The sequence below is a fragment of the Argopecten irradians genome, chromosome 2, assembly GCF_041381155.1.
Source record: "Argopecten irradians isolate NY chromosome 2, Ai_NY, whole genome shotgun sequence".
Taxonomy (NCBI): Eukaryota; Metazoa; Mollusca; class Bivalvia; order Pectinida; family Pectinidae; genus Argopecten; species Argopecten irradians.
Genome location: NC_091135.1, coordinates 7,461,562 through 7,533,650, shown reverse-complemented (window position 1 = coordinate 7,533,650; position 72,089 = coordinate 7,461,562). Strand labels below are relative to the sequence as shown.

The 72,089-nt window shown below is 35.7% G+C and overlaps 3 protein-coding genes, 1 non-coding gene and 1 pseudogene across 14 annotated transcripts in view; 3 read left to right on the top strand and 2 right to left on the bottom strand.

Moving 5' to 3' along the window:
* The window catches only part of LOC138314306 (uncharacterized), a 35,673-nt gene extending 10,417 nt beyond the window's left edge, over positions 1-25,256 (bottom strand). The window contains exons 1-8 of one of the 8 annotated variants that reach the window (XM_069254582.1): positions 25,097-25,256; positions 23,943-24,162; positions 4,731-4,825; positions 3,801-3,876; positions 2,954-3,144; positions 1,906-2,126; positions 1,107-1,312; positions 1-620 (exon numbers count right to left, since the gene is read on the bottom strand). The exon at positions 1-620 is cut by the window's left edge and continues 609 nt beyond it. In XM_069254582.1, coding sequence (XP_069110683.1) covers positions 1-620; positions 1,107-1,312; positions 1,906-2,126; positions 2,954-3,007 — 1,101 coding nt within the window. In that variant the 5' untranslated portion in view covers positions 3,008-3,144; positions 3,801-3,876; positions 4,731-4,825; positions 23,943-24,162; positions 25,097-25,256. Of the gene's footprint in view, positions 621-1,106; positions 1,313-1,905; positions 2,127-2,953; positions 3,145-3,800; positions 3,877-4,730; positions 4,826-6,092; positions 6,117-12,094; positions 12,336-23,942; positions 24,163-24,455; positions 24,594-25,096 lie in introns of those variants that run through there. The other 7 variants (XM_069254581.1, XM_069254580.1, XM_069254578.1 and 4 more) reach the window with 7 other exon arrangements.
* Positions 25,257-34,517: 9,261 nt separating this feature from the next.
* LOC138316409 (uncharacterized) lies at positions 34,518-38,287 on the top strand (annotated as a pseudogene).
* Positions 38,288-44,072: 5,785 nt separating this feature from the next.
* Positions 44,073-63,071, bottom strand: LOC138314304 (coiled-coil domain-containing protein 34-like). Of its 4 annotated transcripts, XM_069254574.1 has the most exons (6): positions 62,957-63,071; positions 60,262-60,577; positions 56,616-57,160; positions 55,129-55,146; positions 48,399-48,416; positions 44,073-44,547 (listed from the first exon to the last, which is right to left on the bottom strand). In XM_069254574.1, the coding sequence occupies exons 2-6, from the start codon at positions 60,531-60,533 to the stop codon at positions 44,390-44,392; spliced, it is 1,011 nt and encodes a 336-aa protein (XP_069110675.1). In that variant the 5' UTR covers positions 60,534-60,577; positions 62,957-63,071; the 3' UTR covers positions 44,073-44,389. The 4 variants fall into 4 exon arrangements, with proteins under 4 accessions (XP_069110675.1, XP_069110676.1, XP_069110677.1 ...); XM_069254575.1 differs by lacking the exon at positions 48,399-48,416; XM_069254576.1 differs by lacking the exon at positions 55,129-55,146.
* On the top strand, positions 45,574-53,888 carry LOC138314303 (involucrin-like). The gene is made up of 9 exons (XM_069254573.1): positions 45,574-45,875; positions 47,920-48,169; positions 48,567-48,739; positions 48,903-49,039; positions 49,466-49,585; positions 50,936-51,096; positions 51,484-51,684; positions 52,144-52,239; positions 52,637-53,888. The coding sequence occupies exons 2-9, from the start codon at positions 47,921-47,923 to the stop codon at positions 52,865-52,867; spliced, it is 1,368 nt and encodes a 455-aa protein (XP_069110674.1). The 5' UTR covers positions 45,574-45,875; position 47,920; the 3' UTR covers positions 52,868-53,888.
* Positions 58,347-58,420, top strand: Trnat-agu (transfer RNA threonine (anticodon AGU)). The gene has a single exon. It is a non-coding gene; the product is annotated as a tRNA-Thr (tRNA).
* Positions 63,072-72,089: the final 9,018 nt, after the last annotated feature.

The following is a 72,089-nucleotide window of genomic DNA, read 5'->3' as shown; positions in this document are numbered from 1 at the left end:
CACATCTTCGCAGGATCCTAGCAAAGGTAAACCACCATCTGTTGAATTATCATCAAAAATTATTGGTGGATTGCAAGGTTGAAACTCTGACAAAATATTCGATGTGATATCATTGCTATGACTCCTATCACTTCCCTCACGTGCTATCTTCGGTCCCTTTTGACGCATTGTGACTTCAGAACCATTGTCTTTGTGGCGACCATTTATAGATTCCCGTCTACTCAGCTTAGTTCTATCATTCTCTTTGTTAGCGACATTTTGAATGTCGCCGTCATCCATGCTCTCTTCAGGCTCAGTTCTCCGCCGAAAACCAGTCAGGTCATCCCGATAGCGGAGAAAGTTACTGTCCGAAGCCTTCCCCTTCTCTTTGGAAGCTCCGGGAAAAGAAGCACAAGATACGTCATCGCTATCCTGATAAACTAGCGAGTATCGTGTTTGACCGATCTGTTGATATTGGTTATGAGTAGAAATGCTACCGAGGCTGGCAAACCATTGTCCCTGGCCATTAGTTACGTCTTGTCGCCCCAGCTGACTTTGATCTAGCCTCTGCGGTAAAGTGTGCAGGTTATCGGATGGGTGTAACGCTTGGCTTTGGTCACAGAATGGGTTCCGGTTAAATGCTGAAGAAGGAGAAATAATAAATCTACATGTACACTGCAATATATCAAATGAATAAATGGACGATATATAACAAGCATTTGACTTATAAATGTAATTTCAATATTTAAAAAAGTAATTTCCCCTTCTGAACAAAAAACTTTAAAACCACAGCAAGCATGTCATTTTGCCTTAACCCTCGATGTCCTCTACACACCATCAAGAAGGATGTTTCTCCCCATTTTCCTACCATTGTCTCTACAACTACTAGAACAACATATCGTACCAAATATACTTTGCGACGGACAGGATAATATGTAAAACGTCTGTAGGTAAGGTTGAATCATATAAGGACATTTCTTGCATCGTTGACCTGTATGGTAATAGTTTCCCTATCCTCACATATTTTAGAACTTTGTCTGCTGCTTCTATTGCATGATCGTAAAAGGCGACTGCTCATAATAATGTGCGACCCCTTTCATTTGTGAATTTCGTTAACGATAACTTACGGATCATATGCTGGTACAGGAATGCTGACGTCTTTTTATGACTGTTGCCTTCAGCTTCGTCTGCCGCTGTTCGCCCTTTATCGTTTTTGATTAGGAGGTCTGGGTTAGCACGAACTAGAAGCCTGACGATATCGATATGTCCTCGATATGCTGCCACATGGAGTGCGGTGTCGCCTCGTTTGTTCTGGATGTTGACATTTGCACCACTGTCAAAAATATCGGGCTTTTATTAAAGATGCTCCACCGCCGACAGAGCATAAACGATGATCATGAATTTAACAATAATTTGTGTTTAATCGTGAAAATATGTGTCTAATTAACACAAAAAAATAATATGAAATAATTTGTTTTACCTTTGGTGCATGCGCAATCAATACTTAATTTCATATAAGACAGAGTGCCACGGATTTTTTTCGGGATGGAATTAATTATTTTCAATATTTTTGTCTTGAAGTAAAATTAGAAGCTCATACTTTTCAATGGTAGTAATGATGGAAAGTAATTATTGTAACAGAAGAAAAATACTAAATCGTCTGCTCCTGTTTTTGATAGAGAATAAATACCATTTGTCAGCGGTGGAGCATCTTTAATGATGAAAATATGATATTACCTATTGCGAACTGAAAAAATCTCACTATTGCTACATCCATTGCACAAACATGTTTTCTATGTATCAACGAAAATGTGGAATTTATCTTTATTTATTCCTTCTTTCAGATTGGTTTGGATTCACTATGATGAATATCTACAAATGTTCGATTTTGCACAAACGGGTATTACCGCACAAAACCACGCTTACCGTTTGATAAGAAGATCTACACAGTGTAGATGGCCCCTGTCTGATGCTGCATGCAATGCTGTGGATCCCCACGATACACGTGCATTGACGTCACTTCCGCTGTCAAGGAGCGCCTTACAGATCTGCACGTGACCACGACATGAGCTCCAATAGAGGGCGGTCTCGTCGTCTTTGCCTCGAATATGTACTGAATAATTTTGTCTCAACAAGTTCTCTACCTCCTAATGAAGACAAAAATATTGATCACTTGGAGATTGCAGTAAATTCCAAGAAGAGTGAAAAAAGATTCGTATTATAAACGGCACCTTAAAGGCCCAATATCCGTATCTTTCTTATTTTTTCATGATTTATAAGAATGCTGAAAAAAATCTTGTTGTAAATCATGCAGAGACAGGACTAAATCTAAGTCAAATTGAGCGATTATGATTCGGAATATTTTGATAAAAATCAAATAAATATTAAACATCGCTAGGTGGGTCCCACTTAGTCAAACAAGCCGAAGTTAGCCGACATTGTAACGTCGATGCCGAGAAGGTCATGTGACTACCGTATCTACGTAACGTCTGTCCGATCTCTTCCAAAAACAGGTCATGAACTTTCCGACTTCCGTTCGGCAATAATCGTAACTATGGCGACCAGTTAAAAATGAAGGCATGTTTTCAAGTATCGACTTTCAACAACTGCTATATTAAAGTTATTAAAAACGTTATAAATATCCTTTGATACAGTTAATTTCAACTACATCTACAAATACTAACACTATCGGAGTCGAATTTAACTTGAAATTTTGTTGATAGTTACGTAGAGTGTGGCTTTAAATCAAGTCCTAAGACTCTTCAGAAAAGTTGGTTTGTTGGTGGTTGTCTCTAACGTCTTATTGGGTAAGTATTTAGTGGAAACTTATTTCAACACTAAATGACGATTATAGTATGTTCCTAAGCCTCACTGACAAACAGGGTAAAGCTGTATTTGCAATAAGCCGTTAGTATATACTAACAAATTCCCGAAAACAAAATTAAATAAAAAGTTCCATTTTACAAAATTTTACCTTTAAATTTCCATTTTTGGCGACGGTGATTAAATCCGGTATTTCAGTCATCATTCATAGTTGTAATGGCGACAGGTCCGTCAGTAAGCATGCCAATTGTCCTCACCATGGCAACGCGTGCTGATGGACAGCATGGGGTGTCGCACCACACCAGACGATGAAGCATGCTCTGTAAGTCAATATTGTGTGTTCTGTAATGTCAATTAACTGTTAAGGTCAATCAGTTACAGACCTATATCACCCACGCATTCATAGTAAAAACGAGACGGAAGGCTGAATGGAAAGTTCAGACATCTTAACCATTAGTCCCCTACAGGTGGATATTATCAAAGAAAATGCTCATGGCGAACAAATATCTTGCAAATCTTTCGCAGTAAAGAGAATTTCGTTAGTGACGCTGTGAGCAGATTATACCGAATGCCATAATAAAAAGCTTGACTTGGTCATCAACTCATTCTTAATATCCCCTTAACGAAATACAGTAAATGCTCAATAAATTCAAAAAGAGAAAGAAAAAAGTTCAACTTATCAAGCTATCGCGGCACTGTTCTTGTTTGAAGCGCAAAAAAAAAAAAAAATGAGATTTGAATCCTTAACATAACTTGCTACATCCCTGTATGGTATTTGGTAAGGTGTTGACCTCTCTGATGTTTCTATTATTTCATCAATTAGAGAAAGACATGATCTTGCATGTCCTTACAAGTCATACATACGCTTTTACACCAAATGATTCGTGGACCTATTCATAAACAATTATCAACTGACTGGATATTAGCAAAATACATTGTCGTCCAAAGGACAAATGAATTCAGGCACAAGTCGAAGAAAAAAACCAAAAATATCTTACCTTATTTCAACAGTAACGATCCACTATGTACTCCTTTGTCTAACTGTTTCTCTTTCGTGTAAGTAAGCTCGGCACACTGAAATAAAACAAAGTTATTTTTGAGTTATTTATGTACAAAACTTAATCCATTTGAAAATTAACACAAATATTTAACAAACTACCCATTTAAATTTTCAACAGGAAAATCACAAACTAGTGAAACCACACACTTCAGTGTTTATACCGAAACTAGACCGAAACGTGTTTTGTTATTATGTGGGTCGTGTATTTTTAGCAGCAGGTTTAACCAACCAAACTCTATGTTATCAGGGATACAACCCACACAAAATAAATCATCTCCCAAATACACGGGTAGATTTGTGTAAAGTCATAACGGTAAGCATTTGGTGACATGGATAAATTACTGGTAATGACCATAGGTAATTGACATAAATAGAATAAAATCCATGAAATACGAACTATAATTACTATATTCCTGGTGTATACCTATAGCAATATTAGCTAATGATCAGTCCTGTAAACCCAACACATAAACGTAGACGTTACTGAATTACAGTGATTTCTTGTTAATAGTTCAAAGTTGAATAAATATACACAACACGTACGCAACGGATGTTACGAATCGAGTTGTTGGTTTTTGTTGTATTTGCTTATATTTCATAATATTGAGTCCATTGATCTCAAGATGATATATTTTATGACATGGATTAGCGATAAACTCGTGAACGATAGAAGAGCTAAACAAATCGTGCAGTGAGCCACATTGTTTCCAATTACAAAGCTACCTTATTTGTAACTACATGACGTAATCCTATACAAAGTTATAAATATAAATCAGGTGATTTCGCAACCGTATGGTACGCACCCGATACAGTCTGTCCTTATATTTAAATAGTATTTACCAGATATATATTAAAAAAAAACCATTACACTTTTCAATCGACTCCACTTTACGTCTTCCCTTTTACCAATCCTCTTTATTGAATCTCTTTGTTAGCGCCCGTTCTACAAAGACGTCACGGTTCCTGGAAATAGATTCGGTTGACATGAAGCGACAGTCTTAAATGATGACTGAGCGACATACACGTTTTAACGGAATATCGTCATTCCGGGAACTAGATGTGTTAACTTGTTTTACGTTTAACACAGGAAGACCCCGAGCGAACACCTCCTTATCCAGTCACTCCCAACTCCTGCATATTGTTGCTTTCATATGTTACACGCCACTTCATTCATTATGGTATGTATTGCCTGAATTAAAGGGGTATACTTATAATGTACTTTAAATTTTATATTTAAAAGTTAGTGTACCCGATAGATTGAATAGTTTCAAGTTTAAGATGCAATGATTTTGTTTTACGATTTCATTTTACAGTATGGGCATATAAATGCAACCAGAAAACTAAAAACAAAATCAACCATTGATCAGTAGCCCGTAAACTGTCAGGTTTCGAACTCAAGACCTAATGGCGGAGTAAATATTTGGTCAATTTGATAAATTATATAGACACTCCGCACATCGTAAACACCAGGAAGTCGCAATCTCTGGATTAGTTTATCATTTTCTGGTGTATGTGTACTGGACATATCGTTGTAAACACGTTGTAGGGTTAGTACACAAATAACCTTCACATTGAACTATTCTGACCGCAATAGATAAAAGACATTTTGTAAGTACTGACGGTATACATCTGTCGATAAAGGCCATCTCTTTAAGGTTATCGGTTGACGTATTTATCAAGGTGTTTTTCATATACATAGGTAAAACTCACTTAACAGTAAGGAATAGAAATAACCATTATCCAAAATACCAGCACAAATGATATCCGATCGTATTCAAAACAATGCATAGATATCCCGAGTTTTTTTTTTTGTAGTTTAGGAAACCAATGAGTAACAATACTTGAGTAACGCATTAGGCCTATGTCCTTGTACACTATACAACTGTATCGTGAAAATAATGGTAACAGAAGTAAGGTTGCACATTTACATTGTTTTGCACTTCAAATGTATATGTGGAGAGTTATGGCCGTTAAACACACACACTGTGACGTCACATCATTTGGTCAGACCGAGTAAATTATGTTTACATTATCACTGTTGATATCTACACCACCATTCAAATACTCCAATGCGTAAATGGTTCATATCCAGTCGAGCACGACAACACTGTAAAAAGGCTAGGTTCATTCTAGGGTTATTACACAAGAGTGATAAATCGTCTCAATTATATGTTAGGAATGATATCAGATTGATCGATGAGGACTCGTAAGTAAAAATGTATATGCTTACCTATCTAAATGATACCTGTTACTAAGACATGTGTCTTACCTCGACGCACATCGCTGTCAGACGGCATTGAACAGTAATCGGGTGAATCTTTCTCAGAATCGAGCTATACTATATTTCTGAGAACATCGACTATTCGTAGAACGTCATAGTTATTGTTTGTGAACTAGTATCAAAGGAATGACGCATGAAAGACCTCCATTTTATCGAAATAATGTACCCGGGCACAAATATATTCCGATTGCTTTGCAAATCATGTTTGAAACGTTTAATTTGGCATCGTTTAACTTTCTATGATAATGTATCGTCATTTTAAGAACGGCATTCCCTATACAATGTTGATACGTGTGACGGGGTACACTGTTGTTTAGGGAGTAATGTTTATCTGTTGTTTAGGGAGTAATGTTTATCATTCTATTGCCGCGGTGGCCGAGTGGTTAAGATGTCCCGACATATTACAACAAGCCCTCCACCTCTGGGATGCGGGTTCGAATCCCATGTGGGGCAGTTGCAAGGTACTAACCGCTGACCGGTGGTTTTTCTCCGGGTACTCCGGCATTCCTCCACCAACAAACCTGGCACGTCCTTATATGACCCTGGCTGTTAATAGGACGTAAAACTAAAACAAACCAAATTATCATTCTATTGCTATGTAACTGTAAGAGCTGTTCCCGCTTTATAGTGATATCCCTGTGAAACATACTGTCGACGAAATATTAATTTCAAAGACATTATACTGACCAGAACGTTAAGCATGTAGGTGATATTCGACTGTTTTGCAAAGTTTTTATCTTAGTCTTAAGAATTCTATAATTTATAAGAACGTATAGCATTACTGCCAATGAAGGGTACACCTTAATTAAAGCAAAGCTAAAGACATATATTTCGCAAAATTAATTATATATGTAATTCCTCTCATGGCGCTGTGATTATATGTCATTTTTTATACAGTATACATATGTACGTACTTTGCGGATTTTTTTAGGATTTCCGGAATGACGACATATTTGTCAGTTTTTCACAGTAGATTTATAATATAGCTGGATCCATTACGTATCTAAATATGAAGAGAATTCCTTTTACTTTAAAAAGTATCCCTGATCAACTGACTAAACACTGGGCATCACTACCAATGGATGTTTACCTTTATTACAGTTTTATTTACATGTAGACGATCCCTTTATTTTCAACAACAAAACATCCCAGGACATTGACATATTACTCATACACCTGGACGCTCAACCGGAAATCATTTAACAAACACAAAATACAAAAGGAAACATGATACCTTGCAACACTACCCAATGTAGTCCCGCCCTTAACTGTCTTGAAAATTAAGTACCCGTGATGAATTGCTTTCTTTGAAAGCATTTTCTGGGATGTAGTGTTGAAGGATAATAAAAGCGAACAACAAGGACACGGCTGTCGTGTCCTTGACTTTGAAAAAACATTTCAGGTTTAAATATTCGTTGTTTCTCGTGGTTTCTGTGTAACTATGGATATGAAACAACGACATTTGTTTGAATTAATTTAGTCATTATGGCTTAATCGGCTAACCACAAATATTTCACTCCATGAACTTATATCAAAGCTCAAAACAACAACAACAAAAAACCAACAACAACAAAACCAAACAACTAGAACTGTTGCTTAAGCGGACAACTACCACCCCCGTTGTACAAATTATGTAATCACATTAATAGGGGACATTGCAGAACCTTTTATAGTTTACTCAGCTCCCCTCTATGTCAGGGTTCTGAGCCCAAATTTTATCAAACACTGTCAAGTAGTTAGGAGAGGTTTTACCGGACAGAGGTGTGTCTACAGACAGACAGACAAGCCGATTCCAATACACCCCCTTAAATTCGTTGCGGGCGATATAAACAATACACGAATCTTCTATGTTATTCAATCCCTAAATGACGCTTTTAAATCTGTTGCTGTTATAAGGCTTGGACACATCATGTGGAAGATATGGAAATTCGTTAAGGTAATCGTTAAAATATGGTGCTATACGAGTAAGACCTTCAATTGCAATTAAATGTTTGATAGTTCATGAGTTATTGAACCTGAACGCTTACATGCAATTTAAGGTCTTACTCGTCCACCATAAATTAAATAAATTAAATTCAGCACGAACTTTTTACTGAACAGACGTTCACAAATCATTGAAACATAATCATTATAACAAGTGATGATTGTATTGTGTGACCACTACTTAAAAGAGTCCCACAAACGCCACCGCAACCATACCAATACATTCAGTATCTCATACAACCATTATGTAGGCAATTTTTATCGCAATTAAACGATATCATAATTCCGAGATGTCTGTATTTTGTTACCATGGCAATCGAATACATGGTGTCATTGAGTTTGGCATCCGTTATAACCCCTATATCTTAAGTTTGACAAATCAGAAGAAAAGCGGCTTTAGTTTTAGACTCGATCGCAAAAAAAAAGAAAAACTAAAAAAAAAAAAAAACCAAAAACACACAAACTCGATCGCAAATTTTTTTTTATAAAAACAAACAACAAAAAACGTTTTCGCGCCAAATAAAAAACACATGCGAATTTCATTGATGTCCGATAAACAGGTTTAAAAAGATCGTACAGAAATTGCTAAAATTAAATATTAAAAAACTTTGAACGATTATGTATTCAGCAGGGATGTTTCCTGGCATACACGTGACCAGATGTTAACAACCAATCAGAAAAGGTCATTTATATTCTTCCTGGTAGAAACGGCAATTTTGATAGAAGATTGCGAAATTATTCCCTTTTCACGTTTGATTGTATCTAATGGTCCACAGTGTCAAATTTTCAGTTATATTAAAAATCCAATCAGTATATAGTTAATACAAGGCAAAGATTTTTATGTACAAAGGAAGGGCAGTTATGTCATGTGATGTGATTAATATCTGGTTTCCAGCGGTTTCTCTCTCCGATTAGAATCATGACTTATTCAAATTTTATTTAACTAGATTTTAGACTAAAGTTTAAACAAATATACACGCACAAGTACATACATATCGTTGTGTAATAAATAAATTGAATTTGCTTAAAAACATTTTGTTTGGTTTGGAACACTGTATATATGTAAGAAAATTAAAAAAAAACCCACATGTACTGCAATGATGAATGAGAATGTTTCTGGATTTCTTTACTGTTAACTGTCTATCAGAAAATGGAAAACTTTTGGCCTTTACCCGCTGCCCCGTTGCATGATAGTAAAAGGCGTCTACATGTTTTCTTATTAAATTTAATACTGAATAAACGACGAATAATTTGTCTGCTTTCAGTAAACTGTGACTAAGCATTCTGTGTTGCTGGTATCTTTGGCGGTATGCAGATTGGTGAGATATAACTTAAAAAGCGCAGGTGTCTCACTATTAAAAAGGGACACCCCAGCCTCCCAAAACATACAGACATCTATATGCAATCAATATGTTACATACAAGGGAGGCCATCCTTAAATGACCCTGGATATTAATTGAACTTTACGCGTAACCAATCAACCACCCAACCAACTAAGTTATTTAAAGAAATAGTTTAGAGCAACGATAAAATCAGTGGCGGCTATTTAACTTTTGTTTCTATTTGTTTTTTTATTTTTATCATTTTTTTTCAAGTTCACGTCCCAAAAATATATAAAAAATATTCGAGAATAGTTTCCCCAGTGTTGTAATTGAATATGTGTTGTCTTATGCTTTGGGATCCTGTCCCTCTAATATATCCGTATGGCAGCATTTGAATCGTAGCGAAAAAAGTCTTAATATTTTGTAAAAGATTCAACCAAACTACTGTTATTGGCTAAACAATTCAATAGGGTCCATCCATCTTGTAGCATGATGTATCGGTGTGAGATATCAATTATGTATTGTAGAATTCATTTGCAGTTGGCGTTAAGACAAATATTATACTGGCATGTATATCACTCATATTCGTAGAACGTATGATATATACAGAAATGTTAACACAGTGTATAGTATATATTACAATTAACACCAGGTCCTGAAATTAATACCTACATTTCCCCTTGTGTCGACTATCCGCGTTAATTAGCTAACTCCGCGTTCTAAATTAAGATAACGAGACATCGTGCACCACAACACGAGACCTCAGGCAAAATTACTCGCTAACGAATCCAGGTGTAACTTTTGGTATGTCATTTATTTCCAGTATTTCCTCGAACATCTAAAAAGTTTGTTTATAAGGCTTAAAGTCATATTAACGTCATTAAAGGATGACCTCCCTTGTATACAATGTGTCGCGTGTATAAGTATTTGTGTTGTTGGAGGCTTTGGTATAGTCGTGATGAAAGTTTTTGTACTGGTGGGACCCTTGTCTTTTATACTGCTATCTCAGGAAGCGCACCGCCAAAAAGGCACTAACCAACAACACAACCTACCCTGTCACATTGGACGTAAACAAACAAAATCAAATAGATCACAACTCGTCACCATTGACGGCCTGATCTTATATGAAGGAGAGAAGAAGAATAAGAATACCGGGCAGACCTGAGCGCTAAAATAGAGAAAGTGTTGATTCATTTTTTAACATGTAATCATTAAAAATTATTCAATACAACAATTTATATATAAGAGTAACTTCTCACATTACATTGCATCACGTTTGGCCATTTATTGAGCGTACGCCCCTATGAGGACGGCGCTGGGTGTACTCTGCAGTCTGCCATAACACACACCACATCATACACGCTACGCACCACATACGTGGGAGACCATCCTTACATCACCCTGCCTGTTAATAGGACAATAAATAAATCAAATAAACAGTCATATCTACTCCCTGGCCATGACACTGTTCCTGCTTACCGCTAAACAGAAAGGGAGTGAGACTACTGACTCGTTTGCCAATTGTCAGTATAATGCCATCCTAGAGTGGAGTGTGCTGTTCGGTGTCTGTATCGATATGCTTCAATGAGATAGCGCTATACAATCGGCAAGAATTTCCACTATTGCAAAATGAAACAACACTAATAAACCACAAACTCTCATAATATACAGATATTCACACAAACATAATTAATACCGGACAGACCGTCCTTAAATGACGCTTGCTGCAGTCAACCAACTTACACGCTTTCCTAATTTCGTTATTTAATTGAGGGTTATTCATGGACATTATATATATATATATTTAAAAGGTGTGCCGGCAAACGCAAATTGTAGGCGGATGCTGAGCCCATAGATCATTTCAGCCTCCGCAAAGGTAGAGTTTTAACAATTGGTAACCCTCTTGGTCATGGTGGCTGTGTCGTTTAGGATTTTAATATTATTGCATGATCATAAAAACGCGAGTCGCCTTAACTGGCTTCCCTTCCTAGAGCATCACCTGACTGGACCTGAGTGAAGGGTTCGCCCTTGTGTGGAAGGTAGTAGAACGCTGAGCCTTATCAACCATACAACTGGTATTCCATTTGATACAACTCCCGAGATTTCCTTTACCTAGACAAAGGTAAATACTAGGCAACCCAAACCTGTCAGGATATCTAGTTATAGACAGCACCGATCTGCTGACCGTTTAAATATCAATAAATTATATTAATAGATATATCATTTTGAGAGTGAATAGTTTGTTCGATGTTAAGTGTGTTTCTCCAATATTAGTCATTTTAACTTAATTCAACAGCAACCGAACGTTCCAAAATCGTATAGCAATATAAAATGTGTATGTTTATTGCGTGCGCCGGCACGAGTTCAATAACATGACATTGACTGTACGATTCACAGGTGATAACAACCTCTATTACAATGCTCAATATGTATTGTTAAAATGTAGTATAATATGCTATAAAAGTATTCCATCATCATCAGTTCGTTTACCTTCCGAACTTTTGTCGAGTAAAAGATAAAAAAAATATTTGGCATAACTGGTCAATGTACATGTACGTATAGTTACTATCACAATTACAAAAATGCTATGTTTTAAGTCATCCTGTACCAAAACAAAAATGAAATTTGACGTATAAATATACTGACCATTGAATGGAGCAGTTGATCTGGTGAATGGAGGAGTCTGTGCTGTGCGCGCAGTGATAATGCGAAGTCACCAATTCAAAAATGCATTATACGCAAATCTTATTATATAACAGGATACGCTATAGGCATTGTTACAATAGCTGATTATTAACGATTATCTGCAGCTACTGTCCACGAAATCTCATGCTCATCAATTGCTGCCACTTAGCAAATTACACTTCAGTAATTTTGATTGGTTAGGTTCCATTCTTTGCTCCGTTAACAGGAAGCTGGTACAATTATGCTGTTTGAATCCGCATTATTCAAGTTGCGGTAGGCAGTTCATTAGATGTAAAATAGGAAAAAAATATTCGCGGCTTTACCGGGTATTTTTCTTACAAGCATTAGAGCTCGCGAATTCTATTTATACACTAACCAATCAGATGTTCCCGAGATTTCCACCACTTCCGTCTTGCCGACACAATAATGACCTGAGCTATAGTTGTCAGTCACCGGTTGTAATTGCCTCGTTGAGGTTGCTTAGTAAGTACGACTTCTCAACAGGAAGAAAAGGCCTGTTTCGTCCTTGTGACAGTCAATGTCACTTGACTCCTGCACGAGACACGGCACTCTTGATCACCTTTTATGATTCACTGATATAATAGGGGCGGTTCTATATGATTTGGCTTGCTTCCCATTCATAAGCTTCGGTGGTATGGTTGTTGGCTATCAAAGCTTAGACTCTGGTTGAATTCCAAATATCTACACTACACTAGGAATTTTACATTTTCTATGGAGACACGTTCCTGCCATTATTTATTTTAGATCGCACAAAGATAACTCGACTTACCATAGGATAAATCAAATTGATGACATTGTTAGGTCGGCAAGTCGACTGATAACACAATTTGTCAATTTGAGCTATATTACCATGGATAGCGTTGACTTGTCGTCAGGTAGGGCGTTAGAATAGTTTCTGCTGCCCCTATTGTATGATCGTAAAAGGTGATTAAATTTAGTATATTATATTTCCATTTGCTCGGGACTGACACTATACCAACCAAAAAAGGGAATTTATGAGATCATTATTCTCCTTAACTCCCATTGGTGTAGTGATATGTACAATGTATAACATGTAATGTGACGTCATGACGTAATGACGGAATGCGGATTTTAGTGCTTAAATGTTGTCTTTCTTCCTAACGTTGTCACCACCTCGCTTTTTTGGCTTTCGGTTGAGCGCACGCCCCTTTGAGGTAGGCTCTGGGTTCTGTTTCCTGGCCGAGACGCAAAAGAGTAGTAACTTCTGCTACTGCTTAGGGCTTGTTGTCAGTATAATGTTACCGGTCGGGGTATGTTGCTTGGTGTCTTCGGTAGCATGCTTCAGTGATATAGTACTATAAAAAGATATACCAGAATACACAACAAGAATATACCGCATCCTCCCAAAACACACACCACACACTTCATACACGCCACATATCGTAGACATGGAAAGGCGGGCCTTACACGGCTGTTACTAGTACGTAAATATAATAACGAAAAGAATTATTTCCTTTGGAAAATGTTTTACTTTCTTTTAAACAGTCGTGGCATTTAGAGCATGTCAGGCTTTTATTGCTGGGGAAGAAAGGACAACAAAAACCAATATTTGTTTTTGCTTAAACAGTCCTGATTTATATAAAGACCTCAAAAGTACTCCCAGTTTCGAAAACATAAACTACATAACCCATTTGCCGAAGTCTTAGTTTGAAAACGTGACACAGTGCTTGTGTTGTAAATTGATACTGGAACATCTTGGTTCCAGACACTATTTCAAGGGAAATATTAAGTATCGGTGAAAATTGCTAGAGGCGACAGAAAAGCAGTTTCTTCTATTCTTAATCTAGTGCGACACAAATGCAATTTATACCTATAATGTATTCTTATATTAAGGGGAATATTGCTAGAGGCAAGGAAGCGGAATACCTGTACACTAAACTGAGTAGTCAGGAGATATATATATAATTTCACACAACTACAATTATTATTATCATTAATATTTCAAAGGTAACATATTGAAATGTATAAAGAATATTCAATTCAGTAAGTGAATAACCTATCTGACATTTAGATCATGTCTATTCTAATTTGTGGCTTCATATGAAAGGAATAGCAACCAGTAAGTATACATCAAACGTCTATTTCTCTCTTTTGCGGCTTTACAGACGGAAAGTCAGTATAGTGCTATTAAAGGGAATCTCTTCTGCAATTTACGTCAACATCAAATGCATTAATGCTGAAATAATAACTATATTGGAGACGCAACTGTAATGCCCTTTACTATGAATAAGGTAGGATGGCGAATCATAACGCATTGGTATTTAATTTTGGCGACAGCTTTGATTCCGTGGTCCGACATAAAAGGGTACGAGATCATCTACTCGATGTTATGTCTGAGAGCTCTCTTTTATCTTTCTATGGCAAGACGACCTCTAACTACTAAAACCCCATAGAAAGGTTGTCATTTATATCTAAATTAGAAAAAAAAATCTCCTGAAGTACTTGTATAACTGCATGACGTCCAACTTGACACCATGGATATTACATTACTATATGTTATTGATTTTTACTGTAAATGTATTAATTAATTTACCTAGTTTTTTAAATTGAGAAATATTTCTAACGCAATAGGAAGTTTTAATTCAATTGTTCACAACTAATATTACCTATTTTCAAAATTCAGATAGCATTTATGTTCAAAATTTAGTGTCACCTGCCTACATTCAAATTAACTTCTTTAAATGTCTAATTTGTGATTCAGGTGTCAAAAATACATACTGAAATATGCTACATGTATATAGGGATTTCCAGAACTGCTAATTTTATACAGCAATTTAGTTAACGGGATCGGTGTCAAATCGACGCTTGTGTCCTCGTCTCCTTATTTCATATATTAACGCAATATCCTATGCAAACATTCAAGGCCTGCATAGCTTGTCATCAATTGTATACTACCGGTAGTGCCGTACAGTGAGATAGCACTATAAAATAGGCGACATTAACACTACTACAAGGAGGCCAATCAGATCAACAACAGTCATATGCGACTTATATAAAAGGTGACATAAGATTTCAACCAGAAGCCATAATATAAAACAAACCGCTATCAAACCAATTGAATGTCTTTCACTGTGTGTGCTATGCATGCCGATTATAATTATAAAAATTGCAATAACATGTAGCGGGATTGGACTGGGTCGATCATCGGTGACCAGGTAGCTCAGTCGGTAGAGCACTCGGCTAGTGTTCTGAGGGTCCCGGGTTCGAATCCCGGTCTGGCCGCTACATTTTCTCCTCTACTGTTACAGAAGTGGCGCCCAACTAAATAACCCACGGTGGTGGTGTTTGGAAGGGTCTCGTATGTCTTCGAGTTCGAAGACTTCGAGAAAGAAGGGAGGAGTGTAGCGGGATTGGACTGGGTCGATCATCGGTGACCAGGTAGCTCAGTCGGTAGAGCACTCGGCTAGTGTTCTGAGGATCCCGGGTTCGAATCCCGGCCTGGCTGCTACATTTTCTCCTCTCCTGTTACAAACATAATTACATATGCATTTATTATATATATTCGTGAAAATATTATTTGATGTTGTTTTTATCCCCTGACCCATTACGGAGTTAATTCAACTATGATAATTGAAAAAATGTGATACAATCCCCGTAAAGATCTACTGTATAATATAAATGTAATAAATCCATTATGATATTGCTGCCATCATAGTATCAATATACAACCAAGCTATTTATTTATACAAAGTCTCCAGTAACACTACCTATAAAGCTTATCTCGGTAGTAGGTAATTTACACACAGAGTGCTGAACTCGGTAAAATCCCTTTGATCTGATTGGTTAGCATAAACCAATGAAAATCGGTGACACCCGGATGTGTTGTCTGATAATGATACTAGCAAGGAAACCAGTGGTTATATTATAATGATTGCATTTTATTTAAAACGACAATATGTTATCTGGATATTTCTGAATGTGTCATGCTACATTGTACAGGTGCGTGAGATTGAAGAGCTTAAGGGGTTCACAGTTCAATCAACTTATAGGTAGACATCCAGGTGTTAGGCAGTCGATATCGCGACAAAACAGTAGCATTATTTCACTACATTTAATGTTTATATTTGTGAGCAATTACATAACGTTTTAATACAAAATTATAGATTATCAAATGGCTTACAAGCATTATAACTTATCCCAAAGTCTTAATTTGCTATTATCAGACACAAATATATATGTCACCACATGTCAATGCCGTTATCATAAGTTGAATCCTCAATATAGGTGAAAGTTTTCTTATCAACGCGCCTGGCATATTTTTTCTAACTTGCGGTTTCAACCGCATTAGTATATTTTAGTATGTGAAATATATATTAGTATCAATTATGGACCTTTATTGCGGTCAATATGGTGTTATACTGCCTTAGTAAATAATGACCAAGGCATATATACTATAGACAATTTTGGCGCCGCACATGCATATTGAATTCTATACTCAAATGTTTAATATAAATAATATTCAAATGACCATGACCGTTTGTTGACGTTGGACATTTATCATACCATGCGTTAACGCTTGAATGCATTGTGTCCGAAATGTTGTTGACCCGTATCATATTAAGTTATTAAACAGTATCCTTTAGATAGGTTAGTTATATATGAATTAAGATTTGATTGTTAATTCAGACGTTTCGGGACCTGTTGGTACACATGATGGTACTCACAACAAACTGAAACTGTATACATATTATATTGAGACTAAACATAAAAAACCCCAGTCTAAGTCATTCTCTAGTTTATTGTGATCGATGATACATAAGGTGAGCTAGGATACACCTCTATGTGTTATCGAGCAGTGTACTCTGCCTGGTACATGATAGTCAAATGATGTCCCCTTAATTATGTGAAATATGACACGTGACCTGAAACAGTTAGTGGTTCCCCAGTAAGTATATATTACACGTGTCATTTCATTGGCTTATCCATCGTCCAATGGAAGAACAGGTTTAAGATACGAGTAACCAAGGGTCAGTATAATATACTGCGGTCACTTGAACAGGAAAAGTGCACATACTTGTCAGTGTAGGTTGATAACAAAGGTGTGTTTATTCGGCCCAATCAGCTGCTAACTGGGGTATTCTATGACATAAAATTTGATATGTTTTAAATTCCTACTTTTTATTGTGGTAATCCTGTTTTGATATTACGCATCTCGAAGATATTTTGCAAGCGCCTCCTACGTTACAAAGGTTTGCTGTCAGGCTCAGGTATAAATGCCATAGAAAATCAATCAAAAGCAAAAACTTGCCAATTTCGCTGGCATCCGTTTTGCTTTCATGACTGTAATCCTGGCACCAGGGTCGATGGGAACTGCCCCCCGTTCCCCAGGACGTGGGGGGGGGGGGGGGGGGGGGTTCTTTTTGCCCCCCCCCCCCCCCCCCCCCCCCCCATTTTCGCCGACTGAAATTTTCTAAAAATGCTTATTTGAAAGAAAAAAGGGTCCTCCTGCACATTTTTCGTACTTCATTCTAGAAAATTTTGCGCTGCGCGGCGCATTTCCTAAAACGTTCAAGCACATAATGTCAAACCTTAAATAGTAAAAATTCAATACACACAAACAAGACTAAAAATATCCATCAAGGGATTCTATGTACTATTTAAAAAAGTATCTCTTAAAAGATCAATTTGTTTATATGTCTTAGCGAGACAATTAATTCATTTTTTATGTTACACAACAATGTGCCGATAGTGTGAAGCCGGTATATTCAGATCGAGTAGGGTTGCATAATGTTATGACGACACAATTATCATTTCTAAATGCAGGTAGCTTTAAATCGAAAAATTACCATATTAAGAACGCTTTATAATCATTAAACTTTATCGTAAAACTCATCTCAGCCATTCTAAATCGTAATTTTTTCCCGGGGGAGACCCCCCGGACCCCCCTAACACCAAAATCTCGCGCTTTCGGGCGATCGCAAAATCATCAAAATACATAAAACTAATCCCGGGGGTCACCCTCAGACTCCTAATAAAACACCAAAATCTCGCGCCTTCGACGCTTACACGCTAATTTGGCCAATTTGCGTATTCGTTAATTTCCTTTTAGCGACCCCACTGTCTATAAATGTGTACAAGGATTAAATTTAGTGATATATGAAAAATGTACATAAAGCATAATCTCCTCCTGTAAGGGTGGGGGGTGGGGGGGTTACAAAATATTGATGACCTTTGCCCCTCCATGACGTTTCATCTTCCTACGCCACTGGTATTTAATTATATATATATTAAACTTCTTAACATTCCCATATCCAGTGAGTTAGGAGTTTTTCTTTCTGATACAGCATTGTGGAACACCGATTGCTTTCACTAGTAATTTATATCGGGCCTTCACTCTAGCCCAGACACAGAAATAGGTCATTGTGGCATATAAATGTCTGATACTTACGCAAAGACATTATCAATGGATTCGGCAGAGTCAGAGTAAACCCTATCAACGATAGTTGCAAATACCAATAGAAGATGTCACACACGTTTCTGTGTAACATATAACGGGTGATCACAAAACACAATCTGTAAAATAAATTTGAATTTGAAAGGACAAACCAGGAAGTCGTATAGCTTCTGTAAGATAATACATTAAAGAGCTTCAAAATAACAATGATGGGCTCCAACTCAAACAATCTTTCAAAGTTATGTAAATATGTTGACAAATGAAGCCCGCAATACTGTTGACAAAGCAATCGTGTGAGCAGTCTACAAGTACGGATGATCCCGTTCTTGTCTTGACATGATCTGCCCGGATCCGGACATACTGGTTTGAACAAACCACGAAAAAGAAGTCTAATAGGGAAGTATTGGTTAACAGTTTGATTTATCGCCGGCTCGAATCATATACAATGATCCATTTATTTCTATTGTGGTTTAGCTGACATCAAGGACACGTTATAAGCTTTAAGTAAATAGAGTGTTAGACCTGAGAATTAATGACCAAATCACTAAATCATATATGTATTTTGGTTTATTTTTAAGACGGTTTCGTAAAATCAAGAACTAATAGTTATATAGCGTCCATTAACACCATGCAGTTTCACTCTTTTTCAGCATTATTCAAAATCCATATACAGCAGTCTCCCAAAAAACGCACCTCGCACAACATACACGCAACACATCGCATACATGGGAGGCCGTCCTTACATGACCATAGCTGTTAATCGGATGTTATGTAAGCAAACAAACAAACAAATCAAAATCCATATGCACTTTACATGTCGACTAATTTTATTTAGTTGCTATATATTCCCATACAGACCGCTTATGGTAGTAGTTGTGAAACAAGTACTTTAATGGACTTTAACAAAAACAAAAAATGAAGTTGACAATAAAATGGGATAAGGAGGGAAAACAAACGTTTGCATGGCAGAATGCAACGAATTGATCTCCTGTGCTCTACCGAAAAAGACCAGACAGTCCTGGGATAGTAAGGACGGAACGACTAACGAAAATGCTTTGTGGCATGCCTTCAAGGAGCATTGGTTATAGAGATATGGTCTTATGGTATACAGACCAGTAAAGCATGGACCAAGGAGAGAGCCTTGTAACATGGCGACCCGAAAAGAAAAGACCTGGGGAGAGGTTTTGGATAAGCCTGTAAAAAGGAGCGCCGATTTAGTCTTATGACATAGAGTCTCGAAATGGTCGGACATAAGAGAGACCTTTGTGATACTACTGTCTGATAATTTTATTTCCGCACGGGCAAAGAAGAATGGAAAGATAAAAAATATGACGAACAATAAAAACTAATAAAAAAATAATGATCTGCAAGTAAGCCGTATTATCGTCAAAGACGATTTTTTATATTATCTTTTCTTGTCTTGCAAACATGTTTTTCTAACGTCTATTTTGACACAGTCTCACGTTGCGATTGCCCGTTGTCAGTATAATGGGTGGAATGTGTTGTTTGGTGTGTTATACTCTGTCTGCTGTGGTAATATTCAGCGATGTAGCACTATACATTTAAAACAGTATTTCTTACATGCACTTATTTCGGCTAATTAGTTCAAGGAACGTTTGTTTGTTATTGGTTGATTTATTTACGTCCTATTAACAGCTATGGTCATGTAAGGACGGCCTCCTATGTATGCGGTGTATTGCGTGTATGTTGGTCTGGGTGCATGTTTTGGGAGACTGTGGTAAATTCATGTTGTGTCTTCTTGTATAGTGGAACTGTTGCCCTTTTCATAGTGCTATATCACTGAAACATGCCGCCGAAGACACCAAGCAACACACCCCAACCGGTCACATTATACTGACAACGGGTGATTATATTGGCGAAGATACATCGAGTTGTTTACGAGGAAATGAATTAAACAAAATTGCATTCCCTTAATGACTTCCAGAAAGATCTAAAATATAACAAATTACAACGCATGTACGCAGACAACATCTGCATTTCAGACCCTCGATGAAAATGACTATATTACTTAAAAGATCATTGTGGTTATACCGCAAGTCCAACCAGGCTCTCGATATTGAAACAATCACGCTAAATAATCGCCAATCATTTTGGACCTTTTACCTAGTAAGCAATTCCTTTTCAAAAATTACCACACGAAGACGATAATAGCAATGGTGATTCGTTACATACAAAATTAAAGAAGAACGCCACAAAAGACACCAAACCGCACCCCCCCCCACACACACACACACTGTCACATTATACTATCTGGGATCCCACTATCACAAGGGAAACAGCACGAATTTACTATTGGGACTGTTTTGCCCGTTGTCTATGTAATGTGACCGGGTGTGCTTGTTCGGTGTATTCGGTAACATGCTTCAGTGAGATAGCACTATAAAAAGGACTAGAGTTCGTTCCTCTATTACCAATTAACACAACATGAATATACCACATCCCCCCAGAACATACAGACATTTACACACCACAACACATTGTACACATGAATGTCTGCCTAGTTAATTGGGAGTTGATTTGATAAGCCGTACAAAACCAAGCATACAGAGGATACCGTCCTTATAAATGACCTTCACAGAACGTGAAGAACCCGCCTACGCTAGCTGCACTGCATCAATGACTGGCCGGGCTATGAACCTATATGTTATTTCATACAAACTAGGATCGATCAATATAGACTTTAAATGTATTCACATGCACACGTGGTCCCGTTGGTTTCTACTTTTTCTAGTACACGTTTGTTTGATTATTTTAACGTCCTATTAACAGCCAGGATCATGTAAGGATGGCCTCCCATGTATGCAGCGTGTAGCGTATGTGAAGTGCGAGATGCGTGTTTTGGGAGACTGCGGTATGTTCGTGTTATGTCTTCTTGCATAGTGGAACTGATTCCCTTTTTATATAGTGCAATATCACTGAAGCATCCCGCCGAAGACACCAAGCAGCACACTCCATCCGGTCACATTATACTGACAATGGGCGAACCAGTCGTCCCACACCCTTTTTGTCGAGCGCTAAGATGCACACGCATATATCTATACTGTTTTCGTGGCAACGCAAGACACAGTATTTTTCGTCTGTGGATGCAAAAGTTTACAATGTTGATATTTTAAGCTATGAACCATTGAAGCCAAAACCCATTAATATACTTCCTTTAAGCCTTGTGATGTGGTTTGTGTAACAAGTCAATCATTTATGTTACATCGTTAGTGACAGGAAATAACACAAGTATGTGATCTATAAGACTATATATCGTAATTAAAACACCACGCCCGAAATACTTCTGATTGGTTATTAACCAGTAGTCCTAAAAATACTTCCTCTTCAGCTGATAACAACCATCTACACAGATAACCTATGCCATATCCTGTCAGCGATGTTATCACGCGTATAAAAATGAACGTTGTTATAATACAATAAATGCACTTATAACTGTAACCTGAGAGGGTAGGGGAGATTAATACTCTAAAGTTCAATTACGGTTGTAACCTAAACCAGTCGACCAACAGCAGCCTCTCCCCACTACCACTTCCAAATACTTGGCTAATTTTCACGATTAGTAAAAGTGTTTTTTTTTAAAACTACAGACTTTTTAAAATCACCTTCCTCCTTATATTACACTCGATAGCTTCTGGAGAGAGCAATCAATGACGCAAGCTTTGTCTGTACATGTACAAATAATATATTTCGATTTCCGGGGAAAGTCTGTATAACGTGAAGCGATAAACGCGAAGCCTGTAATTTAGACAGACTATCCACCTGTTACTTCTAACGCTCCTCTATGTGACAGGAAAGTCGATAATGTTTACATATATATGCATATATAATTCTATATAATGCACAAATTCATTATGTACTGGTAAGCCATAGAGTTGGCACATTCGACCATGGAATCGTCTACATGTACATATTACAAATTCTCGAAGAATGACACACTTTTATTTATTTGAATTACCGTATTCGACCCAATAAGCGCCCATGTCCCTATAGGCGCTCCTTCCCCTTTTTGAGGCCTCAATTTCAATTGCTCAGGCACAAATAAGGACCAAAACTACATAAAACGGTATAAATTTGCAATAATTTTGACTTATTAGCACCTTTTCATTTTTATCATTTTTTAAGCGCTTATTGGGTCGAATACGGTATGTAAATGATTCGATGTTGGTTAAATACTATTGAATAGCTTGCATGTAATTTAGTCACTCGTGCCAGTCCCTCATAGATAACAATTTCCGTCTGTAGTATCGGATCGATGTCCGTTGGCGTGTACAAGAATATTTTGGGCAACAGGTCCACTACACAAGAAGACACATTTAAAATGACAATATTAGAATAGTTACAGGTGTAGTTCAATGATGTCCCATTAATGAATAATGTATATTGCATACATTTTACTAGATCTACATTAACTTTCTTTTGAATAATATTACCTAATAAATCATAAGCAAACGCCAACGCTGTGGAACTGAGAAACCTTGAGCGCAAACTTGGCGGAAGGTTTGCATTTGAAATCATTACCTGCTTTTCAATCAGTTATTTTGAAACCTCTTGCTGAATTTCATTATCAATTGAGTCAATGTAATCATTTTGAATTTAATTACTGTATTGCCAAACGTAAATGACATGTATTAGTAAGGACGTTACGTAATTCGTAAACTCGTGTTCCTTAGTTACAAGGAGACACAACACGAATTACCACAGCCTCCCTATACATACAGACATACATCCATACAACATCCTGTATACAAGGGATGCCGTCCTAAAATCTTAGTGTCAATAGTACGGTAAGATCAATCTATTTACCAACAAAGCATTCTTGGTAAGACTGCATTTGTGAAAACTACTCGTTCTCTGGGCCTTTAACGTATCTCCTATAGAATAAATACTTTGGGATTTATTTTGTCAGAGGTCGTTGACACTGGATTAGTGACAGAAAGATTGAAATTACTGATAACAAACAATGGAAATGTTGTTATGAATACGTTGTATCATCGACGAAGAAAATTGTCTTGAAATGTACGCATGGAGGACTTTGATTGAGAGGTGTTTGTGAGACACAATATGGCAGCTGTTGCCGTTTGTTGACTTACTGGGAGCCGCGGAATATAAACCGATTTTAGACTATGTTGGAAATACTCTCCAAGCGGTTATACATTATTACACAAATCTCCAAATTATCTTCGTATTATTGTCAAAATAAGAAACTAAGGAAATGAAAAAATGCTTTCTGATCTTACTTTGATGATGACAACTTGTCACTATCGACGCATACATCTACCACATTGTCATTGTCGCGTGGCTTCATTATTGCTGCTATACCGTTGATTCAATAAAATGACAAGTTGAACTTACCTGCAGTATACTCGGAATTCCTCGGCTAAATCACCCTGGATTACGTTTAAATTCCATATTAACACCTGTTTGAATCACTCCGTAGACCACTCGGTTAATCCTGTGTTGTTTTTATAAGGTTTCAATCAAAGTTCTGTCAAACAACGGTATTTCTGTCAGAGACACACTTCCTTTTCAGGGTCTAGTGAATACACATCTGTAGAGGTGTCGTGCTCCAATGCTTATCAACATAAAAAAACCAACACACAAGTTAATACTAAAGCCATTCACATTCTAAATCATAATGAAGAACGAATATATAGTATTCAAGTATTCCAGTTAATAAAAATACAAAATTGAACAATCATTTTAAAAAAAATAAGTAGATTTATACAATACAATTTATATCAGAACTGAATTGTTCCAGTTGAATGACTCTTCTGAACAGTCAAGTATGCTTTTGTAAAAAAGACAATAGTGCTTAACGTATCTTTACAATAGATCATATTTATATTGTATAACAGCTCCGTATACCTTCTCCTCGTATAGCCTACCGAAGTAGTGTAAATGGTCCTTGTCTTAAGACTATATGTTCATTCATGCTTATAGTTATAAAGATATACTAAAATATATGTTGCGTACGCGGCCACTAAATACTCCATGCGTGACCCAATTTACCTGCTTATCACATATTTTGTTTTATTATATATAATAATTTCTCGATGTGCCGTAAACGTATACAAATAAAATATCTTGAAGAAACCCACATACATCTTATTAATAGTACGACTGTCCACACACCTAAAATCTTTAACAACGTTTATTTGATTTAACACTAAGTTACATATCTATCTTCAAAGCAAAGCTATATCGGTTATTTCAGACAAGATTTATGATGGTGATAACATTCACTGACATGCATGCTAGCTGTGTAAAAATCATATATATATATCTATTCGCACGCAGCATCATCACGTTTTTGTATCTAGTCATTCGTATGTCAACTTTGATGTTTAAAAATAACTTTATTTAATTACCAAGCAATGCCATTAGAATATAATCTCCTGAAAAACATTTCTATCATTAAAAGAAATTTAAATTAAAAATAGCAAAATATGAATATTTGTCATTATATGATATATTATACTAGTCTAAATTAATCATGTGATATTTACCTGTGCATTTTCATAACAAAAATTGAAGTAAAATTTCCAGTCTACATCTCTTTACAACAAATCAAAGATAACATGTATATATTTCCTACACACACACACATAGACACATCCCGATGTTTCGAACGACTCCGATTTCTGTAGGCCGAGACCAGGAAGTAGATGGGCTGAAATGCGGTCATACGTCATAAAGGGGAATCCCCTAGACTAGCCTATATTATCGGCGAACACTTCCTTCTAGCGGCAATCTCTAGGTCAGCGCGATAGAGCCAGGGACGTGTGAAAATACATGTTACAGTAGTGTATCATGTCTTGTCCTATTCACAGCTTTAAATATTGAATGGCTATCAGGTCTAGACGACGAAGGTCGATATTGTCCACAATGCATGGAAAAGGCACTGACCTTTGGCCAATGTATATATGTGTTAACATTCTGAGTGAAGGATAACTAAAATATTTAGAAGACTGATTTATATTATTTTCTCTGAGTTTTAATCTTACCGACCCCAATCGTCTGTTATCATATACCTACTATCTACGGAGGTAGCATATATATAGTGTGACCCACACCAGTCTTATATGCAAGCAAGGACAATAATGTCTTACGACCCGATGTCTTTTTTAACAGACTGGTCTTAACAGCCAAAGTTTAAATCTTCTTCACAGGTCCCTGCGACACTGTCGACCTCGACAGGTATACTACATATAGCGATAATATCTGCTTAAAGATAATAAACACCCACCTGCAGATCGATCTGTCAACATACATTCCTCTAGCTAGCTAAGACAAACATGACTATCACATATAACGACTTTTCTGTTTATTCTTCTATCGCTGATATAATGTACATACACGATAATTCATCACATATACAGACCTACTTCCACAAGTAGTGTTTATTGGTTCATAAAATCTGGTACCAGTATATGATCTGTTAGTAAGGAAACGTTCATCAGGTTTGTCAGAAAGATTAAGGAAAAATAAAACCAGGGCTAAAAAATCCAAAATATGTAAATTACGAGTCAAAATTGTTTCTTTGGTATGGTTTGGTTATTCGATTGAACATCCTACTACTAGCTAGACTACGTGCAATACTAGTACGTAGCGTGTGTGGGCGGCTATACATATGTTTTGTTAGACATCGGAATATCCGTGTTGTGTATTTTAAATAGTGGAATTCTTGTCTTTGTTTAGTGTTAACACCGTCGCATGCTGCCGAAGACGCCGAACAACAAACCCCACTCGGTCACATCCACCAAACGATGCCAGTACCATTATGGATAGATCACTTGTTTCTGGCTTTATGGTTGATTTTCTTTCTCTATAAAGGTTATTTAAGTGTCAGACGACCTTCCGCCTACGCAACGTGCTGCTGGCTGGTGGTCTTTAATACCATTTTAGTACTATTTTGTTCCCTAGTAAAAGAAGACTTCGGCTAGATATACTGCCAACATACAGAACACCAAGTCTCAGCCCGTCACATTATACTGACAATGGGCAAACCTGTCATCCCACTCCCTTTATTCTGTGCACTAAACATCCGAACAAACTATGGCATCTATCATGAGCTGGATTCGAGATCAAAGCCGCGGCGGCCAGATAGGGAGATACCAATTTAATCGTAATTTACGATCATGCCATGGAGACAGCATTTACAATAAAAACATCAGGACATCCATCTTGTAAAACACAGCCCTGGTGACAGTGCTTTAACGACCAAGGTCATTTTAGAACGGCCTACCGTAGATGCGATGTGTATGTTCCGAGTGCACTAGTGTTTTCGACTGCATAGTGAACTATCAGCAAGAGCAACATAAACCACCCTGCTGTAAACAAGAAGCGCATTATGGGATAACGTGTTGTCTTTTGTATAGTGAAACTGCTGCCCTTTTTATAGTGCTATAGCACTGAAGCATGCCGCCGAAGACACCAAGCAGCACACCCCACCCGATTACATTTTACTGACAACGTACGAACCAGTCGTCCTACTCCCTAGCTGCATGCTGAGCGATAAGCAGGAGCAGAAGCTACCACTTTTATAGACTATGGTGTGTCTCGGCCTCGGGGCAGAACCCAGAGTCTACCTCAAAAGTAAGGCGGGTTAAGGGAGGCGTTAGAAAGAATAAATTCAGTTAGGAAGATGAGAAAAGATAATATGCGGTGTTATAGGTCTAGGCACATTACTACTTTATATGCGATTTTTATCCATTTTTAAAAAGGCAGAGATGGTGTTTTCTAACAATACTTCAGGTATGTTTAAAGGGGACCCCTTGTGGCCACCTTTTGGACATATTTTTGATATATTATTATTTTTGTTAATGAAAGATTTTTCATTCTGAATTGTATACCCATTTATAATGATATTTATAATTAATTACTAATTGTTTTGACTACAAATTGAGTTTTCAAGCAAAAAAAAATATCAGAAATCAAATTATTGGAAAAAATGTATCATCGTTACTAAATCAAACTCAAAAGATACAAACTAAAATTATCCTTATCTGTATATAGAAACAGTTTGAAATTGAATATCAGAATTTATATACAGATGCAGATTAAAATACCTAAATTTCAACCAATCAGAGTCGCTCATTTTGCTACCATGGAAACCAAACATTTCGAAAGTGTTCCTATGTTATTCAGCATACTTTATAAGTCCTATATACTATTTTTCACTTAAATCTGACGTTATCAAAATTTCAATAAATCACCCCAAAACTGTTTTCCCGGATTTTAACTTTGAAACGGATTTACACAGAGACAGAGAATATCCTGAGAGTATTTTTAATGCAGGGCAAAATTGTAGACATCTCCTTTAATGGAAAGAAATGAGATGACGAAGAACAATGTTTCGTTTTCCAATTTCCAAAAAGTATTAATTTTTTGTTAAAATAATTATTTAAAGTAAAACTATCCACCTGAAATCTGAAAAAAATGACTGATAGTATACGATCTTCTCAAAATCTATGCATTAAAAATATATATAGAATATATATATTTGGAATTACCTATTTTGACATATTTGTGAAGGTAGTTTTATTGAAACTTTTATATGACAAAAGGAAAAATAAGCCTTGTTTTAAAGGGTCAACTAGTAGTTCTTTCGATATGCAAATTTTAAAGAAAATAGGACTGTGGGTAGTTTCTTTGGGATTTTTAACATTAGCTTGAACACTACCTTTAGTCGTCTGTTACGATCATGCAATAGGTACAGCAGGTACAATTTTAACGCCCAACCCGCAGGACCAAGGACAGAACCCTGCCTACCTCACTGGGGCGTGCGCCCAGCAAAAGGCCAGTATATTTGGACTGTGTCTTCTTGAATTCTGGAACTCTTGCCGTTTGTATAGTGAAGCATGCAGCCGATAACGCCAAGCAGCACACCTCACCCAGTCACAGTATGCTAGCATTTGGCGAACCAGTCGTCCCACTTCTTTAATGTTGATTGCTAAGCAGGAACAGAAACTACCATTTATAGGCCTAAAATAAGGCCGTGTCAAGGGAGACGTACTTAGTTAGGAAGAGGAAAGAGACACTATCCTGAATTTAGTCGCCTTTTACGATCGTGCAATATTAATTTCAATTCTTGATGAAACTTATCAGTATCATATATAAAATTAAAAATGAACCATGTCCTGCAGGTAGGGCGTTAGCATTGTACCTGCTGCTCCAATACAGTAACATGATGTCGCAAAATGCGACTTATCGTTTGTCAGTCAGTATAATGTGACCGGATGGATGGGATGTGTTGCTTGGTGTCTTCGACGGCACGTGTTCAGTGATATATCACTGTAAAAGGAGAAAATTCCCCTCTACAAGAAGATACAACACGAGCATACTGCAGTCTCCGCACACGGACATCGCACGCCACATGCCCTACTTAACTTCAGCCTCCGAAAACATACAGACATTCACACACCACAACACATTGCACAATGGGAAGTCGTCCTTAAATGCCACTGGTTGTCCATAGGACGTAAATATAGTAAAGCAAATCTAAACCAAATTATGAATTATAATGTATTAGGTAAAGATACTCGTACATTTCGTTTTCTTTTTGCCTCTATCCGCCAACTCACTCTCGTGCTGTGAATTGAAATAGGTGCCCGTTGTCAATTTGATTGACACTGTCTGTTGATGTTTAGCTCAATCAGCCAACAAACCAATCAAATTCAAATAGTCAACAATGCTCTAAACTTTCTTGTTGATTTGGCTACAGACACGCGTGGCGTATATAAAACTGTCCTCAAAGTGGGATTACGTTTTTTTGTAGATGAAGGACATTTATCTCGCGGTACAAATGTTTTCACAGCTTTTGTGTCAGGATATATTAAATATATGCAGGAGTTGTCCTAGAAATACTTGCGGTTTGTCGTAACTACAGATTGCTATTATCTCAAGGTGTTGTCAGCCCTAGCTGAAATATTTCATTTATTCCGAGTTCGCTTCGTGTGTTATGGGAGGAACAAATATACAACATAATTAAGCTTAAGTCACTTAATCTCATAAGCATTAGAATATTGTGAAGGATAGTCTTGTAATGCTGCACGTTTCATTATAGCATAAACATGTAGTGCAAAATAACTTTGCTATGTCACGACACGTTAACAACTTTTTCTCTCTATTTAGTTTAGGAGCCAATATGCTTACATCCAATAACAGCTAAGGTCGTTTAAGGACGGCCTTCCAAGTATGCAATGTGTTGCATGTATGTTTGTTTGTTTGTTTATCAACGTCCTATTAACAGAGATATGGTCATGTAAGGACGGCCTCCCATGTATGCGGTGTTTGCGTGTCTCTGTTGTGCGAGGTGAGTGTAACTGGGAGACTGCGGTATGTTCGTGTTGTGTCTTCTTGTATAGTGGAACTGTTGCCCTTTTTAGGACACTGAATAGCACACCCCCCACCCGGTCACATCATACTGCAAATGACAAAGATGAAAGAAAGCGGAACATAGGAAAGTCGCCATTTGTTTTATCAAAAATGCAGCAAAAAAGTTTTAAACTGTGAGCTCTTATATAACAGATACCATCAAAACTGCAACAAAAATTGAAAAAAAGATGATCATAAGTTGTGTGTCTCTCCTATAGATAGGACTTTTTGGTCAATTAACGCTATTAAATTGTATTAAATATTGTATTTTTGCTTACAAACCCTGAAAGGAAATTATTGGCGATAACTGCACTTCGTTAGTTTTTACTTTAAAATCACAGTGGCTTTTGGTAATTTTTGTAAGTTTGCGGTATGTTCATTTAGTATCTTCTTGTATGGTGGAACTTGCCTTTTTTATATGGATATACCACAGAAGCATGCCACCGCAGACACCAAGCAACATTATATTGTCAACGGGCGAAACAGTTTTCCCGCTCCCTTAAAGCTGGAGCAGAAACTATCAACGTTTATAGACTTTGGTGTGTCTCGGCCAGTGGACAGAACCCAGAGCCTACCTAACGGGGGCGAACGCCAAAAGCCAAATTTGAGGCTAAGTAAAGGGAGACGTTAGGAAGAAGAAAAAGAAATAAAAGTAGTGTAGGACGTAGCGTCATAACCGCTTATGGAAGAACCAATGTCTACAGAATGAGGAAAATGAGGATTCTTGTAGTCTTGGACTACCTTTAAGGAAATAGCTCCTCATGTTGATGTCACACTTGTCAACCCTTGAACGATAACTTAACGGTAAATTTGAAAAAAAAGATGGAAATAGTCAAGATGCTTCCATGTGTCAGTAGCGGGAGTAAAAAGAACCAAACAAATAACAGAAATCATCCAACCATTTGAAGCTTGACACATGATCAATGGAATCATTTCATGGCGAAAAGAAAACACTATTAATAGGGCCGTTGAAGACCAAAAAGAAACCCTGCTTTTTATATGTTTTATTTAAATTTTTAAACATCATATTCGGACATATGATTTAGGAAATTTCAACACCATGAGACCCCGGATGAGACAAATATCATTGTCCATCATCTTTACCATATTTACCAATACTGATACCTGTCAGCATTTTGACTATTTCCAACTTTTTTTCAAATTTACTGCAAAGTTATCTTTCGAGAGTTGACACGTATCACACAAACATGATGAGTCATTACCTCAAAAGCGGTCTAAGACTACACGAATCCTAATTTTTCCTCATCATGGAGGAATAGGCTCCTCCAAAAACGGTCATGACGGTCATGGTCTATGTCCAACACTACTAAAATAATTCATGGCAGGTCTGCAGAGGGTCAACTTTTGATGGAAATATTCTCATTAAAGAAAATTGCAGAATTTATTATAGATGTTGCAGAATTTATTATAGATGTGGGCATGGTCGATAACCAAGAACAAAAAGTGATGAGAAAACTGAATTAATTAAATAAGACATAGCAAACACAAGATAAAAATATGGGAGCACCAAGTGATTTTTCATAAAGTGTGGAAATAAAAATATAGACATTAGATATGTCTAAAGATATCATAGAATGCCCATTATAAACCACATTACTTAAATATTGAATTATTGATTTGATAATATCCACTTCGAAAAATTGGCATTATTACATGGACATCCAGTATCAATGTGCACACACTGATATATTGTACAGGTATGTCCATTAGCTGACGCTGCAAAAAGGTTAACATTGGTAGTTTTCAGTCTGTTCGGCAAGGTGATGTTTTGAACCTTTATTTTTAACAAAATACAAAATCAATATAATATTTATCAGGTGGTGGGCTATTCAAATCGCCTTTCGTCCGTGGTTCGTCGTCCATCCGTCCATTAATGATTCTTTCTTCCACTATTTCTCAGAAAGTGCTGAACGGATTTTTCTAATTCATATATAGGTTAACGTTCTCCTAGAAACTTCGTTGTGCATATTGCATTTGGGAACCGATCGGTCAAAAATTTGTTTGTTTGGCAGCCATCATGGATTTTAATAGTTAATTCTTGTTACCGCTATTTCCTATAACGTGTTGAAGGAATCTGTCTCAATGTAGCCTTTCAAATGACCCTAGTTGTGCATATTGCATTTTGGGACCAATCGGTCAACAAGATAGTCGACAGACAGCTATATTGGATTCTTGTTACTGCCATTTCTTAGAAAGTACTGAGATGATCTTTCTCAACATATTTGTATCCTCGTCATAGGTCCTTGTTGTGCATATTGCATTTTGGGACCGATGCATCATCAAAATGGGCGACAGGCGTCCATCTTGGATTTTGATAGTTGAAGTTTGAATAGCAGAGAAGAGATCCCTCAGTTTATTGTCAGACATATATCATTCTTTGGTGGGCGCCAAGATCCCTCTGGTATCTCTTGTTAAAATTTATCTTTATTCTCATATCCAGCAATCATATCATCAGAATTTTATAAAGTGAAAATTACATGTGACAATATAGTTAGGATTGGTCACTTGAGTTAATAAGACACTGCAGGTAGGTCGTTACAATTGTACCTGCTCATCCTTTCGGTCCTGCAGATAGTACAAAGAACCTTTTCAGCCCTGCAGTTAGGGCATGAGAATTTTATCCAATGTCCCCATGAATTTACCGTAAAATGCGACTAAAGATGAGATCATATCTTTTCTCTTCTTTCCATATTCGACATTCCAGGGGTCACGGAGGGGTGTGTTGCTTGGTGTCATCGGTCGCATGCACCCGTGATACAGCGCTATAAAAAGGGCAAAAGTTCCAATATACAAGACGACACAACACGAATACAAAACACTAGGCACTTCATACACCACATATATAGGAGGCCGTCCTTACATGACCCTGGTTGTTAATAAAGACGTTAAGTTATCAAATAACTTGTTTTCAATTAAGCATTGATGTCACTATTTTTTAATTTTATCGGGGTATGCAAACAATTTTTTTTCATAACCCGATAAAATTAAAAAATAGTGACATCAATACTTATAATTAATTTTATACTCTATTTGATAAAATGAAGTATGTTTAAATGTAACATTATAGTGGTTTTTCAAGGGATTCTTTTTTCCGAATCAATACGCAACGTCAATGTCTCTATTGTGACGTCACGATAACGTCGGGGTTTCGCGCCATTCTCGGATTTTTTTTTCATAGTGGTATGCAAAAAAAATATTGGCCAATCAGAAAGCCAGATTTGGTATGAAAACAAAGAAAAATTAATTATTAACATTTGATAGGAACGGTGTATTTGTTTGGTGTCTTCAGCTGCATGATTCACTGAGATAACAATATCAATATTAACAAGTCTAACATTTAGCCTATTGCAAAGAAACACAATAATACCGCAGACTCCCAAAACGCACACAACATACAGCATACAAGGAAGGCCGTCCTTAGATAGCCCTGGCTGATAAAGGGACGTTAATCAATCAAATCGGTCAACCAACGATCACTGTTGTTTATCAAAGCCTGGATAATTTCATAGCAAAACTGAAGGCTTCATCTGTAGCAACATATAAGTAAATAGCTTGGTCCTTTTAAAACATCATTATAATCGAATAATAGCACACTGTGGTGCTTTGAAGTTGGGCGTGATTGCCATGTTATCTTCAAAGAAAGTGTCTGCTATCCTGTGATTAGTAAGTTTTTTGCTCTCTTTCTCTCCTGAACTTGCCATAGTCCAAGGGTGAATATTATGACAGCGATAGTGGTAACTTAAGAGATAAAATGCATTAAATCCCATTTATTTCTACCAGCATACACACCTAGCACACACACCATTCTAGTTCTAAGCTATCGATAGTAACCTATGCAACATCTTATATAAAGAGGATGCAGCAATGACCAACCACCTTCCACATTACTTCATCTATAGACATCACTGGGATCATACGCAACACGAACTTATTCGTAATTATAAGGCTTAAGCTTCGATTTTATTACATCTAGTAATATTTCAAATCATTTCTCAAGCAAGGTGCCGTTTTAGGTCCGTTTAATTCATTTAGACAAAACACGCACCTCGCACAACATACACGCATTACACCGCATAAATGGGTGGCCGTCCTTACAAATTAATAAAAAAACTAACAAAATCTTTATCTACGGATGTGAAATACCGATACCATTCGATGTTTAAAGGGAAGCAATCCAGTATACTGAACAGGAAAGAGTATACCCATTTACGAATGTATAGACCAGTATGCTGTAAAAGTGTAAAAGAATGTATATTCTATGTAGCGAGTATGATATACGTTAATAAATCCTTACGATATAGAAAAAAGTGTAGCGATCGATATCACTGTTGTAGCAAATCTTAATGTCAATGTTCCAGTTGTTTAATGCCTCAATATAAACGGGACCATATAGCCTCTATTCGCCCCACTTTAACGTATCTGTCATGGGCATATATGTATGTATTATTGTCAATGCTAACTGTAATATACATATAATGTTACTCAATGATTTGTTTGTTTGTTTGATTAATTAACCTCCTATTAAGAGCTATGGTCACGTAAGGATGGCCTCCCATGTATGCAGCGTGTAGCGTGTGTGAAGTGTGAGGTGTGTGTTTTGGGAGACTGTGGTATGTTCGTGTTGTGTCTTCTTGTATAGTGGAACTTTTGCCCTTTTATAGTGCTATATCACTGAAGCATGCCGCCGAAGACACCAAGCAACACGCTCCATCCGGTCACATTATACTGACAACGGGCGAACCAATTGTCCTACACCCTGTATTCTGAGCGCTAAGCAGGAGCAGAAACTACCACTTTTATAGACTTTGGTGTGTCTTTGCCAGGGGACAGAACCCAGAGCCTTACTCACAGGGGCGAACGCTCAACTCAATGCCAAAGGAAAGAAAAAGTCAGTTAGAAAGAAGAGAAAGGATAAGATCCTAAATTTAATCGCCTTTTACGATCATGCAATAGGGGCAGCAGGTAAAATTCTAACGCCCTACCTGCAGGGCCAGAATTAAACAAATTAAAAGCTTAAAACATTTCTTTTTGTATCTTTTGCCAAAGTTTGATTTGTTTTCTCAGTTTAATTAGTTATTATGATTAATTCCATTCCATAAAAAGAAATACAAATCAATTCCATATCTTCAGAAAGCATTTAATAATTTACTGTGTTTTTTCTTGTGAATATGAAATTACTTATTGTTAATTTATTCCAGAAAAATTCAAGAACTTGACATTTGGTTACTTTCGAAAATTCTGCATATAGAAATCTAAGGAATGACATTTTTAGAGAAAAAAAATCATTTTCTCATTATTTTACAAATCACTATGATAAAATTATTTAGAATTAGCCTCTATCGGATATAACACACATACTGAATTGATAACATTTAATACATAAATTGACATTATTTATGTTACATGTTGTAAAAAAAACGTTGTATGTAAACTTCATGTGTTTAATAACAAACATGCTTTTTCAAAACTTTAAGACTGATTAAACTTCAACATTTGACTTCTTGTAAAGAAATTTTTAAAAAATATGTTTTTATTTAATATTTATTTTTTAATTTGTAGAGTTTCTTCTCCAGACATAGATGACAAGTTTGATGCCGGTGACTCTTCATGTTCATCTTCACAGGTGAACACATCATGTCCAGGTTCACCTATGCCAGACAACACCTCATGTCCAGGTTTACCTTATCCAGATGATGCCCGACTTTCTGCCACATCGTTTGTACCCATTACTACTGCTTGCCATTCTTCAATTTCCGTCCGTGTAATAGAATTTCCAACAGCCTCTCCTGTCAGAATACCAGCATGTAAGCGTCGACATGAGGACATACCAAACTCTATTCCATCCAAGAAGAGACATGCATCAGTGCATTAGTCTGGGTTGAAGTCAGAATGGACAGTCGACAGACCATGGTTGACCAGCAAAATCATTTGTAATCCGGATGAAGAATCAGATATTGCGATGCTATGCTTTCTATGTAAAAAACACCAGACGCAGTCAACTAGTTCTGTGTGGACCGTGGATGGATGTCGTACTCTTCCCCTTGACAAAGATAAAGACCACGAGAAGAATGTGCAGTACAAGATACCATTAGCTAAAAAGATGACAGGTCGACCGGTGAAACTCAAGCATCTTATTTATCTTCATCAACAGAGAACGCCATAAGGGATGCCATTCAGGTATTATTCTACATATTCTGCAGAACAACCTCTCTTTGGACCTTTTCTCATCGATGATTGACATGTGTATTAAATGTCAGTTCACCAATACTTCAGCATCTGAGATAGGCCAAAAATGCTTCGTATAGCAGTTGGGACATTGCACAGGAGCAGGAAACCATTTTAGTGGACATTCGCCGGAGTCTATCCTACGGCTTGATGGTAGACGATGTCTGTGACATCGTGTCAAACAAACATATAGTATGTGCTGTCAATACATCACTCCAGATGGAGATGTAACCTCATCTTTCCTGTGTGGCCTCTTCATCAAAGACGGCAAGGTAGCAAAATTGTGACGACAATTCAGGAAGAGATCACTCATATGAACTGGGATACCAAGAAGATGGCATGGTTTGCCTCTGATCGAGCTGCAGTCGTCACTAGGAAGCACAGCAGTGTTGCTACACAACTGAAGGAGATATGTCCATGTCTGGTCATTGCCACAGATTAACCGTAGCCTACAAATATAGTTTCAATGACGTCAAGATCGCTCACAAAGTCAATGACACACTGGAACGGCCTTACAATTATTATAGGTAAGTACCGCACACACTGCTACCATACAAGAAGTTCGGAAAATTTTTGGAGAAGCAACACTTTGTCTACAGCAGGCAAAACACCACAGATGGCTGAGCCATACCAAAGTCGTAGCATATGAAGTGAGGAGTTATAAGAGAGCCTAATAACTGACTTATAGTAGAATACTATCCCTCGCGATGCTGTAGATAATGGCCTCCTAAAGATACTCCAGACACCAAGGATTGCCAGAAGTTCATGGAATAGAGCAGGGAGCCTTTATCTCAAGTATGCTGGAAAACGTTGACCAACGATTCAAAGACACTGAGGTGATGGGCAACTTTCCTGCCTTTGACAATTGATCATCAAAGACTGTTGGGTCGTTTTATGGTGTCACGGAGTTCCAGGCCAATCATTTATTTCAATATGGAGAAAGAGGCATTAGATGTGAAATTGACCGACTTCCTCAACTTCATTTAGAGTTCCACTATACAAGAAGACACAACACGAATATACCACAGTCTTCCAAATACACACCCGCATCTCAAACACGCAACACCGCATACATGGGAGGCCATTTTTACTTGATCGCCGTGGCTATCAATAGGACGTTAATTAAACAAACAAACAACGATTATTGCACAGAGGGATTGCTCTCGCGACATGCTGGCATGTCTTCGGCTATTCTATAGGCAGAATAACTTGCCAAGGCATGCGTGGTTCAACTGAGTACTGCTGAAGAAGAAAGAATTTTCACACAGGTAAAACTCATTCCTGTGTTTCTTTAGCTTATCCTTCTTAGCACTTCTCAATACCGGTAACTCTAGCGTCCGTTAATTAGTGACTATTGTATATCACGTTTAGACTAAGTGCTATTTAAATGTTTGTTTCTGTTTGCTTTTTATGGTACTTGTATATTCACTGTTAGACCTAGGTTTGGAGTGTAGAGTTGGCTATATCTCCGCTCCGAACCCGACTGTAATAAATCAGTATATAGAAAATGTTATCTTTGGATCATCCTTTATCACAGACTACATTAGAGCTATTTCCGCAATACACTAGCTGTAGCGCTGTGAAAGATCCTCTACGTTCAATAGAAGATCAGACATCATCCCGCAAGGAGTCATGTTCGGATGACCTTTATACCACGTGTACCTCAGATCAAAATTCATTTTCTACACTTTACTTTATCAGTTGTAAGCGCCATTTCGTCCCAATGTACATATACATTTATTTAGCTTTGTTGTGCTCTATAGGCGCGATGACTACAAACATGAAAATAATTCTGACAGCTTTTTCAACTTAATTCATACATAGACGGTATTTTACATTAACATTTTTGTGTTATTTGTCCATAACATAAAAATCTATTCATGTTACGAGCCTTTAATACACCACAAAAAACATAATATTGTATGGTGTATCTTACAGATGCCCTCACTTATTAATATGAAAAATGTCCAGCTAGTTCGATCTCTGGGCACTACGTTCAAAGATCTAAGCTTGGGTCAAAATCAAATGAGATATAATACCGAGTTAATAAACAGGGGTTAAAACAGCACCCTGTCGAATATGTTACAGTATCAAAATTTAAAATTTGTTTTATTTATGCGTTTTATCCCATCAAAATATTTTTTTTATTAATTGTTTGTTCTGCAATGTGCTGTTTTACAGTAGGCCTTATTTTTTACCCATTGAATTGTGTGTAAACTAAAAGTATACATGTATGAGACGTTTAACGGGATAAAAGTTCGTGTTGTTTATTTATTCAAATAAATCAATAAGAAGCATCAAACGTATTCCTGTTTAGAAAAAATACATATAATGTATATATATGCCGGTATACAAAATTCTTAACAATACTGTAACCTTACCAACAGGAATTGAAGTTATACATTTTGTTTCGTATTGCGAAACCGTCAGAACCTTAGTAAATCAATGTATATGGCTATTCTGTTGAGCACCGAGCTCAAACATATATTATATATTCTTTTTTTCTAGGAATAACCCTCCATTTGACAGTATTGTCTAAAACGTGTTGATAGTATCAATTGCTTTCTGAGTTATTTCGTCATACAAATGTGACTAATTTCTTAGCATCTACATGTATTGCGTTGAACACCTACTGCACTATGTTAACTGGCTATGTTCTACTACTGCCTTCTTCCTAATGTTTCACTTGACACCACCTGACTTTTGGTATTGAATTGATGTCAACTGCGTTCGTGAACTCGAGGAAGGCACCGACATACTAACGTCTATAACACTGTAATTTTATGTTTCTACTTAGCGCTCAGCATTAAGGGAGTGTGGCGACAGGTTCGTTCGTTGTCAGTATAATGTGACCAGGTGGCATATGTTTTTCAGCATCGGCAACTACATGTACATGCTTCAGTGAGATACATATGTAGTACTATAAAAAGGCTAGGGTTGCAATATTACAAGGAAACACAACATGCATATAACGTAACCTTGAGGTGTTCTTGTGTGTTAAGGGACTATTTCTTTCTTGTCCAGCTCCAAGAACACTCAATGAAAGAACTTTCTGAGAATGAGCAGTAACAAATTCCAAGATCCCCACTGCATCGTTTTCTAATTACCCCAGTATTAATATGCATATAAAGGCCAAGTAATACCTACTAAGAAAGTTGATAAAGCTCACTTCAGTTCTTTATGAGACGACATAATCAAAATCTTTATCTATCAAACCATCTGGTTTTTCAAATCGGTTGCAAAATGCATTATTCGTAACTATGAACTACAATGAACAAATATGAAAATTGAATGGTCAGGATGGACCTATAGTGATCATGCTTCTTCCGTTTTCGTGCGCCATGCTTCTTTAACATTTTTAACCGTGTACCTTTCAATAATTTTAAAAAGTGTAAATCGCCATAACATTAGCTGTATCTTCTGAGATCTTTCTTACCATTTTCTCTCTCTCTCTTTCTCTCTATCCTCTTATCTATCTTTTTTTCTCCTCTTCTTTAGAAAAAAACAACACTGTATTTTCCTTTTAAAAATAACTGATTTAATACGATGTCTCATCACATAATCTCAAGATAACATATATATAATGCATCTCAGGTTTATATTGTATATTAGACTGACTATGAAAGAATATAAAAATATGTATGAATCAATAGCAATAGAATGTTTGGATGAAAGAGAGTAATTATGATGTCAAACTTAATTGTTTTTATATATATATATGATGTTAACCAATAGTAATGCTTGTGCTAGAGGCAAAACTGGATTGAAGAAGAATGGGTCATTTGAATGATTTCTAGTAGCACAAACCAGTGAGATTGAAATCAGTGATGAAAGAATGAGATGAATGATGTATAATATGTATTTCAAAATGATTATGTACAATGTGTTGTTTCTAAAAATAAAAAAGATACAAAAAAAAAACTTTTAACATTTTGAACTTCTTCTCCAGTTCTACAGTACAATTAAGCTGAAACTTGCCGAAATATTCCTGACATGGTCCCGACCAAGTGTTATTTTTCGGGTCAATCAGAAACCAAAGATGGCCGCCACAGCCGCCATCTTGAACTTCTTCTCAAGTTGTACTTGTGCGATTTAGCTGCAACTTGCATGAAACGATCCTGACATGGACTTGACAAAGTGTTGTTATTTTTCGGGTCGATCCGAAATCCAAGATGGCCACCACATTGAAAACGAATTTTGAACTTCTACTGATGCGATTCAGCTGAAACTTGCATGGAATTATCCCGACATGGTCCCGACCAAGTGTTGTTATTTCTCGGGTTGATCCGGAATCCAAGATGGCCGCCAAAGCCGGAACTTCATCTCAAGTTCTACTACTACGTTTTGGCTAAAACTTGCATGAAATGATCCCGACATGGTCCCGAACAAGTGTTGTGATTTTTCGGGTTGATCAGAAATCCAAGATGGCCGCCACAGCTGCCATCTTGAAAACACATTTTGGAACTTCTTCTACAGTTCAACTATTGTAATTTAGCTGAAACTAATTAATTCCCTATATGACTTTTGCCAAGGAAGTCAGATGATCGTTAAGGCCCTTGGGCCTCTTGTTTTATTATTGTTTAGTCAATAACAAAACATTTCAATAATTAAGAAATGCTGTATTAAACACAACAAAACAAAGATTTTTTTTCGTATTTTATTCTGTATTTCAAAAACATATCACAGATAATAAGCTTTTTTTACACAAAATATCTCCTAAATGTCCATCAGAATTCTGCTATCATCAAAACATTTATACACAGACTAAACAAGACAGACATATCTACCATCTATTCATTGTCTCACACATAATTACCGAGTTTCTGTCTTTTTAACTTAACCCTACAGTCACATTTGAACTCTCTAGTTCTATAAATTGAACTTGCAGATATTAAAAAAGCTGTAGCGGTAACTAAGTTAACAAAAGTTTTAAAATCGAGACTAGACAAACTTCCATTTTCTTTATAATATCATTAACATTTTCTATACACTATATGTATATAAAAGACATACTTAAAGCAAAGCATAATTTTCTTTCTCTCTGACTGTTCTTGCACATATCCAAAGAGCAAAGGTTTTAAAACACTGTTTTTAAAATGTATCATATATACTATACGTATCATATGATGTATTTCTAGACTTGATGTAAGCAATTACATAGGCTACATGTACATGTACAAATGTGTCTTACTTGAAAATCAATATTTCTAGAAAATAAAGTTGTTCCTGGAATGGTACGATGTCAAACTTCAATTTAAATCTACTATTGAAATTATAACAAAACTTTAGCTCAGGAGATTCACTATCTGAAACTTTTTTTCTATATCAGAGTTAGGTCCCTTAGCATACAAAAAACGTTCAAGAGATTCGCATCATGCTACAATATACACAAGGCAACTAATAATTCAACAGAAGATACAAAAAGTATCCTTATTAAATCAATATTATTTACAAGTACTAGTAATTCGGACGGATAAAAGATATTTTAACACTATTGCATATACATTATCTTTATAATTATCACTCACTGCGATAAGGAAACCTCTAATCAACTATTAGTAGATTTAGGAATAAAAAGTAAGTAAAGAAAAAGCAAAACGGTCATCTGACTACCTTGGCAATAGTAAAATTAATTTCATATGGTGTCACTTTGTCAGGACCATGTCAGGATCATTTTCCATTTCCTTCAACAAATTTTATTTCAAACAAGAGGCCCAAGGGCCTTAACATGTAGGAAATTAATTAGATATAGTGTCATAGTAGCCTTCTTCAATTTGGGATCAACCAGAGATGTAACAATACTTTGTCGATCCATGTCAGGATCATCTCAGGCAAGTTTCAGCCAAATCACATAGGCAGAACTTGAGAAGAAGTTCAAAATGTGTTTTCAAGATGGCGGCTGTGGCGGCCATCTTGGATTTCGGATCGACCCGAAAAATAACAACACTTTGTCGGGACCATGTCAGGATCATTTCATGCAAGTTTCAGCCAAATCGAACCAGTAAAACTTGAGAAGAAGTTCAAAATGTGTTTTCAATATGGCAGATGTGCCGGTCATCTTGGATTTCGGATTGACCCGAAAAATAACAACACTTTGTCGGGACCATGTCAGGATCATTTCATGCAAGTTTCAGCCAAATCGCACGAGTTGAACTTGAGAATAATTTCAAAATGTGTTTTCAAGATGGCGGCTGTGGCGGCCATCTTGGATTTCGGATCGACCCGAAAAATAACAACACTTTGTCGGGACCATGTCAGGATCATTTCATGCAAGTTTCAGCCAAATCGCACCGGTAGAACTTGAGAAGAAGTTCAAAATGTGTTTTCAAGATGGCGGCTGTGGCGGCCATCTTGGATTTCGGATCGACCCGAAAAATAACAACACTTTGTCGGGACCATGTCAGGATCATTTCATGCAAGTTTCAGCCAAATCGCACCAGTAGAACTTGAGAAAGTTCAAAATGTGTTTTCAAGATGGCGGCTGTGGCGGCCATCTTGGATTTCGGATCGACCCGAATAATAACAACACTTTGTCGGGACCATGTCAGGATCATTTCATGCAAGTTTCAGCCAAATCGCACCGGTTGAACTTGAGAAGAAGTTCAAAATGTGTTTTCAAGATGGCGGCTGTGGCGGCCATCTTGGATTTCGGATCGACCCGAAAAATAACAACACTTTGTCGGGACCATGTCAGGATCATTTCATGCAAGTTTCAGCCAAATCGCACCGGTAGAACTTGAGAAGAAGTTCAAAATGTGTTTTCAAGATGGCGGCTGTGGCGGCCATCTTGGATTTCGGATCAACCCGAAAAATAACAACACTTTGTCGGGACCATGTCAGGATCATTTCATGCAAGTTTCAGCCAAATCGCACAGGTAGAACTTGAGAAGAAGTTTAAAATGTGTTTTCAAGATGGCAGCTGTGGCGGCCATCTTGGATTTCGGATCGACCCGAAAAATAACAACACTTTGTCGGGACCATGTCAGGATCATTTCATGCAAGTTTCAGCCAAATCGCACCGGTAGAACTTGAGAATAATTTCAAAATGTGTTTTCAAGATGGCGGCTGTGGCGGCCATCTTGGATTTCGGATCGACCCGAAAAATAACAACACTTTGTCGGGATCATGTCAGGATCATTTCATGCAAGTTTCAGCCAAATCGCACCGGTAGAACTTGAGAAGAAGTTCAAAATGTGTTTTCAAGATGGCGGCTGTGGCGGCCATCTTGGATTTCGGATCGACCCGAAAAATAACAACACTTTGTCGGGACCATCTCAGGATCATTTCAGGTAAGTTTCAGCTCAATCCCACTGGTCAAACTTGAGAAGAAGTTCAAAATGTGAAAAGTTAACGCACGGCGGACGGCGGACGGCGCACGGCGGACGGCGGACGGCGCACGACGACGGGACGAAACATGATGACTATAGGTCATCCTGACCCTTCGGGTCAGATGACCTAATAAAAAGTAAGTAAAGAAAAAGCAAAACAGTAAATAAGCACAAAGGAAAAAGTTTAACAATACAAATAATTGATTGGCAAACCATATCCAATCTCCATAGAAACCGATACATTTTCTGTATTATGTGAATAGGTATCGCTTGTGATGTTACATATTTGCAAGCATAATGGCATGTATAAAGAAGCCAGAATGTGTACCTACCTGCATTAGCAGATAAGTATACCTTTATGGGTAGATAACTAAAATATGCAAAGACAGTACTTGTACCTATATTATTTTTTTATCATTCAGCTTTATAGTAAACTGCACAATAACTTTAGTTTCCATAATAAGACATACATATATGACAGACTTTAAAATCTTAATTCCATTTGTAAATTTGGTAAAAGCATTACTCTAGGTTTACCTAAGAATCCTTTATTGTGTTTAACTAAATGCAATAAACAAGTTTATCTTGTGAGCTTAAGTTATTTTTTTTTCAAATCAGAAAAGGTTTTATATTCCCAAGATTCTATTATCACATTGTGTAATGTATACTGGGACTATTAACAAGTTTAAAAGAATGTTTGAAGAATTATAAAAATATCATAAAAGTATGTTTATCTAGATAACCTTTTTTTTTAAAAAATCAATTCAAAGGCATTAATGAAATTTTTGAAGATCTCAAAGAAACTTGGATTCAAGATTTTTTTAAAAGTAATTTACTAATAAATTTTTCTCAGAAGTATTTATTTGGGTTCCATACATAATTTTTTGATTTGCTGGATTTTGTCTTTGTTTTGTTTTTCTCCATCTTCTGCCTAGGGACGGGATTGTGGTGCCAGGGGATAGGGTTGTAGAACGAAGGCGGAGGGTAGGCACTGGTGTCGTGGTAACCTGCAAAACAATAAAGACACGCTAAACAAAATAAATTTTTACACAATAATAATAGCTGTCTGTTCTGTGGATATTAAAAGTTAATGATAACTGCAAAACTTAATTATTGCATTCACTTTATCTATATCCTTTACATCATAAATGACGCTACATGCCTGACATGGGAAGATGTTATTGGGTTAGGGCCGGTAAGAGAAATGCCTGACATGGGAAGATGTTATTGGTTTAGGTACAGAGTGTCCATACTATAAAACTTTCAACAGAAAAATTCATGTAGAGGCATTTTGCATCAAGAGAATTTGAATATATATGTGCGGGAATTATTTACAATTAAAAGGACAGAACACTACATACATTTGTATATTATTCATTATTTGTTATGCTACATGTAGATAACACAAAATTTGTAATTGTACACATTTTTATTATGTACTATATACCGGATAGATCTATGCTTGTAGTACACTTTACTGTATAAATATATATTTCCTACATAGAAATCAACAGATATTAGAGCAACCTTTTTAGAACTAACTAACCAACTATTTTGTTGTTATACATTAATATTCATATATAAAATAAATATCATTAATCATTCATACGTATAATACATATTATGAACATTTAAATTTTAGCCTTTACAACTTATATAGGCACACATACCGTAGTCATACAAACAGTTTTCCCATGATGGTATAGACATATGTATTCAATGAACCTAATACAGAATTTATTTGTATGTAGGGCTGTTTTCAGCTATCTTTTCTATTTATACAATGATGAAAACATATGAAGGACTTGCTTTAGAATGTTTTAATGTCCTACAGAAAGCTGTCTGACCCTGAATTCTGTAAATAGAATGTATTGGCAGGTGATCACATGTGTACAGGTATAACGACACATCAACCAAAAGCCTTGTCATCATACAAATCTAAATAAATCAATTTTCCTAGAAACCTCTCACAATGTCATGCGTATAATTTACTTAGCCAAACCAAAGAACTCAACTGAGCTAAAATATTATATATATGGAGTATTTTTCATTATAAGATCAAAGAGATCCTGATATGAAGATACCAGTATAAAGCTGTCAAGGCCTTGTAATCAGACAACACCTGTACACTCTGCTTTTACTCTCTGTTCATGCTTCAACAACTATACTGTCACCAACGTAAACAGAGTGCCTAGCAACGACCTGGATGAGCATGTGTAGAGCTGCTAAAACACTAAAAGGATATGATTGGACCGGCCTAAGACTATTGGCACGGCTAGGAAATTAAGCAGCTTGTGTTTAATCTAAGACGGGAGAATTGTAACCCATTTATCAGGTAAGTGGACCTTTAGTAAATCTCAGGTAACAGGGTATAATCTTTATATAGACAGGTATACTATCATCATAGGTTTATTTTAATCAGAACTTAATCGGAAGATTATATTATGTCAACCTGTCTTAACAACACATGATAAGGTTGATAGTTGTTACATGCATCGGTATTAAATAATCACAAGTACACATGTACTGTGACTATATACTGTCACATGTAACTAATTCTGAGTAGTGATGTGCTGTGATGATTGGTAATCAAAAGGTGTCTGACATACAAATGTACATGTATGCATTCTATCACTATATAACTACTGATTTGTAAAGGTACCTGACGAGTGACATATACATTCTACCACAAATATATACTAATAAGCTTAAGATGTAAAAATATTAAACCATTAAATTAAACCAGGAACTTCCGAAACATACATTCATACAGAGAATTACATTGCACACATGAGAGGCTGTCATTACATTACCATAGCTGTAAAATAGGACATTAAACATTTTCACCCAATCAAAGAATCAAGTCTCAAACTATGTATACCAAACTTACAGTCTATACATACATATATAGCAGAAAATTCATATAACCGGTACCAATAATGTTATCATCAAGACAGCCCTAATTAAGTTCTGAGGATGATAATGATGATATCGATGATGGCTATGTATCTCAGTACTATATAAACACATGATAAAGGTTAGGCTTAAAGTACATGTTTCTGGGTACAAGATTAGAAATATTGATTATCATGTAAACTGGCATCTAATGAATAGGGCAGAGGATTGAGATAATAAATTGTGGATTACTAATTATGTTATTGAGAACTACGGCATTAATATTAATATAATTAGTAATCAAAGAGTAAAAGAAGAAGAAAATTCTTTCAAGTTATGTCTTTATAAACAATATAATAGGAAAATAGCAGACAAAGAGAAAATTAATAAAGTCCAGCAACAGGTTAACTATGATATTATTGTTGGACATAACATTTTCTCAAAGCTACAACAATTCAAAACACTAAACTATAATATCCAATTTTCGATGATATTCATGGCATAAATCTCACTTTACTGTAAGTGTGGGAAATCGAATGAAAGAGAACTTCATACATTATTGTTAAACAACAATTAACCACACAGGGCTCAATAGCCACAAGTACATTACAAACAGACCTATGTAGTTTTACAGCCATTGTGTGTTGCCTGAATACAATAATTGATTTCCATCGAGCCTTTCTCTATATACCAATTACCGGACAAATTTTCCTTTATCAACGGCATGTTGTCTGAGCAGGATGTTCTGTTCAATACTCCCTTTAACTACGGTAATTTCAACAAATATTTTCAACTGACTTTTAAATCATGTCTGTACACATGTAAATAAACCAATAAAATAAAAATAGCACATGATTTTGCCGAGTTTTAAAATTTCATTGCTCTTTTTAAAGCGGTTTACACCAATGTCTTCAGTGTAAAGTGAAAATCTATATTTTGGCATATATATCGCCTCCTCTAAACCTGGCAGGTAGATTGAATATTGATCTGCCAACAGACATATACATCAGTGATTATGGAACATGTAAGGAAAGGTTATATATCAAACGATAAACAAAAGACACCTGTGGGCCTGTATTGCTTATATTATCTTACTGAAAGGGAAAATTCAGTGAAGTTGGTCACTGGGGAAAGAATGAAGCATCTTTTATTATGGTGTGCTAATTATAATTATAAGTGTGCCTTCACCAAAACCAAATCTATGTGTAAAAAAAATGCTACCTAATAATAGTAAATTTGAAATAGCCTTTGCACATAAAGTTAGATTTTCTGTTGTCATAGTATTATGCATAGTCATCTATGCACTTGTGTCTAGAATGGAGTTATCTTTATAGAAAGCTTCAGTGTGCATCAATAGTAATTCCAGTACACATAATTAATCATTGAGCAGCAAATTACTGCATCTAGTCATTCTACTTTACATCTATGAAGTAAGATTTTTTTAAGTGAAAGACATTCCGCTTATCAAACTTTATATTTCACAGGATGCAACAAGAGCAGCAAACTTTCACCAACCAGGCACCTGTACAGAAACCATATGTCGCCCCATCGATGGGACCTAAAATTACAGCCCCTCCCCCTAGTACCATAGACGGGAAGTACGCTGCTGAGCACCTAGGGGGCGCTCTCACTCTTGCTCTGGCTGAGATAGCAACATGTCGACCTAGTGATCCAATAGAATACCTAGCACACTGGCTCTACAAATACAAGGCCAACACAGACCATCATAAACAGGTGAGAGTTTTTTTTTACTTTATCCTTCATGGAGATCATAGTTACAACAACCTAGAGTTCATACACACATGTACTGAAACAATAATCACCCTATAGCCAACAACAAGAGTGTTTAATATTCTTTGCAAAAAGTTATACTTCTTAGTACCTGAAACAACTTGTTTTAGATCATATTATATCTAGCAGCTAGCACTACATTCAGATATGTATATTATTTATTTATACTTACCATAGAAAGCGTCAGGGACTGTAGAGAACAAGATCAGATGATTTAAATTTTTAATGCTAAGTAAGGAAGAAAATAGTCTTTGCTATGGCTACATGTATTTATAATATTCAAAGTGCGACTTGGAAAGTAAATGATAAATGATTATGGACATGAAAAATTGATTGACAGCAACTGGCAGAAGCCAAACAGCTGGAGGAAGAGGAAGCAGAGATGGTGAGAGCAAGAGAGAGGAAAGAGAAGAGACTAGCAGAACAAAAGCAGATGGAGCAAGAAGCAAGAGAGAAGGCAGAAAGAGAGGAAGAGGAACGACGCAAGAGAGAGCAGGAAGATCTACAGAGAAAGTATGGAAAGAAAAACTTATATATATGCTTCATAAGATACGTATCTTTAAATATGTAAATATCTTTAGAGTTCTTCCAATGATATCAACCTTTTAATGTAACGTTTACAAGATGTCCAATTAATAAGTCACCAATATTTAACATGGCAACAACATGGTTTTAGAGCAAAGGAAGCTGCCCTGGCCCAGAGACCAAATCTGGAAACTTTGAAGGAGGAAGAGGGAGAGGAAGATGCAGAACGAGGCCGAGAGAAAGACTTCACAGGGCAGACAGAGTTGCACAGACTAGCTTCAACGCCAGGTATTGCACTGAAGAGAGAGAGAGAGTGGACATAAATGGTGATAGCGGTGGGATGCTATACACTGTATATAAATGAAGCGTCGCAGGTTAAGGTTACTAACATATTTAGTGTAACATTGATAAAAAATTACATACACTGATGAAGGAATGGTGAAGGGGTCAGACTTCCAGAGAACAGACAGCTATATGCTGAAATGGTTCCATTTCAAATAAAGGGGAAACAGAAAGAACGGTTATACCTGGTAGGAAGATATAACATGTGAGTTAGGAGTACTGACATTTAAAGGAGATATATCTAAGGGCACAGAGTCTGATAATGACCGGCAGAGAAGATCAGAATTGACTGTATATGGGAGTCATGTACATGTATAAAGCTAATTAGAATACATTTGAAGAAGTACTGAAATTATACCTGAACTGTTCCAGAATCTGCCCTGTTGTCAGTACTGAACATGGGATACAGTCTGGCAGAGAGAAATGGGGAAAACCAAACCCCTAGGGAGTTAGCTTTGGAAAAAGGCTACCAAGACCATGTTGATACAATAGGTAAGATTAAGCAACCCTGCTTCGGTTGAAGAAAATAAGATGACTTTATACACACAGTTGACATTAACATTTATTAATAACCTTTTTTTGTTAGTAATTATCACAAGACTCACATTGGTATTGATACCATACAAATATGCTATCCAATACATAGGTTTCACAAAGTAATTTACTTTGACCTTTTGACCTCGCATCTTATTGCCGTCTAAGGCCCCGGGGGTCAGCCCTATCATTTGTACAATTTCAAATCCCAACCCTATAAGGATGCTAGGCCCCCGGGGGGTCAGCCCTATCATTTGCACAATTTTGAATTCCCACACTATAAGGATACTACCATTGTATTATGGGTGCTATAACGTGCTTAGTTTCAGAGAAGAAGTCGTTTATATGGAAATAGCCAAATTGGCCCCTTTTGACCCCGCCCCTCAGGCCCCCGGGGGGTCAGCCCCATCATTTGTACAATTTTGAATCCCCACCCTATAAGGATGCTACCATTGCATTATGGGTGCTATCCCATGCTTGGTTTCAGAGAAGAAGTCGTTTATATGGAAATAGCCAAATTGACCCCTTTTGACCCCGCCCCTCAGGCCCCCGGGGGGTCAGCCCCATCATTTGTAGCCAAATTGAACCCTTTTGACCCCGCCCCTCAGGCCCCCGGGGGTCAGCCCCATCATTTGTACAATTTTTAATCCCCACCCTATAATGATACTACCATTGCATTATGAGTGCTATCTCATGCTTAGTTTCAGAGAAGAAGTCGTTTATATGGAAATAGCCAAATTGACCCCATTTGACCCCGCCCCTCAGGCCCCGGGGGGTCAGCCCCATCATTTGTACAATTTTGAATCCCCACCCTATAAGGATGCTACCATTGCATTATGGGTGCTATCCCATGCTTGGTTTCAGAGAAGAAGTCGTTTATATGGAAATAGCCAAATGGACCCCATTTGACCCCGCCCCTCAGGCCCCCGGGGGGTCAGCCCCATCATTTGTACAATTTTGAATCCCCACCCTATAAGGATGCTACCATTGCATTATGGGTGCTATCCCATGCTTGGTTTCAGAGAAGAAGTCGTTTATATGGAAATAGCCAAATGGACCCCATTTGACCCCGCCCCTCCTTAACTTAAAATTCAAAAATAACATAAGGAATACAATATAAACTTAAGTAGTCACAATTTCAATTCATAGTTCAAGCATGGTATGATCCACCATATACTTTAATTTGCCTCAAACATTGGTAATTGTCAGGGAATTTTCATTTTTCTTTATTTCATTATTTATGTATTCCAGTAACACCTATGTATAGTTTATATATATCTACAAATTTTGAATTTCAAAACATTTCAGATGAGTTTGTACAAAGCCTTGTTGAGAACGAGAAGTTTACCGAGTTAGAGAAGCTACTATTGGACGGTTATGACCAATGGGAGGTTGTGTTACAAAATGTCAAGGCAAAGGAACCATCAGAAGGAATCATCGGGTTTATAGACTCCATTGCAGACTATCAGGTATATCAAAGTAATTCGCCATTATTCAGTTAAAAACATCAAACATTTCAACTTCTTTTAAATATTATCTTGAAAATATTAGAAAATGAAACACTTTATGATCGCAAGAGTAATAGTACATGTGTCATATATGACCTTGATTAGTTTTTGATTTGACAAATTGACTTGAGATGTAAGAATTCAACAGACTAGTTTCCTTTCGTGGGATGTAGTAGTAGTCTGCTTCTAATATTGAATTCTTCCAGGAACTATTTTCTTATTGTCTTCCCAAAACATCACATAAGTAAAATTGAGTAAGCTTATAAGAGCATCTCACATAGTCAATAACCCACATTGGTCACCTCTTTGAAGTCACATATGTTAATCTAATTTCTGATACTTCCACAGGAGAGGATATCTGCAGTACTAAAGGCGGCACAGACGGGTGTAGTGCGCGATTTACAGCAGGCATTAGAAAGGAGAAGTCTCGCTATTGCCCGAGACAAATGTGGGCGAGGCCCTTTACACTTAGCTTTACTCGCCAACCAATCAGACGCTGCCCAGTATATTGTAACCAACTTCCCCGAGACACTGAAAGCTAGAGATAATGTAAGTGCTAAGCTTTTCCATAGTTTCTCTCTCAAAGTAGCTTGAAACTTTGACTTCCTGATAATGTATTCCTTTACCGGATTCTACATGTACATGAACAAAAAATAGTTTAATATGGAGGATAATGATCAAGGTATCGTTAATTAGATAGATTGATAACAAATTTAAAGCTAGATCGAGAGCCCCTGAGAACAAATCACAGATCTACTAGTTATATATTCTATCAACAAAAGGCATGCAAATGTATGAAATGCGCTTTGTCATGACCAAGACATGAACCATGTATATTGCTCCAAATTCATCATAAGGATAAAACCAATGATAACCAAAATTTGTCAGTGTTGTGCCATCGATATTGATATTCTGAACAAACATGTTTTTTTTTTCCCTTTAACTCACTGTGGTATTAAATTACAATATGTAGTTAAGAGACATTATACTGTTGTTTTTTTCCATCAGATGTACCGTACACCCCTTCACTACGCCATGGCACTGTCAGAAGATCTTGCCCAACTCCTTATAGACAACGGAGCCAATGTGAAAGTCAAAGATGCAGTAAGTATTCAAAAGCTTATAACCTGTTTGAAATTATGAATGATCAAGTTTTCATAAGACATCACAATGAAGCAATTACAACACACCATGGATGCAATATATTTTGTATATGACAATGTTAAAACTTTCACTGTTATATTGATGATCTACATAAATGTTTAATTTATACAAATGTTAAGTTTAAAATTTACTTTATGTAGCGTAGTGTATGAATTCTTAAAGTTGCTCGTATATGCAATGTAATTTCATACCCAAGCGATGCAAATCATTAAAGCAATGTTAAGTCACGTTAAAAATTTCTTTTGAATGATTTTATCCTTCATGAGTCAGAGATGATAAAACATAATATTCAATGTTCATTTCTTGATGAAAACAATGTGTATTGTTTGTTTAATAGAAACAGAAAGTTGCTGCTTATTACAAAGAGAACCCCAGTGATATACAGACATTGCAGAGTTCTCTCCCCTCCATCGAGGAAAGTCAGGGTCAAACGGAAATGACACAGCAGAGTCAAGGTCAAACGGAAATGCCGCAGGAAAGTCAAGGTCAAATAGAAACTACACAACAGAGTCAAGGTCAAACAGAAATGCCACAACAGAGTGAACAAGGTCAAGGACAACAGGCCTAGAAATGTAATAAAACATACATAAAAGTTTAAAATGGATTCAAATGTTTGAATAACAATGGTGACATCCCTAGGAGAGTATATTATTGTAATGACCAAGGAATATAAATGTAACAATTCATCTCCATGAACAATTTGCAAAATTAAACAACACCATCAGATACTGATTGAAATTGTGACAACTACTTCTGTACAACATATTTGCATAAGATCATTTAAATAAAGAAGAATATACATGTAACAGCAATAGTTTATTTGAAACTAATATGCTTAGGGATATATTGTATATATGTGTCTGCCAATTAATAAACTGTTCCTCAGGATTTGTCATTCAGATCATAATACGTTGCCATACACTTGTGTTTGTGAAATGAATCAATATCAATGAGAATGTTTTTCGATTCACCTTGAAGAATCTATTTCCTCACATGATTACTACATGATGGAGCTGTCATCATCAAAAGTGGATATAGCAATAGTTTGACAGCACGCCGTTGCGGGAAATAGCTTAAAAATGTTTAGTGTTATAACTTTTCATGATGACTTGTATTATAAACAGTTTAGTAGATATTCACCTTGCACTTATTTCATCATGATTATAGCTGTAATTTTAAATTATATTTGATTTAATTATTTAGTGGAATGTGAAGGGTATATTGTATATTATGTGAGGCGACATCTTCACACTTATAGATATAAATCAACAGAAGATATGAACTTATTCACCCATGAAAACTCTTCTTGTACAGTTCAATTTAACTTGTTTGTACAGTTCAATTTAACTTGTGTGTACAGTTCAATTTAACTTATTTGTACAGTTAATTAGTGAACAAGGTGTGAATACCAGTAAGGTACAGATATCGATTTGCTCACTAGATGGAGATCTAAACATACAATAATTGATAATTATTAATGAAAATAAATGTACATGTACATGTATTTATTGAATTTTTACAATATGACATTTTTTCTATGTAATGCACAAAACTACGCAGAAATGATTAAATTTATGATTATCAAACAGCATCTTCGTTTATGTCTTAGCCTTTTAAACAGAAATATTTGTTGAATACATTTTTTTATATACATGTAGCTACATACATTGTACATTTAAATACATGTATGATTTCATGATACAACATGTTCATGTATATCTATTTATCAAGGATCAAACCTTTTATGAAAATTATACAAAAACTTTATCTACTTATCTATTCAAACCACTCTTATTAAGTGACCTTAATTACCAATCAATTGAGAAATTTAAGTGTATATAACATTTCTGTGGGAAAAATCATACTCCCATTTTTGTGTTGCCAAGTTTGACAGTAAAACTTCAATTCATGGTACTACTATTACCTAATTATACTCAAGTTATTGGAAAAAAGATAAATGTTTTAAAGATGCTCCACCGCTGACAGGGCATAAATCTAAATGATACCCATCATTTTAACAATAAATTGGTGTTTAATCGTATATAATTATGACTAACTAACATAAGAACAATTCAAAATATCTATTTTGCTTTGGAGCTTTTTGCTTTTTTGCATTTGCTTTTACTACATTCCATATAGGACATATAGTGCCACGTATTTTTTTCGGGATGCAATTAATTATTTTTAATATTTTGATATTGAAGTAAAATTGGAAGCTCAAACTTTTTAAGTGTGATAATTGTGTAAAGTAAGTAACTTTTGTAACTGAAGAAAAACACTAAATTGTCTGCTCCTGTTTTTGATAGAGAGAAATTACCATTTGTCAGTGGTGGAGCATCTTTAAATACAAAAAATCGGCAATGAGATTTATTTTCTCTTTAAAAATTAATCCCAAGTCTAAAGATATACGGCTACATATAGCTCCCACTAAATTAAATCTAACTTGAAAACATTGTTATAATATATTTTACACCTAGTTTTCAATTGTTTTTACCTGAATTTATTGAACATTAAATTATGTATTATGATAAATTATAGCTACTCATGATCAGTAAATAAGTATAAGCATTTTCCACATTGAAAGCACTGCCACCATATATAGAGTGCATTGTCGTTAAATTAACAATTACACATGGAATAAAGTCAAATTGCATATCGAATAAGTAAACAAGATAGAACCAAGAACAAGTGGAAGTCGGATAGAGAAAACACACAAAAAATTGAACATGTCAACTTGTGTAAAACAACAAAACAGTATTAACCATAACCGACACAACTCTTCATGTCAAATAACCGAGACAATACAACTCATATCCAACAGATAATTACCTGGATATTGGGATATTCCTGATATAGTAAATATAACATCACATAATCTTATTATAACAGATGATCTACATTTATATATATATATACATGATGAATTCACTGTATTGAGCTACATGATGAATTCACTGTATTGAGCTACAATCCTTATGGGTGCAACTACCTTGTAACTCAATCTGATTGAAATTTAGATTTGAAATTCCGCTCCCCTACGTATACGATGCTGTATGTTACGTTCCAATACAACATCTAACACCTCAGCATGACCCCTGTCCTAGAATCGGAACCTCTCGGGACAAACTGTTAGCTGTTTATACTTCCGAATGAATCAACCACACCGAAGATTCCGTAGGCGAGACGCTGATTGGCTAACCAATGGGGTCACGCTGAGGTGACCCCTAACAGGACATGGTTAGATCTTGTTTTGGAGCGTATCATAGAGCATTGTAGTGGAGCGGAATTACAAGTCTAATTTTAATTAGATTGCTTTGTAATTATAAGCCTGTTTCCTACTTATTAATTCAACAATACAGTTGACTTAATAGTCTATTATTGAATTATAAGTAATACAAAATTAAATGTTAGATTAGCTTGATTTTTACCTGAAAATCTTTCTTGTTAAATTGCATTATCCAGAAAGTCATAATTACCTGACCTGACTTTATCAGAAATTACTAAGTTTTAAACTCTCTTATCCTTATAGTTAAAGTGTAACAAGTATATTATAATTGATTGAAACAAATTTTGTTTTGCAACATCTCACTAGCTACTTGACCTACCAGTATCTTGCAATTGGTAAATTTTACTCAATCTAATTATATACATGAAATTCCAGCTCCAATACGTATACGATGCTGTATGTTACGTTCCAATACAACATCTAACACCTCAGTATGACCTGGCCTAGAATCAGAACATCTTGGGACAAACTGTTAGCTGTTTATACTTCCGAATGAATCAATCTGCTAGTAGTCACCCAGCATCATTGAATTGTTAGATCTTGTATTTAGGAGCATATCATAGAGCATTGTAGTGGAAGCGAAATTACAAGTCTAATTTTAATTAAATTGCCTTGTAATTATAAGCCTGTTTCCTACTACTTAATTCAACAAGCACAGTTGACTATAGTACTATTATTAAATTATAAGTAATACAAAATTAAATGTTAGTTAGCTTGATTTTTACCTGAAAATCTTTCTCGTTAAATTGCATTATCCAGGAAGTCATAATATACCTGACCTGACTTATCATAAATTACTAAGTTTTAACTCTCTTATCCTTATAGTTAAAGTGTTGAACAAGTATAATTATAATTGATTGAAACAAATTTTGTTTCGCAACATCTCACTAAGCTACTTGACCTACCAGTATCTTGCAATTGGTGCATCTGCTAGTAGTCACCCAGCATCACTGACCCCCAGTATAATTAAGTTTCCCATTTGTTTGTTTACTAGAGAATTCTGTTTGAACACACTACTATAGCTACCTACCTGTGAGTTTACCAGAGGTGTAGCCAAAGCTATTAGGTACAGACTTCGGCCTATTTGCTGCCTTCTGACACCATTCCTTATATTTCTCTTCCGCTTTCTTCTGTTTCTCAGCCTGCTTCATCTCTTGATCCTGTCTCATCTGTTGTTCCTTTCGTTCTTTCTCCTTCAGAGACTTGTTTTTCTCCGCCTTCCACTTTTTAAACTCTATCTCAGCTTTCTGGGATATGTCTCTTTCTTTATCAGCTTTCAATTTTTCCTCCATTTTCACTCGCTGTTGTTCCAATTTTTTGCGTATTCTTGTCCTCTCTTGTTTTTCTGCCAACCATTTTCTACGATTTTCCTCCGCTTTCTCTTTGTTCTTTTCCTTCATTTGTTTTTCCTCCTCTAGTTTCTGTTTTTGCTCTTTCTTTTCCAGAACCTTTTGCTTCCTTGACTTTCGTTCTGATTTGGTCTTGGATATTAACCATCTTTCCCAAGGTGACAAGTTTTCTTCTACACTTTCCGTGACTTCTGTGTAGGTACTTTCATCATACTCAGCCAATTTTCTGTAAAAAAATAAACGATAATAAAATATATAGAAAAAAGTATAGTTCTCTTTAAACCCTGAAAATTACTGTATGGTTTGTGTTTTTATAAAGTCTTTCGATTAATTATAATATGTCAAGACATCAAATTATAAGCTAATATTATTAAGACACTTTCAGTGTCTGTTGTATTTTAAAAAACCTATTATCTCTATAATTTCTATAAATTTTGGTTTTGATGTGTCCAACATTTTTCATTGCAATTTAGATAGCCACTAAAATCTAATCGATTTTGTGGTGATGAATTTTCCTATATCTTATATGGAAATAATATCAATAACATGCCAACTTAATTGTTAAACTAAATCACACTTTAAAATAAGATAAATTGATTTACAGTAATCAAACATACAATAAACCATCAGTATTTGATTAGTTAACATTGCCACTTATATCTATCCCATATGTTATATAGTTATCTTTTTTTACTACCTGCGTATAGTACATTGTATGCTGAGAAATGTTTGCACTCCACCCTAAACTTAATATCCTGAGATTATACTTAAACAAGCAAATTCATGGAATTTATATCCCCCCGCTCTCGTTTATCAAAGGCCCATAACTCCCCCAAATAGGGTCCAATGAAAGTGCTGAGCAAACACATCTGAGCCCTCGACCTTGGCACATTTAACCATGTGACCAATATATCATCACATGAAGATTGTCTGCAAAGCTCTGGCATCTATATATATAGACCATAGATGTCATAGGAAGATAGTTTAATGCTTAATGAATAATCTTTTAAAATTGCAGTTATTCAAGTTAACCTCTACCTCTTCTATCCCACCTGACACAACTCTTCAATCATATATTAAACATTATGGATATTAGGTATAATCCAAGATCCCTGTGTCAGAATTTAAATGCTGACTGGTTACTTTATATTGTCCAAAACTGAATTTGAAACTTGCATATACATGTACATGAACTTTTTGATTTTATCATTATGTACATGGTAGTAAATTTATCCATTCCAAAATTCATATTTGAATATAATATATTGATGATATCTGGCCATGGTCAGGGTATTTTCTTTCCTGTTATCCAATGGGGTATAATACCTACAGTATATACAGATCAATACTGAGTGTATGATGGGACAGTGAGCTATATATAAACATCTTATCTACAGCCCTCTCACAACTGTGGCTCCATAGCTCAGTTGGTTAGAGCGCCAGTCTAGTAAACTGGAGGTCGAGGGTTCGACTCCCCCTGGAGCCTGTTTTTGTGTTTTTGGTTTTTTTTCCTTCAATTATCATTTACATTACCATTTCCCCATTCACATATGTAGTTAACACAAACAGTTCTGTACAAAGGATAATTAATAAATCTGCTGATGCCAAACAATAAATGAAACAGAATACAAACCAGTGACTTACATCTATAATTATATATTACCTTATGTTATATTATTACTATTCAATAACAGCAAGGTCTCAAATCACCCATCTGCTACTTGATAAGGCCAATAAAAATATGTCTGTTTAGGGTTACCCGAACGACCCTAATTTTTTACCCCCAGACCCTAATTTTTTTCCCACTTTTCTACGAAAAAAAATCATTAAAAAGTTGGGATTTTGATCTCAGACTCCGGATCCGGCCATCATTTTAGTGTAAAAAAAAAACTAAAAAAAATCGAAGTACTGAAAGTATTGAAGGGGTTGGATTACATTTTCCATATTACAGACAGTTTATTTCTTTGAATCAATTTATACATTTTTAGCACAGAAAGACGCAGTCTTTAAATTTCTTTTCATTTTGATGCCATCATGCAGTAGAATTTTTAACCAAAACAAAACAGTAGTGTGTTGCCTAAACATAAGTGTGCAACCTTATACAGGATAGTTGCTTAGAGTTACTTCCCTTGCTTGTAGTTTATAATTAGTCTTCAGAATGATCTCCTTTGTGTTCACCCTTCTGTAAAACGTTTTTTTTTAATCGTGAATGAAGGTCAAGGACATTTATTTGAAGAAACTTGATAGCCCTTCATTTGACAGCATGTCACAGGCCTTACAGGTAAATATCAGTTCTCTAGGCCTCTTAGTTATTGACCAGAAGTTGTCTAAAAATTTAAGCCAATTTGACTCCTGTGACCTTATTATTATGAAGGTCATTCATTCAGAAGAGAGGGAGTCACCATGGTATTTATAAAATTATTTTTTTGCCTCCACATCCCAATTGCAAGGATGTTTCTTATCAGATTTGGCTAAAATCAATCAAGAACTTTATGACTAGCTAGTAACATCTTAAAGAAATTGTTGATTGCCAAATTGCATAAGTTCACCAGTGATTTCGGTCAGGTGTCATGAGTTATCAAACAATTGAAAAACCAATCTTTTTCAGTTGGTTAACAGCGTCTTAAATAAAGTTCTTCAAGATGTCTAGGTATAAGGTATCAATAAATATTTTATCTATACATCATGGTAGAACCCTAAATCCATGCTCTCTAGTCTTTGATTTGGCTAACTTTTTAGTCTTTACGTAACCGTTGGTGACTATATAGTCGACAGCATTTTATCCTCCCTCTTCCATGTTGTCGACTTTAGTCAACAATAAATATTGACATTTTCTCTATACAATAAATATCCTAGCTATCATATTCCAATTTTCAATGCAGTCATATATGAAAAGTATTGAAGTCCAAAACAAATTTTCTGGATATTGAATAAATATCTGTTTCGATCACGTATATATTTTTCTTGTGGCAAAGGAACAAGATGAGTCAAACAGAAAGTCATGAATTAGCATAAACAAAATGGCAGTTTGTTGCACTTTTGCTCCAGATTGCAATATCATTTTGATGGCTTCAATGCAGGTTTTAAATAATTTATAAAACATTTTCTAAGTAAATTCAAAAAATTTCACTACCCGTAGCTTGTTAGAATTAAATAAATTAGCACCCAATTCAACAATTTGTTCAACATTTTCTCAAAAGATTCTGGGGGCAAGACTAATAACTTAAATGGGATAGAATCCAGAAAGAATATGATGTACGGAAAGAGTTAATCAGTCAATGGCAATATGAAAAAAAAAAAAAATAAATAAATTATATATATATTTACCTTTCAATGGCTTTCTTATCTACATAGTGATCTTTCTGAAAATCTTCCTTTTCTTCACTCTCCTCGCTCTTCCTACAATTTTCCTTATCGTAGGTCCAATCCTCGTCATCACTTGGACTTGGACTTATGTAGCTATCGTGATCAAGAACCGAGGTCAGGGAAGCAGTAGATCCATTTGACTCCAATGACAAGGAGCGAGGTCGGAAAACTTGGGGCTCCATCCATTTTGGTTTGGTTACTGTCGCAGTGACAGGCCTTGGGCGCAGACTCATCTTGACATCTGACCGTAGTGACCGCTCCTCACTAGTGCTGGAGTCTGGATATAATAATTAGGAAAGATAAATATAAATTGATTATAAAATTATGATATTAGTTTTCAGAAATTATAGTCATTTATTAATTTTAATAGCCGATGATTATCAGTAAGAAAAAGGGCAAGTAATATCATGATCAAAATAAAAAGAAATGTAATTTCACAGAGTTGGATAAAATTGGTTTGTTAAATCACAATTGATAATTGGGTAAAAAAAATCAACATTATTGTATGTATTACTATTAGGGCTGTAACGAGTATCCGAGTACTCGAGTATTCACGAATTATTGAGAAAGATCGGATACGAGTATTCGTTTACTCCTGATATTTGTGGATCGCGATCTTTCAAAAGCAAAAAATAATACCTTCTTTATGCTGTCATAGCTCAAAAATGTGAAGGAATGTACACTAAAATCTGAATTTCATCAATGTTTTCACTTTGAAGTAGACCGGAAGTACACAAGAGCTGCGTGAAGTAAAGCTAGCAACATGTTATTTTCGTATCCACGCTTCGATGCAGTGTTGTAAACACACTATCTTCATAAAATAATAATGATTCAAACATAATTATTGAATTCTAGAGATGTAAAAGATGATAATTGATTTCGGCATACAAGAAATTCGACCACAATGTGTAATGGCGGACAGCGAGCGAGTTTGAACACTCCACACGCATTTCACCACCATGGGCTTTTCTTGCATATTACAGTAAAACCAACTGATCTAATTTCCATTAGAACTGGTTTTTTCCGATATATGTACAAATTTTAATGTTCTTTTAGCCTGAATTGTCCCTTTAATTTATAGCCATGATTATCAGTAAGAAAAAAGGCAGTAATATCATGATCAAAATAAAAAAGAAATGTATTTCACAGAGTTGGAAAAATTGGTTCGTTAAATCACAATTGATAATTGGGTAAAAAAAATCAACTATTATTGTATGTATTACTATTGGATGGTAATTTTATAAATCAAATGTACCCATCCACCTTTATTTACATGTTTCAGCTTCTTGCTATACATACATGTATATTTTCTCTAGATCTGATTAGGTTTGCAAAGATGAAACAGCAGTCATTTGAAAAAAAAAATTGAAGTTGAGTACATTTTTGCATGTCTGATTTTATGATATGTTTAAATTGTCTTAAAATATGATTTTGCACTACCGGTAGTATGCATAAATACCTCACACATTTACAACATTAATCATGGCATTAAATTAATCAGGACATGAGTTATCTCCCCAATCATAGTCTATTTTCACCTTTGATCATAATAAGTGTTAGCCTTTTAGATATATTAACTGATTGAATATCATTTATTATTCAAATAAAGAATTTGCCTAACTGTTGACAAGCTTTTTGGCAATAACACACTATTTTCACACTAACAAGGTAATGGAATCATTATCTTCATCCCACAGAAGCTCAGTGCTATTGCTCTTTATTTCCAAGCGTTCAAGTGATTTGGACCACTTTCCAATATAATCAGCTGACCGATAAACGGAATATCTGTTACGGAAATTTTTCTTTCTCAAATGGGGTTTTAGGACAATGATAGAGTGTGAATATAAATGAATACAAAAAATAAACAGAAAATTCGGCTCCGTTACTTCCATAAATTGCACTTTTAATGTTGTATTTTTAGTGGTTATATACTGAAACAGCTAGCTGCGCCCTTTAAGACTTTGCCAAAAATTCATATTAATAACATATCTTCTGTTGTCATTAAGCTTTCAAATTATTTTCGATGCTACCATGTATTGTTTCCTGTTGATATACCGGCACAAAACACCACAGGGGGCCAACTCAATGAAAATGGATGTTGTCATACATTTTTTTTGTATTTGGAGGATGGACTGATGAGTATATATGACAGTCATGTGATTTTTTTCAAAAAATACGAGATTTGAAAAATTATTAAAAAATCGGGATATTTACTATAGTAAATAAATTGAAGAGCACATACGCATATGCAGTAATATAAACGTTTGGAGAGTATGCTTATATTTGTGAAAACATAATTAAACCACCTGAGAACATGGCAACATGTGTAGAAGAAAGTTTGTATGATTTTCCTGGAAAACGTACACGGTCTTCAGTGCGACCAAAGACAAATATAATCGATTTTAATCGATCAATGATTAGTTACACAAAACTAATGATCGGTTTTGAAAATGTTACCGATTCCCAACACTACTAACAAGCCTTAACAATGTGTAGTAAAGTTTTGGTCAAGTGGACAGTCAAGATTCGAGGGAGCTGTCAAATCGTAATCATAATTCGATTAAAATATTTTAGCAAATGAAGAAATCAGATGGTCACTTTTACCAAAAATCAACCAGGTATTCCATGAATGCTGTTCTTGTGCATTTGATCTTACCTTCACTTTAAATCAATTCAAACAACACAGTGATCCACAAGCGGAAGGAGAATCAAGTCTGAATCTGTCGCATGTCAAAACAAAGATTTCAATGTGGCGCTAAGGTAACAGGAAGTCGACCAACAAGTGCAACGATTGGCTAAAATTAAACTCTACTCCGTACCGGTGTTACATGAATATATGATCCACATCATATAGTTCTATTTAACTTACGTCAGAAAAGACTGTACGTTGAAGATACATAAGGTTGAAACATTTTTTTGTTGTAAATAAATATCCCAACATTACAGCATGTCTCTAAATTTTGACCAAAATTATGTACAACAGTGATATACATTTGTATTTATAGATTATTTTCGTCAAAATAAACTAAAATTGCAGGAACACATTGTATTTTATATATCGAACTCGTTTTATTTTGTATACTGTAGATCTAGACTGATACTGAGTTTATCAGTATTAACTGAGCTAGCTTATTCCAATAAGGCCATACATGTGCAAAACGTAGGCCTAGTTGTGTTTTTTTCTGTTTTACGTCCACATGCTGGTAGGTTTTAAGTCTCTTGAGAGAAAAAACAAACTCAAACTTTTTTTCTGAACTGGGCAATAAAAAGGTGTGTAACAGGGTACGTAATGTCTTCTACAATTTCCATATATATATAAAAGCTATAAAAAAAGAAACTCTTTTCTAATTTTGATCAGTTGAAGTGAAACAATTTATTTTTGTAGAAAAATGTACAAAATTAGTATCAATTTTAATTGACTTTAATTCCATAGCAAATCACTGGGTTCGTTATCTTGTGTGTGTGTTTTTCGCCTTGCTGACTGGTAGGTTTAAGACAATCAAAATGACGCAAAACAGAAAAAATCAACTACGGCCTTAAACCAGCCATTCTAATTTTAATATTTATCTCCAATGGAAACCTATCAAGCTCATTACCATACACTGTATATGACGGTTAACTAGATCTGACTTTTAGTATCCTTTTACAAAACTAGATGAAACTGTTCCAGCGTTTACAATAAAATTTAGATTTTTGGAAATAGGAGTTCATACCATAAAAGAAAATGGAAGAAAAAAAAAGGCGGTATCCGTGTGCTAATGCTATTGTTACTCAATAGTTTACTAGTTACTGCTAGGTTAAGATACCTAGTTGACAAAATATTGGATTTTATGGGAATTTTACCGTTTTGACCATATACACAAGATATTAAAACCATAATTTTCCTTATGAGGTGTTTGATATGCATGGATGTTTGTAGAATTTATTTTCCAGTAGTCTTCTTTAAAAATATACAAGTTTTGATTTATAAGACTAATATTTTTCTCAGAATAACAACATATGCTACGTACCTCTACCCCTTAATTTTGAGCTACAAAATGCACCATTTTCAGCCATTTTTGCTAAATTTAACCCTTTATATAAAAAGTTCTGGTATCAAACTTTTGTTAATATTTTGCATATCAACAGGGAAAGGGTTGTTCTTTCTAAATCAGGCAGAAAAATGGGGGGTCCGTGTGCTTACATTTTTGCCCCATTTGAATATTTGTTATTTTTCAGTACATGTATTTCACACTAAAAGATAAAAGTGCTCAAATTACCATTAAATATAAAAATAAAGTGACAAAAGTGTATCATTTCACACATTAATGCTCAATATTATAATTATCACGAACCCAGTAAAGTTTTACAGCAAAAATTAGCTCGATACAGCTAAATATACTGGCGCAATTTCAGTATAAAATGGTAAATCTGTGGCTCTACTCAAAGCGAAAAAAACACAATTTAAAAATGGGCCATTTCTTAAAACCCCCCTATAAAAAAAATATTAAAAATAGAAATATAATTTTTGGACAAAATTTGCGACTGGCAACTTGCTATAGAAATTGATAGATTTTATTTGAAAATCTCATAATTTTTTTTATATATGTCGATATATAATTAGATACAGTATGTAAATTGTAAAGTACGCCTAAATACGTTAAACAGTCTACAGTTCGAAGTATTGAATCATTTAAATGAAATTCTAGATTTAGATTTCATTTACGTTTACTAAAGATCATGGTTTTTGTTATACTAAAGTTAATCGTTAATACGTTTCCAAACTTGACAATACTCCAAAGCCTTTTGTAGCCCTCCTCCCCACCGGAGTTTCGCCAAAGAGTAGGGTATCATCTACTTACACCAGTACAAAAAACTTCCACTCGGACCTGCAGCTCATCTCAGAGCTATTCTGCGATTCTAGTTAACGGTTTGCTTTTCATATTTTTCAAAAACATCATCTACATTATGATTATTTATGAAAATAAAGAATAGGGCTCGGAAAGATTTTCTCCTTGCCTTACCCCAATTAAACACGAGAAAAAAGTTTTACCGTTATATTTTACACATTATTTTATATTTTGATACATGTTTCTAATACCTGTAAAATATTTCACTTTGATGCCCTATTCATATAGTTTCGTTCATAGATCAACGAAGGTACAACAGAGATTTTCACGCTATTTAGATAAAATGAAATCAACAAGTGTAAAATTTTGTTTTGTTTTGTTTATTAGATTTACGTCCTATTAACAGCCAGGGCCATGTAAGGGCGTCCTTCCATGTATGTGAGGTGCGTGTTTTGGGAGACTGTGGTATAATCGTGTTGTGTCTTCTTGTATAGTGGAGCTCTTGCCCTTTTTAAAGTGCTATATTACTGAAGCCACTGAAGACACCAAGCAACACATCTCATCCGGTCACATTATACTGACAACGCGCGAACCAGTCGTCGTCATACTAATTTTATGCTAAGGGCTACGCAGGAGCAGAAACTACTACCACTTTTATAGACTAAGGTGTGTCGCGACCAACGGACAGAACCCAGATCCTTTCTTAACGCGACGAGCGCACAATCGAAGGCCAAAAGTGAGGTGGTGTCAAGGGAGACGTCAGTAGGAAGAAAGTTATTTAGGAACTAGGAAGAAAGAAAAGATAAAATCCTAAATTTAGTCGCCTTTTACTATTATGCAATAGGTACAGCAGGTACAATTCTACCGCGCTACCTGCAGGGCAAGTGTAAGATAGATATGTTGTCGATTGATGAATGATTATTACGGAACCCTGCCTGACTACTAGTGAGAATATATATCTGTGCTTTTGAAAAATATTCAACCTTCTATTTATTAATAATTGATGTAAATAATTTCCCTAGGATGCTTATCAATGGGATTGGCTCTATAATTATCAGGACATTCTGGTTTTTGTAGATTTGTTTTATAATACCTATTGTCCAGTTCTCTGGAATAATACCTGCAGTGTCTAAAGCAACATTAAACAGTTTGCAATAAAAAGATTCATTGTCGCAGTGTCGCATGGCAGTTTTGTCAATGCCACAGTGAGACATGACCGATATCGATATCCCTGATATCCCTGAGCCACCATATCCATGTATAGTGTACAGCCCAGTACAGGAACTTATTCAAAAACGTTATGAGACGGGGGTAAACATATCTTTTTTTTCTTAAATTTTAGTTAGACAGACCCGTAACAGCAAATATGCAATATTAAGAGTCACATATACAACCTTTACTAGACATTTGAAATTATCGAACAATTTCACAAATGATAAGAAACTGTCGTATAAAACGTGGCAGTTATTCATAATATTCGATTAACAAGAGGCCCAAGGGCCTTAACGGTCATTACCTTTCCGGAGCAAAATATAAGGTTTCTTAAAAAACATTAATAACATCAGAAAATGCATGCCGATGACCTAAAATAAGGTTACGAGACCAAACATATGCAAGATTTCCTGCGTAATATATGAAAACAGTGGAGAATCAATTCGCTGTTTTGCCGTCTGGCGCAGTGATAGTCAACTACTGCGCGGTATTTACGACGACGGCGGGAAACATAAGACGACCCGCGTTATGAAAATAAACATTTTATTTATTTTAATCAAATCGTTCAGAAGGTGATGATAAATGTAGTATTAATGGTAAGTTAATAAGTTTTAAGACTCTACAAAATTATCGATCTTGTTTTACATTCCCATTTTAAAAATTAAAAGCCGTTTCGGAAAGGCCCAAGGGCCTTAACGGTCATCTGACTACCTTGGCAATAATCATATAGGAAATTAATTAGATATCGTGTCATGGCATCTTCCATTTGGGATCAACCAGAGATGTAACAACACTTTGTCAGGATCATGTCAGGATCATTTCATGCACATTTCAGCCTAGATGACCTAAATGTAAAACGATTTCAAAGAATAAATACTGGGAATGAAAGGTCTAAGCTACGAAAACAGACTGAGAATTCTGGAATTATCTCTACACCGAAACACAGATCTGAGCAGACAAGATGCAAGTACACAAATAGTAATTATGGATGATATGGTCGAGTCGTCTCAGAGATATTTTAAACCCAAATACGGTTTGTATTAGCAAAATAACAAGGGGCCACTCTTTGGCACCATTGAAACGAAGAAGATGTCTAAAGAGGAAAATATTCTCGATGGCGTGGTTACGTCACTAACAACAAAAACATTTGAATCCCGCTTGGGCAAACATTGGAGGCAAACCGAATACTAGTTTAAGTACGGAATGATGGTTATGACCTTATCCATATTCGGGACAAAACACATTGTGAATTGTGACCTTGATGTTTCCAGTATATTATTTGTTATTTTCTGTAGATGATGTAATAGGGCGAATTGTTACATTAGTTTCTCTGAATTTCATCATTTTGTTTAAGTATATAATTTCCTTACACTATATAGGTTGATGGCCACGAAACACCAAACCACTTGTAAACCGCGACGTAATTATATAAATCGATGCATCATGCACTACATAATGTAACACATTTTATCGCACTTCGGACAGAAATGTCCCCAAATGATTGGCGGAGAGTCGCCACGTGGTGACCCCCTATCACTTTATAGGGGGTCAGTAAATTTTCTTATGGTGCAATATGGCGGGACTCGCCTCGCTTCATAATTTAAACACATTCTCTTCAACTAAATATACCATTTTTCTATCGTAAAACTATATATTACTTGTTATTTTTTGTGTAAAAATAACTTTAATCGTTTTAATACTTCAAATTAAATGAAATGCATATTTTTAAATACGAGTTGCTTCCCCTATGCCAGTTTTAAAGTTGATGACGCGGCGAAAGTCAAACGTAACAATTCAAGCGTTTTCTAGACTGTGATTATAAACAAATGGAGGGGTTCCAATCTGATTAAAATCATATCTTCGATTACGCTCTGATACTCTACGCTCCAGTACGCCAATCTGATTAAAATCATATCTTCGATTACGCTCCGATACTCTAACGTTACGCTCCAGTTCTACAATCAATTTATCGGCATAACTTTTAAGTGATTATCTCAGCGAGAATGCACAGATGATCAAACAGATTGCACTTTAAATGTTGGATGGATGTTTGTGTCACTTTTGTTTGTAATGTTTTCAATATACAGCCAGTTTGGTGTCGTATTGAGGTAGGCCTGTCTTACTGTGCACTAGGAATGTCGAATATTGTTGATTTATGGATATTCAGTACGTATACTACAGGTTCCATAATACAGTGTATTTGCAAAGAAATACATAAATAAATATGTAAGTTAGGCCTACTGCCTAGACCACTTCTGAATTATTTTAAAAGCGGCGATGGGTTGTATCCTTCGCCAGCATAATTCAACTTTGAATTCAGATTCTTGACAAAACAAATAGGAAATAAAGACCTTATGAAACAAACCAAAGGTCCTCGATGCGATAAATTCGTTATATAGTCAGTTACTGACCCCATATAATTAGGCATATAGTCAGTTACTGACCCCCTATAAAGGCATAGAGGGTCAGTAAGATTTATAGGGGGCGAGGGCGTAGCCCGAGCCTCCTATACTTCTTACTGACCCTCTATGCCTTTATAGGGGGTCAGTAACTGACTATATAACGAATTTATCGCATCGAGGACCATTTATTTGTTTTAATAATTCTTTGTTTCCTATTTGTTTGGTCAAGAATCTGAAATCAAACTTAAATCATACTGGCACGAATGATAACAAACAATCGCCACTTTTAAAATAATAGGCCAAATATTTATCTATGTATTTCTTTCAAGAATTTTCAAATATACTATATAAGGAACCTGCAGAATAATAATGAATAATTCATAAATCAACAATAATTTCGACATTCCTTTGAGCACAGTAGGCCTACCTCCTACGACACCAGACCGTCTGTAAGCTTATATTGAAAGCATCACAAATAAGAGTGACACAAACATCCATCTAACATTTTAAGCACAATCTCCTTGATCATCTGTGCATTCTCGCTGAGATAATCACTTAAAAGTTATGCCGAAAAATTGATTGTAGAGTGAAGATTGATCTGTAGGTACGAACACCTTCATTTGTTTATAATCACAGTCTAGAAAACGCTTGCATTGTTACGTTTGACTTTCGCCGCGTCATCAACTTTCGAACTGGCGTAGGGGAAGCAACTCGTATTTAAAAAACGCATATCATGTAATTTGAAGTATTAAAACGATTAAAGTTATTTTTACACAAAAATTAACAAGTAATATATAGTTTTACGGTAATGAAGTGGTATGTTTAGTTGAAGAGAATGTTTTAAAATTTTGAAGCGAGGGCGACAGCCGCCATATTGCACCATAATAAAATTTACTGACCCCCTATAAAGTGATAGGGGGTCACCACGTGACGGCTCTCCGCCAATGATTTGGGGACATTTCCGTCCGAGGTGCGATAAAAAGGCTTATCGCACCTCGGACCGAAATGTCCCCAAATGATTGGCGGAGAGCCGTCACGTGGTGACCCCCTATCACTTTATAGGGGGTCAGTAGATTTTATTATGGTGCAATATGGCGGCTCTCGCCCTCGTTTCAAAAATTTAAACACATTATCTTGAACTAAATATACCACTTCATTTTCGTAAAACTATATATTACTTGTTAATTTTTGTGTAAAAATAACTTTAATCGTTTACATGAAATGCCTTTTTTTAAATACGAGTTGCTTCCCCTACGCCAGTTTGAAAGTTGATGACGCGGCGAAAATCAAACGTAACAATCCAAGCGTTTTCCAAACTGTAATTATAAACAAATGGAGGTGTTCGTACCTACAGATCAATCTTCACTCTACAATCAATTTATCGGCATAACGTTTAGTGATTATCTAAGCGAGAATGCACAGATGATCAAGGAGATTGTGCTTAAAATGTTAGATGGATGTTTGTGTCACTCTTGTTTGTGATGCTTTCAATATACAGACGGTCTGGTGTCGTATTGAGGTAGGCCTACTGTGCACATAGGAATGTCGAAATTATTGTTGATTTATGAATTATTCATCATTATTCTGCAGGTTCCTTATGCAGAATATTTGAAAATTCTTGAAAGAAATACATAGATAAATATTTAGCCTAGGCAAATTATTTTAAAAGTGGCGATTGTTTGTTATCATTCGTGCCAGTAACGTCATTGTACCCAAATTGATACTGTACCCAAATTGATACCCTAATTGAAAAAATACCTCAAACATTTGTGTTGTTAAAGTTTACCTCATTTCTCAGTGGTGATACCAAAGATGCATCATTTATTGATAATTACGCTTCGTTTTATGTAACTATTTCTGTTATTTTCTCTTAAAGATAACTTTGAAATTGATAACTCTGTCTGAAACGTGTTAATCCCTAGAAATGTGGCCGTGCGACAATTACTATTTGTACTATAATCGTGTTTTTTTCAAAGCGTAAGGCCTCCTCAAAGAAAATATTCTTAAATTATGAAATTTAAGATATAAACACTAAACAGAAATAGAAAAAATATAGTTGCCACACATTATTTTTTTATTTAGTCACGTTCAAATTGCTCTTTATATAGCGTTATTTCTCCATCTTAATTTTTACTAAAACTATTACTAGATTCAATTATTTTGTAACTTGATTGATTCAGAATTATGTTTGTAGTTTTTTTACATTGAATTTTTTTACAATCATTAAAAATAATTGATAGTGGTCCTTTGATATATACACCACATTGGAACTATATAAGCTTAGGTGAATGCCACAGAAAACTGATTTTAAATCATTGAAATATCACACAAGTCATTATGTGGTGTTACGGGGAACCAAATTAGCACAGGTACCGTTGTGAAAACACTTGTACAATTTTTAAAGTAAAATGTATAACTGTATTCAGTATAACTTGTTATAAATAAACGCAAATACGTCCCCTTTATAAAGTAAAATGACAAAAATCTATATAATTTGATTTTTCTTAATTGTATACATTTTTTCTTGCTGGGTATCAATTTGGGTACACATCATGTGACAAAACTAGAAATTTCGAGACATGATATAAATCATTCTAACAATAAAAATAAGCACTGTAATAAGAAAAACAAAGCATCAAAATAAAGTTAGTATGCTCTTTTTGAAAACAAAACAGAAAAAGTGAAGCATACCAAACAACAAATGTCATATAAGAGAAATATACGTGTATTGGTATCAATTTGGGTACAGTGACGTTATGATTTAAGTTTGATTTCAGATTCTTGACCAAAAAATAGGGTCAGTAAGAAGTATAGGAGGCTCGGGCTACGCCCTCGCCCCCTATAAATCTTACTGACCCTCTATGCCTTTATAGGGGGTCAGTAACTGACTATATAACTAATAATGGCATAATTCTAGCGAAAAACGTATAAACGAATTATTCAGGTGGGTTGATAGTTGTAAAATTTAACTGTGTTTGTGTTTCTCATTTGTGTTTTAACATGCATATACATTATGTAACATTGATTCACTTTTTTTTGCTGTAAAACACATATATAAGGTAAGTAGTTGTCTTCCTTAAAAAGAGCAATTTTTGTCATACAACAAGTTTTTTGACATGAAATTATTTTATTGTGTTAATTGACGTTTAGCACTTAAGACACCAAACAAAGTCTCACACTTATATTGACAACTGGCAAATCAGTCGTCCCATTTCTATCATGCTGAACGCTGGCAAACGAGCAAATTACTACCGCGTTATGGTTTTTGTATTATTGTAAAAGGGGACTCTTGGTCTTTTTGTAGTTATATCTCAATTAAAGCGGACTGACGAAGACACCACATCAT

What these genes read in the sequence shown, in the direction of transcription:
- LOC138314303 (XM_069254573.1), top strand. Translation starts at nt 47,921, where the DNA reads ATGCAACAAGAGCAGCAAACTTTCACCAACCAGGCACCTGTACAGAAA. An exon ending in ACACAGACCATCATAAACAG is followed by an intron (nt 48,170 to 48,566) that starts GTGAGAGTTTTT and finishes ATTGATTGACAG; the next exon opens with CAACTGGCAGAAGCCAAACA. An exon ending in ATGTGAAAGTCAAAGATGCA is followed by an intron (nt 52,240 to 52,636) that starts GTAAGTATTCAA and finishes TTTGTTTAATAG; the next exon opens with AAACAGAAAGTTGCTGCTTA.
- LOC138314304 (XM_069254574.1), bottom strand. Translation starts at nt 60,533, where the DNA reads ATGAGTCTGCGCCCAAGGCCTGTCACTGCGACAGTAACCAAACCAAAA. An exon ending in GATAAGAAAGCCATTGAAAG is followed by an intron (nt 57,161 to 60,261) that starts GTAAATATATAT and finishes ATTTTTTTACAG; the next exon opens with AAAATTGGCTGAGTATGATG.